The sequence below is a fragment of the Pristiophorus japonicus genome, chromosome 5 (genome assembly GCF_044704955.1).
Source record: "Pristiophorus japonicus isolate sPriJap1 chromosome 5, sPriJap1.hap1, whole genome shotgun sequence".
NCBI lineage: Eukaryota > Metazoa > Chordata > Chondrichthyes > Pristiophoridae > Pristiophorus > Pristiophorus japonicus.
Window position 1 is genome coordinate 211594140 of NC_091981.1, and position 72089 is coordinate 211666228.

The window sequence follows — 72089 nt, forward strand, 5'->3', positions numbered from 1 at the left end:
AGCGGAAGGAGCGTGCGGCAAACCAGACTCCCTACCCACCCTTTCCTTCAACGACTGTCTAATTCACCTGTGACAAGAGACTGTAACTCCCATATTGGACTGTACAGTCACTGCGCATTCACTTTTAGAATGGAAGCAAGTCTTCCTCGATTTCGAGGGACTGCCTATGATGGATGAAATCATCCAGCAATTTGTAGCAAGAGAATCACTACAAATTGTACCACTCTGCATTAACCTCATGTAAATGGCAGCTCGCCTTCAACTTTGCTGTGAGTTTCAAGAAATTGCTGCATTTGTGCAGTAAATACAAATTAAATTCACCACAGAAAGTTAGAGCTGGCACTTAACAGCGTAAGGACCCTTCTAACATCGAGATTTACGTTCCTGCAATGCCTCTCAATCTCTCCAGCCCAGAAAAGGGAATAATTGAAACTGTGGAGTCTCATTCCTGCAGGTGGTAAATTATTCTTGGAGGTTTTAACAATGTTAATTTTTTTTAAAGTCTGTCTTTTTTTGTCTCTCTCTATCAAATCTTTTTTTCCTTCTCCATTTCTCTCTGTACCAAACTCACCCTATTTTCTTGTCAGTCATACCGTTTCTAAGAATATAAGAAATAGGAGCAGGAGTAGGCCATTTGGCCCCTCTAACCTGCTCCATCATTCAATAAGATCATGGATTCAGTTCCACTTCCCTGCCTGCTCCACATAATCCTTTATTCCCTTATCGCTCAAAAATCTGTCTATCTCCACCTTAAATATATTCAATGACCCAGCCTCCAGAGCTCTCTGGGGCAGAGATCTCCATAGATTTACAACCCTCTGAAAGAAATTTCTCCTCATCTCAGTTTTAAATCGGCAGCCCCTTCTTCTGAGACTATGTCCCCTAGTTTTAGTTTTCCCTGAGTGGAAATATCCTCTCTGCATCCACCTTGTTGAGCTCCCTCATTATCTTATATGTTTCGATAAGATCACCTCTCATTCTTCTGAACTCCAATGTGTATAGGTCCAACCAACTCAATCTATCCTCATAAGTCAACTCCCTCATCTCCAGAATCAACCGAGTGAACCTTCTCTGAACAGCTTCCAATGCAAGTATATCCTTCCTTAAATATGGAGACCAAAACTATTGTGTTCCTAACACAGATGACACTGCACACAGGGAAGTTAAAGTAACAGTGACCTCAGTCTTTATCAAGACACTCCAGAGTCCGGAACAGGCCTTAAGGGCCGGCTTATATACAGTGCTCCCAAGGGATGCTGGGATCCCTTGGGACTTCAGGGGATGCGCTCCCTGGTGGCGTAACATGGGAGTGCATGCTTTACAGATACACAACATCACTCCCCCCTCCCCCCAAAGTCAAAGGGAAAACTATTTACAAGGTGAGGCGGTCGGGAGCCTTTCTTTCCCTGGTGGACCGCCTCTGTACAAATGTCTGTTCTGGTGTGTTGGCTGTGCCTTTCCTGGGCTGGCGTGTTGTTGGCTCTGCAGGGCTGCTGAGTGACGTGGGCTGTTGGGCATGATGGGTTCAATTTCCTGGTCCGGGGTGGTGTCGTTGATCCTTTGGATGTGTGTTGTGGGCTTGAAAAAGGTGGTGTCTGCTGTGGGTTGTTCAGGGCAGTCTGAACCGCAGCCTCGTTTGGTCCAGGTGCTTTCTGCAAATTTGTCCTTCCTCAGGTTAGGAGACCAAAACTGTACACAATACTCCAGGTGTGGCCTCACCAATGCCCTGTACAACTGTAGCAACACCTCCCTGCCCCTGTACTCAAATCCCCTCGCTATGAAGGCCAACATGCCATTTGCTTTCTTAACCGCCTGCTGTACCTGCATGCTAACCTTCAATGACTGATGTACCATGACACCCAGGTCTCGTTGCACCTCCCCTTTTCCTAATCTGTCACCATTCAGATAATAGTCTGTCTCTCTGTTTTTACCACCAAAGTGGATAACCTCACATTTATCCACATTATACTTCATCTGCCATGCATTTGCCCACTCACCTAACCTATCCAAGTCGCTCTGCAGCCTCATAGCATCCTCCTCGCAGCTCACACTGCCACCTAACTTAGTGTCATCCGCAAATTTGGAGATACTACATTTAATCCCCTCGTCTAAATCATTAATGTACAGTGTAAACAGCTGGGGCCCCAGCACAGAACCTTGCGGTACCCCACTAGTCACCGCCTGCCATTCTGAAAAGTACCCATTTACTCCTATTCTTTGCTTCCTGTCTGACAACCAGTTCTCAATCCATATCAGCACACTACCACCAATCCCATGTGCTTTAACTTTGCACATTAATCTCTTGTGTGGGACCTTGTCGAAAGCCTTCTGAAAGTCCAAATATACCACATCAACTGGTTCTCCCTTGTCCACTCTACTGGAAACATCCTCAAAAAATTCTAGAAGATTTGTCAAGCATGATTTCCCTTTCACAAATCCATGCTGACTTGGACCTATCATGTCACCTCTTTCCAAATGCGCTGCTATGACATCCTTAATAATTGATTCCATCATCTTACCCACTACCGATGTCAGGCTGACCGGTCTATAATTCCCTGTTTTCTCTCTCCCTCCTTTTTTAAAAAGTGGGGTTACATTGGCTACCCTCCACTCGATAGGAACTGATCCAGAGTCAATGGAATGTTGGAAAATGACTGTCAATGCATCCGCTATTTCCATGGCCACTTCCTTAAGTACTCTGGGATGCAGTCCATCAGGCCCTGGGGATTTATCGGCCTTCAATCCCATTAATTTCCCCAACACAATTTCCCGACTAATAAGGATTTCCCTCAGTTCCTCCTCCTTACTAGACCCTCTGACCCCTCTTATATCCGGAAGGTTCTTAATGTCCTCCTTAGTGAATACCGAACCAAAGTACTTGTTTAATTGGTCCGCCATTTCTTTGACTACAAACACCCTACTCCCTTCTTTAGCTATCACTGTGCTCGCAATCCACTTGGGACCATGTCCATAGTTTAGCACATACACAGGGTCATTCAGATCAATTTCCCATGACACAGTGGCGCAACCATCGTTTACATTATGTTGCTGCCTCCTGCTCTCTACCTGATCATGCAGGTTGGGCTGAACCAGCGAGAGTCTGGTTTTGTGTCCTTTTCATGAGTAGCTCAGCTGGGGACACCCCTGTGAGCGAGTGGGGTCTCGTGCGGTAGCTGAGCAGTACTCGGGACAGGCGGGTTTGGAGTGAGCCTTCTGTGACTCGTTTGAGGCTCTGTTTGATTGTTTGTACTACCCGCTCTGCCTGCCCATTGGAGGCTGGTTTAAATGGAGCCGAGGTGACATGTTTGATCCCATTGCGGGTCATGAATTCTTTAAATTCGGCACTGGTGAAACATGGCCCGTTGTCACTGACCAGTATGTCAGGCAGGCCGTGGGTGGCAAACATGGCCCTCAGGCTTTCAATGGTGGCGGTGACGGTGCTTCCCGACATTATTTCACATTCAATCCATTTTGAAAAAGCATCCACCACCACCAGGAACATTTTACCGAGAAACGGGCCCGCATAGTCGACATGGATCCTCGACCATGGTCTGGAGGGCCAGGACCACAAACTTAGTGGTGCCTCTCTGGGCGCGTTGCTCAACTGAGCACATACGCTGCATTGCCATACATAGGACTCGAAGTCAGAGTCGATACTGGGCCACCACACGTAGGATCTGGCTATCGCTTTCATCATTACTATACCCGGATGTGTGCTATGGAGATCCGAGATGAACGTCTCCCTGCCCTTTTTGGGTAGCACTATGCGATTACCCCACAACAGGCAGTCTGCTTGAATGGACAGCTTGTCCTTTCGCCGCTGGAACGGCTTGATTCGCTCTCGCATTTGAATGGGGATGCTGACCCAGCTCCCATGCAGTACACAGTTTTTTTTACTAGGGACAGCAGAGGATCCAAGTCCTAATATGGTGGGCCGTAACATGTGATTTATCATTTTCAAACGCTTCCATGGCCATCAACAAGTCTGCGGGCTGCGCCATTTCCACCCCCGTGGTGGGCAATGGTAGACCGACTAAGAGCATCCGCACAGTTATCGGTGCCTGGCCTGTGGCGGATGGTATAGTTATACGCTGATAGCGCGAGTGCCCACCTTTGTATGCGGGCTGAGGCATTAGTATTTATCTCCTTGTTTTCAGCGAACAGTGATATGAGGGGCTTGTGATCGATTTCCAGCTCAAATTTGAAGCTAAACAGGTACTGATGCATTTTTTTTTTACCCTGAACACACACGTTAATGCCTCTTTCTCAATCATGCTGTAGGCCCTCTCGGCCTTAGACAAGCTCCTGGAGGCATAGGTGACAGGTTGCAACTTCCCCGCAACATTAGCTTGTTATAATACACACCCAACTCCGTACGACGACGCATCACATGCTAGCACAAGTCTTTTACACGGGTTATACAATACAAGCAGCTTGTTGGAGCATAAAATGTTTCTGGCTTTCTCAAAAGCAATTACTTGGTTTTTACCCCAAACCCAGTTCTCACCTTTACACAATAACACATGAAGGGGCTCTAAGAGGATGCTTAACTCCGGTAGGAAGTTAACAAAATAGTTGAGGAGTCCCAGGAACGACCGCAGCTCCCTGACGTTCTGTGGCCTGGGCGCGTTCCCGATAGCCTCTGTCTTGGCATCTGTGGGCCGAATGCCATCAGCCGCGATCTTTCTGCCCAAAAACTCCACTTCTGTTGTCATGAAGACGCATTTTGACCTCTTCAGCCGCAGCCCTACGCGATCCAGTCGCTGGAGGACCTCCTCCAGGTTTTGTAGGTGCTCGACGGTGTCCCGACCCGTGACCAATATGTCGTCCTGAAAAACCACCGTGCGTAGTACCGACTTGAGTAGGCTCTCCATGTTTCTCTGGAAGATCGCTGCAGCCGACCGAATTCCAAACGGGCATCTGTTGTGGATGAACAGTCCCTTGTGCGTGTTGATGCAGGTGAGGCCCTTCGAAAACTCCTCCAGCTCCTGCGTCATGTAGGCCAAAGTCAGGTTGAGCTTGGTGAATGTCTTGCCTCCTGCCAGCGTCGCAAATAGGTCGTCTGCCTTAGGTAGCGGGTATTGGTCCTATAGCGAGAAACGATTAATAGTTACTTTATAATCGCCGCAAATCCTGACCGTGCCATCACTTTTGAGTACTAGAACAATCGGGCTGGCCACTCACTGAATTCCACTGGGGAGATGTTGCCCTCGCGTTGCAGCCTGTCCAGCTCGATTTCCACTCTCTCCCTCATCGTGTGAGGTACCGCTCGCGCCTTGTAGTGAATGGGTCGTGCCTCTGTGACCAAGTGGACCCGCACCTTCGCCCCGGAAAAGTTTCCAATGCCTTGCTCAAAAAGGGAAGGAAATTTGTTAAGAACCTGGGTACATGTGGCCTCATCGACATGTGATAGCACTCAGATGTCATCCCAGTTCCAGCGGATTTTGCCCAGCCAGCTCCTTCCAAGCAGTGTGGGGTCATCGCCCGGGACAATCCAAAGTGGCAGTTCATGCATCGTGCCCTTGTAGGTGACCTTGACCATGGCGCTGCCCAGGACAGTGATAAGCTCTTTGGTGTACGTTGCCAGTTTCGTGTGGATGGGGCTCAGGGGACGTCTGAGTGCCTTGTTGCACCACAGTCTCTCAAACATCTTTTTACTCATGATGGATTGGCTAGCGCCAGTGTCCACTTCCATGGCAACGGGTAAGCCATTACATTTTACATTTAGCATTATAGGTGGACATTTCATCGAAAATGTGTGCACCCCGTGTACTTCAGCATCTGCCTCCTCTCTCTCAGGCTCGAAATTGCTTTGATCCACCATGGACCATTCTTCCTCTGCCACGTGGTGGTTAGCAGGTTTTGCAGCTCTTTGGAGATGCCCCATTGTTCCACAGCTCTTGCAAACATACCCTTTGAAGCGGCATGAATAGGCTGAATGGAAGCCTCCACAACGCCAACATGGTGTGAATTGCCTTGCATTCATCCTTTGTTGCAGACTCTGAGTCATCTGGGTCACCTGTGGCCTGCTGGCAGTTGCAGACTTGTGGTTTCTGCCCTGTACATTTCTGCTTGCAAACACAGTTCCAGTTAATTTATGAACATTGCTAGCACTTGTGTGCTGAGAGATTTGTTTGGTGTTATCACGAGTGGACATAAACGCCTGTGCTATCGCAAAGGCCTTACTGAGGGTCGGTGTCTCTACAGTCAAAAGTTTTCGTCGGATGGTCTTGTGGCCAATGCCCAGTACAAAAAAAGTCTCTGAGCATTTGCTCCAGGTAGCCATCAAACTCACATTGTCCTGCAAGTCGCCTTAGATCGCCGACGTAGCTCGCCACTTCCTGACCTTCAGACCGCTGGCACGTGTAGAACCGATACCTCGCCATCAGCACGCTTTTCCTCGGGTTAAGATGCTCCCGAACCAGTGTACAAAGCTCCTCATATGACTTATCTGTGGGTTTCACCGGAGCCAGAAGATTCTTCATGAGGCTGTAGGTTGGTGCCCCACAGATCGTGAGGAGGACCGCTCTCCTTTTTGCAGCGCTTCCTTCTCCGTCCAGCTCGTTGGCTACAAAGTACTAGTCTAGCCATTCGACATAGGCTTCCCAGAACTTCTCCAAGATGCCCACAGTTTGCTGCATCTTTGCGTTGGATTTGTATTCTCATCGGCAGTTATTATGTTCCTAACACAGATGAGGCTGCACACAGGGAGGTTAAAGTAACAGTGACCTCAGTCTTTATTAAGACACTCCAGAGTCCAGAACAGGCCTTAGGGGCCGACTTTATCCAATGCTCCCAAGGGATGCTGGGATCCCTTGGGACTTCAGGGGATGTGCTCCCTGGTGGCGGAACATGGGAGTGCATGCTTTACAGATACACAACAAAAACTGTACACAGTATTCCAGGTGTGGCCTTACCAATACCCTGTACAGTTGTAGCAGGACTTCTCTGCTTTTATACTCCATTCCCTTTGCAATAAAGGCCAACATTCCATTTGCCTTCCTGATTACCTGTTGTACCTGCATAGTAACGTTTTGAGTTTCATGCACAAGGACCCCCAGGTCTCTGTGTATTGTAGCACTTTGCAATTTTTCTCCATTTAAATTATAATTTGCTGTTCTATTATTTTTGCCAAAGTGGATAACCTTACATTTTCCCACATTATCCATCTGTTCATTTTTTGCCCACTCACTTAGCCTGTCTAGATCCATTTGCAGATTATTTGTATCCTCCTCACAATTTGCTTTCCCACACATCGGTGTATCATCAGCAAACTTGGCTACATTACACTCGGTCCCTTCATCCAAGTCATTAATATAGACTGTAAATAGTTGAGGACCCAGCACTGATCCTTGCAGTACCCCACTAGTCATTGCCAACCGGAAAATGACCCATTTATCCCAACTCTCTGTTTTCTGTTTGTTAGCCAATCCTCTATCCATGCTAATATATTACCCACAACCCCGTGAACTTTTATGTTGTGCAGTAACCTTTTATGTGGCACCTTATCGAATGCTTTCTGGAAATCCAAATACACGGCATCTATTCACCTTCAAAGAACTCCAGCAAATTTGTCAAACACGATTTCCCTTTCATAAAACCATGCTGACTTTGCTTGATTGAATCATGCTTTTTCAAATGTCCAGCTACTGCTTCCTTAATAATGGACTCCAGCATTTTCCCAACGACAGATGTTAGGCTAATTGGTCTATAGTTTCTTGCTTTTTGTCTACCTCCTTTTTTAAATAGGGGCGTTACATTTGTGGTTTTCCAATCCAATGTGACCGCCCCAGAATCCAGGGAATTTTGGTAGATTACACCCAATGCATCCACTATGTCTGCAGCCACTTCTTTTAAGACCCGAGGATGTAGTGAGGTTGGGATGGCATCAAACAGGAAATTAGGGATGCGTGCAATAAAGGTACAGCAGCTATAATGGGTGACTTTAATCTACATATAGATTGGGCTAACCAAACTGGTAGCAATACAGTGGAGGAGGATTTCCTGGAGTGTATAAGGGATGGTTTTCTAGACCAATATGTCGAGGAACCAACTCGAGAGCTGGCCATCCTAGACTGGGTGATGTGTAATGAGAGAGGATTAATTAGCAATCTTGTTGTGCGAGGCCCCTTGGGGAAGAGTGACCATAATATGGTAGAATTCTTCATTAAGATGGAGAGTGACACAGTTAATTCAGAGACTAGGGTCCTGAACTTAAAGAAATGTAACTTCGATGGTATGAGATGTGAACTGACTAGGATAGACTGGCAAATGATACTTAAGGGGTTGACGGTGGAGAGGCAGTGGCAGACATTTAAAGATCACATGGATGAACTTCAACAATTGCACATCCCTGTATGGCGTAAAAATAAAACGGGGAAGGTGGCTCAACCGTGGCTAACAGGGGAAATTAAGAATAGTGTTAAATCCAAGGAAGAGGCATATAAATTGGCCAGAAAAAGCAGCAAACTTGAGGACTGGGAGAAATTTAGAATTCAGCAGAGGAAGACAAATGGATTAATTAGGAGGGGGAAAATAGAGTAGGTGGGGGAAAATAGAGTATGAGAGTAAGCTTACAAGGAACATAAAAACTGACTGCAAAAGCTTCTATAGATATGTGAAGAGAAAAAGATTAGTGAAGACAAATGTAGGTCCCTTGCAGTCAGAATCAGGTGAATTTATAATGGGGAATAAAGAAATGGCAGACAAATTGAACAAATACATTAGTTCTGTCTTCACTCATCATCATAGGCGGTCCCTCGAGCAAGGATGACTTGCTTCAACGAAAGACCCGATGTTCCAGTCTTGAACTCCAATTGAGGAGGTGGAAGATGCCTGTGCGTGGAATTTTTTTTAAAAACAGGTGGTGACCGTTGCACATCAGCCACCACACGGGCTCGACAGAACTAGGTCTTGATCCAGTGGCAAGGATTGAACCAGGACAACTGGAGACCTGCTCTGCTGCACGGACCTAGTGCGCACACATATTGTAGGGTGGGCAGGCCCGTGCTGCCCCTAGGCCCTCAGCTCTTCTGGGCCCTGCACCCTCATTCACTACACCGTCACCCACGTTCCAGGGCCCGCGCTTCAACTCTATTTATAGCCCTGACCTGCAGTGGTGTTCTTAGAGGTATGGGAGGCCCACGATGTTATAAATATATAAAGGCAAGTATTCCATATGCCGCCTTAACCACTTTATCTACCTGGCTTGCTACCGTCAGAAATCTGTGGACCTGCACTCCAAAGTCCCTTTGTTCCTCTATTTTTCAGTGTCGTATCATTTAATGTCTATTCCCTTGCCTTGTTATTCCTCCCCATGGATCCTTGGATTTATTAGTTAGACTAATAAATCTGTGTTGAATTTTTTGAGGACATAACTAATGTGGTAAATAAGAGTGTCTATGGATGCTATTTATATGTACTTCCAGAGGGCATTTGACAGGGTTACAGCTAAGAGACTCTCAACAAAGATGAGAGTACATGGAATTGGAGGCAACCTATTGGCTTAGGAGGTAGGAGACAGAGAGTAGTGATAATGGGTATGTACTCAAATTGGCAGATGCGACTAGTGGTGTCACCCAGGGATCTGTACTGGGGCTATAGCATTTCATGGTCTTCACTAAGGAAGACACAAATAACCTTCCAGAAATACTAGGGGACCGAGGGTCTAGCGAGAAGGAGGAACTAAAGGAAATCCTTATTAGTCAGGAAATTGTGTTAGGGAAATTGATGGGATTGAAGGCCGATAAATCCCCAGGGCCTGATAGTCTGCATCCCAGAGTACTTAAGGATGTGGCCCTAGAAATAGTGAATGCATTGGTGGTCATTTTCCAACATTCTATGGACTCTGGATCAGTTCCGATGGATTGGAGGGTAGCTAATGTAACTCCACTTTTTAAAAAAGGGAGAGAAAACAGGGAATTATAGATCGGTTAGCCTGACATCAGTTGTGAGGTAAATGTTGGAATCAATTATTAAACATGTAATAGCAGCCCATTTGGAAAGCAGTGACAGGATCGGTCCAAGTCAGCATAGATTTATGAAAGGGAAATCATGCTTGACAAATCTTCTTGAATTTTTTGAGGATGTAACTAGTAGAGTGGACAAGGGAGAACCAGTGGATGTGGTGTATTTGGACTTTCAAAAGGCTTTTGACAAGGTCCCACACAAGAGATTTGTGTGCAAAATTAAAGCACATGGTATTGGGGGTAATGTATTGACTTGGATAGAGAACTGGTTGGCCTTCAGGAAGCAAAGAGTAGGAATAAACGGGTCCTTTTCAGAATGGCAAGCAGTGACTAGTGGGGTGCTGCAAGGTTCCCAGTTATTTACAATATACATTAATGATTTAGACAAAGGAATTGTGAGCTGTGAGGAAGACGCCAAGAGGTTGCAGGATGACTTGGACAGGTTAGGTGAGTGGACAAATGCATGGCAGATGCAGTATAATGTAGATAAATGTGAGGTTATCCACTTTGGTGGCAAAAACAGGAAGGCAGAATATTATCTGGTGATAGATTAGGAAAAGGGGAGGTGCAACGAGACCTAGGTGTCATGGTATATCAGTCATTGAAAGTTGGCATGCAGGTACAGTGGGCGATGAAGAAGGAAAATGGTATGTTGGCCTTCATAGCAAGAGGATTTGAGTATAGGAGCAGGGAGATCTTATGCAGTTGTACAGGGCCTTGGCGAGGCCACACCTTGAATATTGTGTAGTTTTGGTCGCCTAATCTGAGGAAGGATATTCTTGCTATTGAGGGAGTGCAGCGAAGGTTCACCAGACTGATTCCCTGGACGGCAGGACTGACATATGAAGAAAGGTTGGATCGACTAGGCTTATATTCACTGGAATTTAGAAGAATGAGAGGGGATGTCATAGAAACATATAAAATTCTGACGGGATTGGACAGGTTAGATGCAGGATGAATGTTCCCGATGTTGGGGAAGTCCAGAACCAGGGTCACAATCTAAGGATAAGGGGTAAGCCATATAGGACCGAGATGAAGAGAAACTTCTTCACTCAGAGAATTGTGAAACTGTGGAATTCTCCACCACAGAACGTTGTTGAGGCCAGTTCATTAGATATATTCAAAAGGGAGTTAGATGTGGCCCTTACGGCTAAAGGGATCAAGAGGTATAGAAAGAAAGCAGGAATGGGGTACTGAAGTTGCATGATCAGCCATGATCATATTGAATGGTGGTGCAGGCTCGAAGGGCCGAATGGCCTACTCCTGCACCTACTTTCTATCTTTCTATGACTTGTCTGCCTTTAGCCCCTTATTTTACCAAGTACTATTTCATTAGTGATGGTATTAGGTTGCTCCCTCATAGCCCCTTGATCATTATTGGGATGTTTTTAGTGTCTTCTACCATGAAGACCGATACAAAATATTTCTTCAACGTCTCTGCCATTTCCCTGTTCTCCATTATTAATTCCCCACTCTCATCCTCTAGGGGACCTTTATTCTTAAATCTTATTGGTTGAGCAGACTATTGGTCTTGTCATTTATCAAGGTCCCAGATGCTCCGTTGACCTCATTGAATCATCCACCGCAGAAAATTTAAACTGAAAGGAGCACAAAAAAAAAATCTAAACAACAGGTCAATATTTCTGATAATTTGAATGGGAGAAACTACAGTAAACTTTACAATTGTCTTTTGCAATTTGCAGTGTAATACTAAGCATCTCCATTCTTGTACTTGAATTACTGGACCCAAAGCATTCTCATTCCCCAGAACTTAATATCTAAATAAGGTGACAGACTAAAAAAATTTTGTATTGAATATTGTTAAAGCATCACTGCTCTTAAAGCCCTAGCCCAGAAAGACTGATATACTGTATAGATTTTGAATGGGATAGGAGTATTTCCTCATGATATACAAGACAGTCCAGTACTTCAAGTAGATTAGGTCTATATTCTCTAAGGTTTAGAAGAATGAGAGGTGATCTCATTGAAACATACAAAATTCTTACAGGACTTGGGAGGATATTTCCCTGGCTGTGAAGTCTAGAACACAGGGTCATAGTCTCAGAATAAGGGGTCGGCCATTTAGGACTGAGATGAAAAATTTCTTCACTCAGAGGGTAGTGAATCTTTGGCATTCTCCACCCAGAGGGCTGTGGATGCTCATTCGTTGAGTATATTCAAGGCAGAGATTGATAGACTTTTGGATATTAAGGGAATCAAGGGATTATGGGGATAATGCAGGAAAGTGGAATTGGGTCAAGATGATCAGCCACGATCTTACTGACTGGCAGAGCAGGCTCGAAAGGCTGAATGGCCTATTCCTGCTCCATTTATATTCAAAATTTGTAATTTTAAACTTCAATATTAAGGGAGAATCTGCAATGGCTCCACCAAACACAATGACAGTGGGAGACACCTGGCAACTGCTTCCCTTCTTGGTCCCAGTTAATGTAACCCGCAGGAAAAGAGAAGAAAATAATTTGTGTTTGCATTTAATATTTTGTTTGTTCCGAACATACACAGTAACTGCAATTCATCGTCAATAAATTAAGTACTCAGATGTTTGATATTTAATAGCGCCCCAGTTATTACCAAGCCACAATTCTTTCATGTAATTCCTCACCAGTTATTAATGATCATATTCTGCTTTTTACATTTTGTACTTATAAAAAAAAAAACAATTTAAGGCCAAAATTACTTTGGCATCAATGAAGAAATAAGATTAAGGCTATTAACTGCCTTATCACATCCTAATGAAATTAGTGTATGTTTCACACTGCAGTAGGGAACAAATCTGACCAAACCACCAATCATTAATTACAGATTTAAAATTTGATAGAAAATTCCAAGAAGATGTCTAGATCTACATTAAAGACTATATGAATATACATAGCAAGTTCTTTCTTTTGCCAAAGCATAAAGTTATGTATAATTCAAACTTCAATTATCTATTAAAACTAAATGACATTGCCTCAGAATGTGTTGACTGCCCAGAAGCTCGCTGATGAATAATGAAGATGTCTGATGCAGCATCCTATTAAATGTGATTCTCCTGTTGCAAAATTTCTCTGCGATGAATACAAAAGATAAAAATTGTTAATTTAACATACTTTACTTTAAAATTGTAGTTGCTAATGATTACCCAGATGAAATCACACACTCAACAAGTCATTATAACTTGAGTGCTGATATAGAGATGTCCTGTATTTTCAAGTGATTTGAGTAAAATTCATTTGGGATACAAAGGAACAAGAGAGGGAGGGAAGGAAGGTGTAGGAGAGGAGGGCAGGGAATAGGAAGGATGGAGGACTCGAAGTATTTGAGTATTGGGGCCACATTTTGTCTGTATGAGAGGTTTGTTTGTATGCATGGGCAGCTTCACTGCTGAGGGGCTCAGTTTGTGTATGGGGCTCACATTTCTGCATAAAAGCAGCCCAGTCACTCGATTTGGAGTTGGGGGCTGGACACGTTTCAAAAGGTTGGAATCCCTGCAGTACTGGAGATTCTTCTGAGGTCCAGGCACATTGTTGGGACAGAGCACAGGAAGCTGTATTTTGCATGTAACTGTGCAATACCTCACCCAAGAGTGGTTGAAGATAAAACCAGAAACCCTTATCCTACCCGTTTGTTGATGAACAAAGAAAGTATGACTGGAACAAAACTTTCTCAGGTTGTGGGTGCCACTGGCAAGGCTTGCATTTATAGCCCATCACTACCTTCCCTGGAGAAGGTGGTGGGGATGATGATCCTTTCTAACAGTTTGTTTCAACTTAGTGGCTTGTCGTAGACCACATCAGAGGGCACGTTTATGTGGGACTGGAGTCACATATGGGCCAAACTGGGTAAGGATAGTAGGTTTCCTTCCCTAAAGGACATGGTCACGTTTACGGATTCCAGATTTTTTTTTTAAAAACAGAATTCAAATTCTCAAACTGCAATGATGGTATTTGAATGCAGCTTCTCTGGACTACAAGTCCAATAACAAACACCAAGTGACTGTACCCTCTAATCCAAAAATCAGCATTCGAGACACCTTCAACAAAAGCAGAAAATTCTGGAGAAGCACAACACGCACTCCGCATCAGTAGGTGGTGAACTGTAACATCGTGTGTGATTAACCTGTTCTGCATTTCCTGGTATTCCTACTTCTAAGAGACTTTACTCAATTTATACAGTTAAATTGAGCCAGTTCTACCAAATTAAATGTATCGCTAGGCCATGGAGTGGGGTTACTGTCTAGTCTACTAAGAAAACAAGCACAATCAGCAAAGGTGAGTCATTAGTAATCAGAATAAATGTTATTTTAAAAGGTGAAACCTTGTTAGAATAATACATTTCTAGTACATTAATTCAAATTATCCCATTAAATACTGAGGTCATTCTGACTGCACACAAAGTCCATTAATTTAATACAATTTAGGGCATTTAACAAACTTTTATTAAGGTATGATTTAGTAATGTCTTCACAAACTCTGGTCTCATTTTTGCATGACAGATTTACCACTTTATCAGTGTTTTCCATTTAAATGCATGTTACTAAGCAACAATCCTTCACGATACTCTTTTGAGAACTTTGTAAATTATTGAGTAAGTAATTATGTATTTAGAACCACATGAATTTCCACTAAGTAGGTTTAAATACTCCTTTTAAAAAAACACAGCGTTTGTTCTGGTATTTCCAGCAAAAACATGTAATACTATATCATTCATCTGCCAACACGGATTTATTTTTAAATGGTGCATTTTCAATGGGACATTTTCTTTTAAAAGGCACTCAGTTGCCCAAGTAAGTAATACAGGGGCATACACCACTGACTCAGTATCATATGATGCAGACTGGAGACTACTTAAATCTATTCACAAAAATCACATACATCATCTGCTCAAAGACAATAGACTTAAAAATATTTAAAGCATATTGCTCCTTTTATTTTCTATCTGATATAAAGTCAGCTTCAACAACTTCTTAAACTTTACACTTGCTGGGGGATGTAGGACCTAGACTACTGAGGTCAGTATTTCTTAATTGTTCTGTTGCCGAAATGTGTCTTTTTGAAATAACATCTTGATACAGCTCCTGGTTAATTAAACCTTGGGTTATACTTTTGCTTTCTTCAAACTTGGGTAACACAACAGCAATGTATCCTTCTGTGGAAGGCTAATTAAAGGAGAGAGAGAGAGAGAGAGAGAGAACGTGAGTTTTTCATTAATATAAATAAAACAAACTCCAATAACTTAAGTGTGCGTGACACTCCTTATTTTACCTTTGCTTGTAGAAGGCTGGGCTCCTGGAGAATATTTTCATTTACTTCCAATAACCGTCCTCTGATACAACTGTAATAAGAAGATACTTAGTAGGTAACTGTTATAAATGTAAACTTGCATTTACTCTGTACAACCACCATCCACACATCCACTGGAGTTTCAAGGGATCCCATAATTCCTTGGGAGCACAGGTATTTAAGGAGGCCTCACAGGTTGGAGAGGCACCCTGGAGACCTGCAATAAAAGACTAAGGTCACACTTTGAGCTCACAGTATTCAGTCTGACTCTTGCTTCATACATAACAACTGGTGACGAGATACAGATAGCGAACCCAAAGATGCAGCGAACGGGCATCCTGGAGAAATTCTCAGAGGGAGATGATTGGGAAACTTTTGTGGAGCAACTCAACCAATACTTTGTAGCCAACGAGCTGGATGGAGAAGAGAATGCTGCCAAAAGAAGGGCGATTCGCTTCGCCGTCTGCAGGGCACCAACGTATGGCCTCATGAAAAATCTGCTTACTCCAGCGAAACCCACGGAGAAATCATACGCCGATTTGTGCACACTAGTCCAGGAGCATTTGAACCTGACGGAAAGTGTTCTGATGGCAAGGTACCTTTTCTACACCTACAAAAGGTCTAAAGGCCAGAAAGTAGCGAGTTATGTCGCCGAGCTAAGACGCCTTGCAGGACATTGCCAAATTGAAGGACATTTGGAACACATTGCTCAGAGACTTTTTCGTACTTGGCATTGGCCACGAAACCATACTTCGCAAAATTTTGACTGTAGAGACCCCAACCTTGAGTAAAGTCATAGCGATAGCCCAGGCGTTCATTGCCACCAGTGACAATACTAAGCAAATCTCTCAGCCCACCAGTGCTGCTACAAGTACTGTGAACAAAGTGATGTTGTTTTCAAATCGCAACATACAGGGCAGATCACACATGCCTGCAGCTGCATATCCGCAGATGTCTCAGAGTCCACCATCAAGGGTAATGAATGTTAGGCCATTAACACCTTGTTGGCGCTGTGGAGGTGATCATCATTTCCATTCATACCACTTCAAAGGGTACGTTTGCAAGGGCTGTGGAACAATGAGACACCTCCAACATATGTATAGGCGAGCTGCAAATCCTGCAAACCCCCATGTTGCAGAGGAGGACAGCTCCATGGCGGATCACGACGAACCAGAGCCTCAGACCAAGGAGGCAGAGGTACATGGGGTGTACACATTTACCACAAAGTGTCCTCCAATAATGCTGAATGTGGAACTAAATAGACTCCCGGTATCAATGGAGCTGGACACGGGCACAAGCCAGTCCATCATGAGCAAAAAGACTTTTGAAAAATTGTGGTGCAGCAAGGCCTCAAGGCCAGTCTTAACTCCAGTTTGCACGAAACTAAGAACTTGCACAAAGAAATTGATTCCCGTAATCGGCAGTGCTACCGTAAAGGTCTCCTACGATGGTGCGGTGCACAAGCTACCACTCAGTGGTACCGGGCGATGGTCCCATGCTGCTCGTCAGGAGCTGGCTGGGAAAGATACGCTGGAACTGGAACGATGTCCGAGCGCTATCACCCGCTGACAACACTTCGTGTGCCCAGGTCTTAAACAAGTTCCCTTCGCTGTTCGAACCAGGCATCGGGAAATTCCAACGAGCAAAAGTGCAGATCCACCTAATTTCGGGGGCATGACCCATTCATCACAAGGCGAGAGCAGTACCGCACATGACGAGAGAAAGGGTAGAGATCGAGCTAGACTGGCTGCAAAGAGGGGGCATCATTTCGCCGGTCGAATTCAACAAGTGGGCCAGTCCGATTGTACCAGTCCTCAAAGGAGACGGCACCGTCAGAATCTGTGGCAATTACAAAGTAACTGTCAATCGTTTCTCCCTGCAGGACCAATACCCACTACCAAAAGCCGACGACCTCTTTGCAACGCTGGTGGGAGGAAAGACATTCACGAAGCTGGATTTGACTTAAGTCTATGTGACGCAGGAGCTGGAGGAATCATCGAAGGGCCTCACCTGCATCAACATGCACAAAGGTCTCTTCGAATTCCAAACGGGCATCTGTTATAAATGATCAGCAGCGGCGATATTCCAGAGAAACATGGAAAGCTTACTGAAGTCGGTCCCACGTACCGTGGTCTTCCAGGACGACATTTTGGTTACAGGTCGGGACACAGTAGAGCATCTGCAGAACCTGGAGGAGGTTCTTAGTCGACTTAACCGCTTGAGGCTCAGGTTAAAACGCTCGGTGCGGTTTCCTGGCGCCTGAAGTGAAGTTTTTCGGAGGAGGATCGCGGCGGACTGCATCAGGCCCACTGATTCAAGGACTGAGGCAATCGAGAACGCACCGAGGCCACAGAACGTGATGGAGCAGCGGTCGGTTCTAGGACTCCTGAACTACTTTGGTAACTTCTTACCGGGTCTCAGCACACTGTTAGAAACACTGCACGCCTTACTACGTAAAGGGAACGAATGGGTATGGGGCAAAAGCCAAGAAAATGCCTTTGGAAAAGCTAGAAAATTGTTATGCTCAAACAAATTGCTTGTGTTGTATGATCCATGTAAACGTTTGATACTAGCATGTGATCGTCGTCATATGGCGCTGGGTGTGTATTGCAACAAACTAATGATTTTGGGAAATTGCAATCGGTTGCTTATGCATCCAGGAGTCTGTCTAAAGCTGAGAGAGCCTACACCATGTTGAAAGAGCAGCGTTAGCGTGTGTCTATGGGGTAAAGAAAATGCATCAATACCTGTTCGGGCTAAAATTTTAATTGGAAACTGACCATAAGCCACTGATATCCCTGTTTTCCGAGAGTAAGGGGATAAATACCAATGCATCGGCCCGCATCCTGAAATGGGCGCTCACATTGTCCGCATACAACTCCGCCATCCGCCACAGGCCAGGCACAGAAAACTGCCAGTGCTCTCAGCAGGCTGCCATTGCCCACCATGGGGGTGGAAATGGCGCAGCCCACAGATTTAGTCATGGTCATGGAAGCATTTGAGAGTGAGCAATCACCCGTCACAGCCCGACAGATTAGAACCTGGGTGAGTCAGGACCCCTTACTATCCCTAGTCAAAAACTGTGTGCTTCACGGAAGCTGGTCCAGTGTCCCAGTGGAAATGCAGGACGAGATAAAGCCGTTCCAGCGGCGCAAAGATGAAATGTCTATACAGGCTGACTGCCTTCTGTGGGGAAATTGGGTAGTGGTTCCCAAGAAGGACAGAGACACCTTCATCAGTGACCTCCACAGTACCCACCCAGGCATCGTAATGATGAAAGCGATAGCCAGATCCCACGTGTGGTGGCCCGGTATCGATGTGGACTTACGAGTCCTGCGTGCACAGATGTCACACAGTTAAATAATGCACCCAGGGAGGCGCCACTAAGTTTATGGTCTTGGCCCTCAAACCCGTGGTCTAGGGTCCATGTCGACTATGCAGGCCCGTTCTTGGGTAAAATGTTCCTTGTGGTTGTGGATGCATACTCCAAATGGATTGAATGCAAGATAATGTCGGCAAGCACATCCGCTGCCACCATTGAAAACCTGTGGGCCATGTTTGCCATGCACGGGCTACCCGATGTCCTGGTGAGTGACAACGGGCCATGTTTTACCAGTGCCGAGTTCAAAGGGTTCATGACCCGCAACAGGATCAAACATGTCAAATCTGCCTCATTTAAACTAACATCCAATGGTCAGGCAGAGAGAGCAGTGCAAACCATCAAGCTGGGCTTGAAGAGGGTAATGGAAGGCTTACTGCAGACTCGCCTATCCAGAGTCCTGCTTAGCTACCGCACGAGACCCCACTCACTCTCTGGGATCCCACCTGCTAAACTGCTCATGAAAAGAGCACTTAAGACAAGGTTCTCGTTAAGTTCACCCTGATCTACATGAACAGGTAGGGAGCAGGCGGCTTCAACAAAGTACATACCATGATAGCGCAAATGTGTCATGCGAAGTTGAAATCAATGATCCTGTATTTGTATTGAATTATGGACAAGGTCCCAAGTGGCTTCCTGGCACTGATGTGGCCAAAGAGGGCAGCAGGGTGTTTTGAGTCAAACTTTCAAATGGACTCATTCACCGGAAACACTTGGACCAAATCAAACTCAGATTCACGGACTATCCTGAGCAACCCACTTTGGACCCTACCTTCTTTGACCCTCCAACACACACACCAGTGGGAACCGGCACCACGGTTGACCACGAAGTAGAACCCATTATTCACAGCAGCCCAGCAGGACTCACCACACCAGGTAGCCCAGCGAGGGTCCAACAGACGTTTCACCAATACAGCATTTGCCCCGAGATGATCAACCAGGGCAAGAAGGACCCCAGATCGACACACCTTGTAAATAGTTACACTGTTGACTTTAGGGGGGTGGGGGGAGGAGGGAAGTGTTGTTATATATGTAAACTTGTATTTACTTTGTACAGCCACCAGAGGGCTCAGCCCCTGGAGTCCCAAGGGATCCCATAATCCCTTGGGAGCAATTATTTAAGGAGGCCTCACAGGTTGGAGAGGCACTTTGGAGACCTGCAATAAAAGACTACGGTCACACTTTACTTTGAGCTCACAGTATTCAGTCTGACTCTTTCTTCATACATAAGAGTAACTGGACATTTATTTGTTTTGTTCTTCAAATGATGGCTAATATAACCATGAAATTAAACAACTTCCTTTTCCCACATCCCATTCCAGGGTCATCTTCAATTATTTTTCTACCACTGTCAGTCATTTATGAACTGTTCCCAAACAAGATTAGCCTATTGTCTGATTTGCCTTGGGGATGAAGACTTTTCTGTTAATGTCCTTTACTAATTCTCCATGGCATAAAGTTGATTAATGCCAATTCCTGGCATTAAAATCTGCAACAACTCCAGCCACATTTATCACATGGTGGCTTTGTTGCCTCACATCAAGACTCCTGTAAAAGTCTCTCAAAAAGAGAGATTGTATCCAAAAGAAAAGTTATGACAGCAAGGTGGGGCGGGGAAGATACTGCAAGTGCACAAACATGCTGAACTGATGAAACTTTGTGCCCACTGCTTGTCACACAGTGAATGCTGACTCTTCTGCACAGGGAGGGACAATGCATCAGCCAGTGTCCTTGCTGGACAAGCAAACATCTTATCGAAACATATAAGATAATGAGGGGGCTCGACAAGGTGGATGCAGAGAGGATATTTCCACTCATAGGGGAAACTAAAACTAGGGGGCATAATCTCAGAATAAGGGGCCACCCCATTTAAAACTGAGATGAGGAGGAATTTCGTCTCTGAGGGTTGTAAATCTGGAATTCTCTGCCCCAGAGAGCTGTGGAGGCTGGTCATTGAATATATTTAAGGCGGAGATACAGATTTTTGAGCGATAAAGGAATAAAGGGTTATGGGGAGCGGGCAGAGAAGTGGAGCGGAATCCATGATCAGATCAGCCATGATCTTATTCAATGGTGGAGCAGGATCGAGGGGCTTACTGCTGTCTTCTGCTTTCAAAATTGATGCGACTTTGGATGTCACTTTATTTATGTAGTGCAATGAGTGGCTGCCTGGTCAGTTAAATGATTTCCCTTTTCAAACACAGCTTCAGGTTTCCCCACGCTAACTTTATATGAATGCTGCTTGTGCCCATCCCACATCTTGCATAACAGGAGGAAACTCGTGCAGCGTGATGACAAATTGTCACTTCTTGGTTATTTGAATGTGATTTGAATCACTGTAGCACCCAAAATGATGCTCCTGCCACTGGCTGTGATATTGCCGGAAATACGCATAGAGTGTAACAGATGTCCATCCATTTTCCTCTTAAGAACACTCTGGAAACAACACTAACAGGGAATTTTGATGAGGAAATTAAACCCCTATATGTCTACTCCTACTGCAGCCAGTCACACTTAAGTACAATTCAAGTAGCAGTCAGGCCTCCATACAAAAGGGTCTCATTAAACCTGTAGAAGCTGCTTACAGACTTGATCAGGACATCACCTTCTCCAAATAATGGATAAGTATAATAATCAGTGTTCAAGGCTCTGTAACTGATGGTAGTTGCTACAGTTGCAGCTCATGGGGTAAAAGCCAACAGGGGGCCCCTGTAACTCTAATTCTGGCACTGCAATGCCTCTATCATATGTATGGACAGGTGGTCTTTTCATGGGTACAGATCGGGGATAAAAGGTAGTGAAAGAGAAATGTGATATGCATCACAGAGAAATATCCTAATTACAATGTTTGTGCTCAAAGGTACAGTCCCATTTATGTGAACTTTACAATAGTTGCAATAGCTACTGAACTTCAGAACAATCACAATCTTCAAAACAAAGAGAAAGACCTTGCCTGTATATTGTGTACTCCTCACCATCTGTACACATTATCCTGCACAATGGGGCAAATTCTGTTAGAAACTGTCCACCCTGAAACAAAGTTAAGCACACATATATAATCAAACAATTTGCATTCACCAGAAAAGGAGAAAAATTTGTTGGTGTCAACCTTTTAAAACAATTATTTCTATCAATTTTCCTCAACTGCTAATATTGGCTTGATAATGGCAGAGGACAGTCACAAACACAAACTTTTCATGCTAACTATAGCAAAGGTGCCCAAACTACAGCCTGTGTGTCATATGCAGCCCTGTGAAGACCTGGTGACTCATAGAAACATAGAAAATAGGTGCAGGAGTAGGCCATTCGGCCCTTTGAGCCTGAACCACCATTCAAATAAGATCATGGCTGATCATTCACCTCAGTACCCCTTTCTTGCTTTCTCTACATACCCCTTGATCCCTTTAGCCGTAAGGGCCATATCCAACTCCCTTTTGAATATATCTAATGAACTGGCATCAACAATTTTCTGCAGTAGAGAATTCGAGAGGTTAACAACTCTGAGTGAAGAAGTTTCTTCTCATCTCGGTCCTAAATGGCTTACCCCTTATCCTTAGACTGTGACCCCTGGTTCTGGACTTCCCCAACATCGGGAACATTCTTCCTGCATCTAACCTGTCCAGTCCCGTCAGAATCTTATATGTTTCTATGAGATCCCCTTGTCATTCTTCTAAACTCCAGTGAATACAGGCCCAGTCGATGCAGTCTCTCCTCATATGTCAGTCCCGCCATCCTGGGAATCAGTCTGGTGAAACTTCGCTGCACTCGCTCAATAGCAAGAACGTCCTTCCTTAGATTAGAAGACCAAAACTGAACACAATATTCCAGGTGAGGCCTCACCAAGGCCCTATACAACTGCATTAAGACCTCCTTGCTCCTATACTCAAATCCCCTAGCTATGAAGGCCAACATGCCATTTTCTTTCTTCATCACCTGCTGCACCTGCATGCCAACTTTCAATGATGATGTACCATGACACCCAGGTCTCATTGCACCTCCCCTTTTCCTAATCTGCCACCATTCAGACAATGCTCTGCCTTCATGTTTTTTCGACCATAGTGGATAACCTCACATTTATTCACATTATACTGCATCTGCCATGCATTGCCCACTCATCTAACTTGTCCAAGTCACCCTGTAGCCTCTTAGCATCCTTCTCACAGCTCACACTGCCACCTAGCTTAGTGTCGTCTGCAAACTTGGAGATATTACACGCAATTCCTTCATCTAAATCATTGATGTATATTGTAAATAGCTGGAGTCCCAGCACTGAGCCCTGTCGCACCCCACTAGTCACTGCCTGCCATTCTGAGAAGGACCCGTTTATCCCTACTCTCTGCTTCCTATCTGCCAACTAGTTCTTTATCCATGTCAATACATTACCCTCAAATACCATGTACTTTAATTTTGCACACAAATCTCTTGTGTGGGACCTTGTCAAAAGCATTTTGAAAGTCCAAATACACTACATCCACTGGTTCTCCCTTGTCCACTCTACTAGTTACATCTTCAAAAAATTCTAGAAGATTTGTCAAGCATGATTTCCTTTCATAAATCTATGCTGACTTGGACCGATCCTGTCATTGCTTTCCAAATGCGCTATTTCATCTTTAATAATTGATTCCAACATTTTCCCCACTACTGATGTCAGGCTATAATTCCTCATTTTCTCTCTCCCTCCTTTTTTTTTTTAAAAAGTGGGGTTTTATTAGCTACCCTCCAGTCCACAGGAACTGATCCAGAGTCGATAGACTGTTGGAAAATGATCACCAATGCATCACTATTTCTAGGGCCACTTCCTTAAGTACTCTGGGATGCAGACTATCAGGCCCTGGGATTTATCGGCCTTCAATCCCATCAATTTCCCTAACACAACTTCCTGACTAATAAGGATTTCCTTCAGTTCCTCCTTCTCGCTAGACCCTCGGTCCCCTAGTATTTCCGGAAGGTTATATGTGTCTTCCTTCATGAAGACAGAACCAAAGTATTTGTTCAATTGGTCTGCCATTTCTTTGTTCCCCATTATAAATTCGCCTGAATCTGACTGCAAGGGACCTACGTTTGTCTTCACTGATCTTTTTCTCGTCACATATCTATAGAAGCTTTTGCAGTCAGTTTTTATGTTCCCAGCAAGCTGCCTTTCATATGCTATTTCCCCCCTCCTAATTAAACCCTTTGTCCTCCTCTGCTGAATTCTAAATTTCTCCCAGTCCTCAGGTTTGCTGCTTTTTCTGGCCAATTTATATGCCTCTTCCTTGAATTTAACACTATCTCTAATTTCTCTTGTTAGCCACGGTTGAGCCACCTTCCCTGTTTTGTTTATACTCCAAACAGGGATGTACAATTGTTAAAGTTCATCCATGTGATCTTTAAATGTTTGCCATCGCCTGTCCATCGTCAACCCTTTAAGTATTATTCGCCAGTCTATTCTAGCCAATTCACATCTCATACCATCGAAGTTACCTTCCTTAAGTTCAGGACCCTAGTCTCTGAATTGACTGAGTCACTCTACACCTTAATAAAGAACACTACCATATTATGGTCACTCTTCCCCAAGGGGTCTCGCACAACAAGATTGCTAATTAGTCCTTTCTCATTACACATCACCCAATCTCGGATGGCCAGCCCTCTTGTTGATTCCTCGACATATTGGTCTAGAAAACCATCCCTAATACACTCCAGGAAATCCTACTCCACCGTATTGCTACCAGTTTGGTTAGCCCAATCTATATGTAGATTAAAGTCACCATAATAACTGCTGTACCTTTATTGCATGCATCCCTAATTTCTTGTTTGATGCTGTCCCCAACCTCTCTACGAATGTTTGGTGGTCTGTACACAACTCCCACTAGCGTTTTCTGCCCTTTGGTATTCCGCAGCTCTACCCATACAGATTCCACATCATCCAAGCTAATGTCCTTCCTTACTATTGTGTTAATTTCCTCTTTAACCAGCAACACTACCCCACCTCCTTTTCCTTTCAGTCTATCCTTCCTGAATGTTGAATACCCCTGGATCTTGAGTTCCCAGCCTTGGTCATCCTGGAGCCATGTCTCCGTAATCCCAATTATATCACCTGAATGAAGAGAAAGAACTTGCATTTATATAGTACCTTTCACAACCTCAGGATGTCGCAATGCATTTCACAGCCAATGAATTACTGCCGAAGTGTATTTGTTGTAGTAAGGTAGAGAAACGTGGTAACCAATTTGCACACAGCAAGGTCCCGCAAATAGCAATGAAATAAATGATCAGATAATCTGGATTTTATTAGTCTTATGGTTTAAGGAATTAATATTGGTCAGGACATCAGATCTCCCCTGCCCTGCTTCGAATAGTGCCATGGGATCTTTTCCGTCCAAGAGAGTGCAGATGAGGCCTCGGTTTAATGCCTCATCTGAAAGATGGCATTTCTAACATTGTTGCACATTGACCACACTTAATCAGCTCCGCTGGGCAGGCCACATGGTTTGCATGCCAAAGCAAGCGCTCTACTCGGAACTTCTTCATGGCAAACGAGCCAAAAGGTGGGCAGAGGAAACGTTACAAGGACACCCTCAAAGCCTCCCTGATAAAGTGCAACATCCCCATTGACACCTGGGAGTCCCTGGCCAAAGACCGCCTTAAGTGGAGGAAGTGCATCCGGGAGGGCGCTGAGCACCTCGAGTCTCATCGTCAAGAGCACGCAGAAATCAAGCGCAGGCAGCGGAAAGAGCGTGCGGCAAACCAGTCCCACCCACCCTTTCCCTCAACGTCTATCTGTCCCACCTGTGACAGGGACTGTGGTTCTCGTATTGGACTGTTCAGCCACCTAAGGACTCATTTTTAGAGTGGAAGCAAGTCTTCCTCGATTCCGAGGAACTGCCTATGATGATGATTGAGCACTCCCTCAATACTGCAATGAAGTATCAGCCTAGATTATGTGTTCAAGTCAGGGAGCGGGGCTTGAATCCATGGCCTCCTGATTTAGAAGCTGAAGCTGAAGCCAAGGCTACGCCCTTTTACAACAACAAGTAATTCTCAAATCCACCAATAAGGGAGTAGCACTGAGAACAAACTTATCCAAAATGTCAGCACTGCCAAATTCAAACAATAAAAGCCAGCAGCACAAGATAAAACAGAAATAGTCACCGAGCAGTAAATTCACGCAGTTGGTAACTTATCTTTGTATTTAATTACCCCAAATTAATTTTAGCAGAGATAACTCGTTGTTAGCATTAGAAATGGTTATGCCACACCAAAAACCACAATGAATATCTTATTATTTAATGTGGCCCACAGGATCTGATGGTGTGCAACGAAGTGGCCTAAAAGCAGCGCAAAAATATTGGACATCCTTCGAATAAGATTTGCACAAGGATATCGAAAACAAGATCTTGAAGTCTGCAGGTATTACTAAAATTGGAGGTACAGCAAATGTTAGAAGCCACATTCAGAAGGATCTGGATCTTACAGGAAATTTAAAACCTGGCAAACCTGGATGAAATATCCAACTAAATTGAATTGAATTGTAGGCAAATGTAAAATAATTAATATGGAAACACTGGGGCAAAATAGGGAACTTTGGAGAATGGATGTGCCTCATAACCTGTACAAATCAGGAAATAAGGATTATTGCGCAAAGGTCAATGAAACCATCAGTGCATAGCTTCAGCTATTCTACACGATGAAAACAGTTTGATAAAGTACAAAAATCAGATTCAGTTTCACTTGAGCACAATATAAATTTTCAAACAAGAACTTATATTTATATAGCGCCTGTAACGTAATAAAATGTCTCAAGGCGCTTCACAGGAGTGTTATCAAACAAAAACAAAATTTTACACTGAGCCGTATAAGGAGATGTTAGGGCAGACGACCAAAAGCTTGGTTGAAGAGGTAGATGTGAAGGAGCATCTGAAAGGAGGAAAGAGAAGTGGAGAGGCAGAGAGATTTAGGGAGGGAATTCCAGAGCTTAGGACCTCGGCATCTGAGGGCACGACCGCCAAGGTGGAGCATTTAAAATCTGGGATGTTCAAAAGGCCAGAATTGGTGGAGAGCAGATGTCTAGGGGGATTGTAGGGCTGGAGGAGATTAAGGAGGTATGGAGGGGTGGGGCCATGGAGGGATTTGAAAACAAGGATGCAAATTTTAAAATCGAGAAACTGGGAGCCAATGTAGGCCAGCGAGCACAGGGGAGATGGGAGAGCGGGACTGGGTGCGAGTTAGCACATCAGCAGCAGAGTTTTAGATGACCTCAAGTTTATGGAGGGTAGAACTAGAGAGGCCGGTCAGGAGTGAATTGGAATAGTCAAGTCTAGAGGTGATAAAGGCATGGATGTGGGTTTTAGCAGCAGATAAGTTGAGGTAAGGGCGGAGATGGACAATATTACGAAGATGGAAATGGGCCATCCTTGTGATAGAACGGATAAGAGGTAGGAGGCTCAATTCGTGATCAAATATGACACCAAGGTTGCAAACAGACCTGGTCATCCTTAGATAGCTGCCGGAGAGAGAGATCAAATCTGTGGAAAGGGAATGGATATTGTGGTATGATCCGAAGACAATGGCTTCGGTCTTCCTGGTTTTTAAGTGGAGGAAATTTCCTCATCCAGTGCTGGATGCCGGACAAGCAGTCTAATAGTATAGAGACGGTGGAGGGTTTGAGACAAGTGGAAGAGAGGTAGAGCTGGGTATCATCAGTGTACACGTGAACTCACGTGGTGATATCATCTTGCAACACAGAGGGGCAGCATGTAGATGAGCACAAGGATGGAGCTAAAGAGAGATCCTTGGGAGAACACCAGAGGTGACAGTGTGTGATTGGGAAGAGAAGCCACTGCAAGTGATTCTATGGTTACGGCTGGAAAGATAGGAATGAAACCAGGCGAGTGTAGTCCCATCCAGCAAGACGATGGTGGAGAGGTGTTGGAGCAGAATTTTGTGGTCAACTGTGTCAAAGGCTGCAGACAGGTCCAGAAGGACGTGAAGGGATAGATTACCTTTGTCACAGTCAATTAGGATGTAATTTGTTATCTTGGTAAGAGCAGTTTTCAGTACAGTGGCAGGGTCGGAAGCCTGGTTGGAAGGATTAAAACAAGGAGTTCTGGGAAAGATGAACGTGGATTTGGGAGGCAACAACACGTTTAAGAACTTTGGAGAGGAAATGAAGGTTGGAGATGGGGCGAAATTTGCAAGGACGGAGGGGGTCAAGTGTTCTGGGGTTGTTCTCCTTGGAGCAGAGAAGATTGAGAGGAGATTTGATAGAGGGGTCATGAGGGGTCTGGAGAGAGTCGATAGAGAGTTCCCATTAGCAGAAGGGTTGAGAACCAGAGGACACAGATTTAAGGTGATTGGCAAAAGAATCAATTGTGACATAAGAAAAAACTTTTTTTACACAGCAAGTGGTTAGGATCTGGAATGCCCTGCCTGAAAGGGTGGTGGAGACAGTTCCATCACGGTTTACAAAAGGGAATTGGGTAAGTACCTGAAAGAAAATAATTTACAGGGCTATGGGGAAAGGGTGGGGAAGTGGGACTAGCTGAGGTGCACTTGCAGAGAGCCGAAATCTGAAATGAAAACAGAAAATGCTGGAAATATTCAGCAGGTCAGGCAACATCTGTGGAGAGAGAAACAGAATTAACATTTCAGGTCGATAACTCTTCATCAGAACTGGAAAAAGTTAGAGATGTAGAGATTACTATGCAGGCTATGTTTTTTTTTTAAAAAAAAGGACTTGGTCATGGAATTAATACTCTAAAAAATAAAATGTTCAAAATAAGAGTATTCTGACAATTTGAATAGAAAACTAAATTGAGATTAAAATGGGTAAAATTACACAGCATGACAAGTTATTGTATGCATTTTCTTCTACATCTATGGTCAGAGGAGAGAGAATGTAAGGAAAGAGAAGAGATTCAAATAAAAAGCAAAAAATAACTTACCCGCTTAGATTTTCCTGAAACCTTGTTTTGTAGTCGACTACAGTTGGCACTGATTTGGTAGCTAATACTTTTTATTTTTTTCCCGCTCTGTAACACAGGGTGAGATCCTGCCAGAGTGATGACACATATTCTATTGTAATTGAAAGACTTGTATTAGCCTTAGAAAGACAAAGAATGAAAGGCATCCAAATCTTTAGCACCAAAATGAGCATTATATGGCTACATGTCTCCACTGTAACTTTGTGCATATTTATTCCACTTGTGCGTCACCACAACATTTCCTTTTATGGCAAGTTGCGAGCCCCCCACCTCCTCAATGTCGCACTCCCCAACAAGTGGGCTAAGCCAAACTTTCTGGGAGAATGAAGTATCCTGTACATTAATTGTGGGGAAAAACATATTGAATAGAATGATTACTGTAAGTAAACTTATTTAATCTTCAAGCTTATAAGTTTTTCAGGCTTTAGTTACTAATGGGGTTTTCTGCCTTGTGCCAGAGGCACTGAGAACCACAAATTTATAGAGTCACGTGATTAGCAATAATCAATCACAGGTCTAATTCTATGATTCTAAAAATGTCATTAAGGACCAATGACATATTAGTCAGGAAATTGTGTTAGGGAAATTGATGGGGTTGAAGGCCGATAAATCCCCAGGGCCTGATAGTCTGCATCCCAGAGTGCTCAAGGAAGTGGCCCGAGAAATAGTGGATGCATTGGTGATCATTTCCAGCAGTCTATCGACTCTGGATCAGTTCCTATGGACTGGAGGGTAGCTAATGTAACACCACTTTTTAAAAAAGGAGGGAGAAAGAAAACGGGGAATTATAGACTGGTTAAACTGACATCAGTATTGGGGAAAATGTTGGAATCAATTATTAAAGATGAAATAGCAGCGCATTTGGAAAGCAGTGACAGGATCGGTCCAAGTCAGCATGGATTTATGAAAAGGAAATCATGCTTGACAAATCTTCTAGAATTTTTTGAGGATGTAACTAGTAGAGTGGACAAGGGTGAACCAGTGGATGTGGTGCATTTGGACTTTAAAAAGGCTTTTGACAAGGTCCAACACAAGAGATTGGTGTGCAAAATTAAAGCACATGGTATTGGAGTAATGTATTGACGTGGATAGAGAACTGGTTGGCAGACAGGAAGCAGAGAGTCAGGATAAACGGGTCCTTTTCAGAATGGCAGACAGTGACTAGTGGGGTGCCGCAGGGCTCAGTGCTGGGACCCCAGCTATTTACAATATACATCAATGATTTGGATGAAGGAATTGAGAGTAATATCTCCAAGTTTGCAGATGACACTAAGCTGCGTGTCGGTGTGAGCTGTGAGGAGGATGCTAAGAGGCTGCAGGGTGACTTGGACAGGTTAGGTGAATGGGCAAACGCTTGGCAGACGCAGTATAATGTGGATAAATGTGAGGTTATCCACTTTGGTGGCAAAAACATGAAGGCAGAATATTGTCTGAATGGCGGCAGATTAGGAAAAGGGGAGATGCAACGAGACCTAGGTGTCATTGTACATCAGTCATTGAAAGTTGGCATGCAGGTGGTGAAGGCGGCAAATAGCATGTTGGCCTTCATAGCTCAGGGATTTGAGTATAGGAGCAAGGAGGTCTTGCTGCAGCTGTACAAAGCCTTGGTGAGGCCTCACCTGGAATATTGTGTTCAGTTTCGGTCTCCTAATCTGAGGAAGGACGTTCTTGCTATTGAGGGAGTGCAGCAAAGGTTCACCAGACTGATTCCCGGGATGGCAGGACTGACATATGAGGAGAGACTGGATCGACTGGGCCAGTATTCACTGGAGTTTAGAAGAATGAGGGGGGATCTCATAGAAACATATACAATTCTGACGGGACTGGATAGGTTGGATGCAGGAAGAATGTTCCCGATGTTGGGGGAGTCCAGAACCAGGGGTCACAGTCTAAGGATAAGGGGTAAGCCATTTAGGACCGAGATGAGGAGAAACTTCTTCACTCAAGACTTGTAAACCTGTGGAATTCTTTACCGCAGAGAGTTGTTGATGCCAGTTCGTTAGATATATTCAAGAGGGAGTTAGATATGGGCCTTATGGCTAAAGGGATCAATGGGGTATGGAGAGAAAGCAGGAAAGAGGTACTGAGGTGAATGATCAGTCATGATCTTATTGAATGGTGGTGCAGGCTCGAAGGGCCGAATGGCCTACTCCTGCACCTATTTTCTATGTTTCTAAATCACATGGTTAAGATGGACCACTGATAAACCAGACAACTAAAATTTTTTTATAAAACTTAAGAAGAAATAGAAAGGAAAATCAACTTTCATTTAATCAGCTCTTCAGGATGTCCCAAAGTACTTCACAACCAATGAATTTGTTTTGAAGTGCAATCACTATTACTATTTATTTAGCCAACATTGCATCAAAAAGCACATAGCAAGGTCCCACAAAAAGTAATTGAGGTGAATGACCAGTAAATCTGTTGTGTTGGTGGTGTTGGTGGAGAGAAGAATATTGGCCAGGACATTGAGGAAACCCGTTGTTCTTTATAATGCTATGGGCTTCAGTTTAACGTCTCATCTGGAGACAACAGGCTCAATTTTCCACATGGGTGATTTTTGGTGCAGTTGAAGAGGTACATACGATTTTTTAGTGGCCCAAATGCAGCAAAAAAAATCCAAGTTTCGCCAGAATTAACTTTGAATTTGGAGCGGCGCATATTGGCCTTAAGCTTTGTGGGTGGAGCTTAAGGCCTGTGCCAAAAACTGATGTTGCTAGGGTAACGAGGGACGCTCAGAAGTGCTGAGGTTGGAAAAGGGCCGAGGCTGAAAACTGAAGCCGCTGCCATTCTAGTGCAGAGTCCTTTCGGCCTGGGATGGCACGCTTAGGCCCTGAAGTAGAGCTTAAGCCCAAAAACTTCTACCAATAGTGCCAAATTGGAATTGTATTTTTATTTACAATGACTAAAACTTAAACTGATAATGTGAAATTAATCAGTTTTGTTTTCTTGTACCATTTTCAGCATCACACAGGATAATGTCCCTTAAGCAGAGACTTTAAAAAAGTGAGCCTTCAGTCTGATTTATCACTCGGCATCGTAAGAACTGTAGTGCTGTTTTGGAACCGTTTTTAGCCTATTCTTTTTTTTGAAGTCAGGTTTTTAGACTAATACAAAGATATTACATTCATAAATACATTTGAACACATTACATATACAAACATCTAAAGAAATCCGATATTCAGCCATTCACAAGAGTATCCATTTTGTCGATATAGATTCTCTCAATTTACATATTGCCAAACAAGTTAGCTCAATCAAATTATAGGAAACCTCTGCTACTTGCATCTTTATGGGCACCAGCAATTTAAGTAAATAAAACAATGGCCCTGAATTCGCGACTCGACAGGCACTTACGAAGTGCGTACGCGCCCGGAGGGACCCCGCAAGTTCCGGGTTTAGGCACGCAAAGTGCCTGTGCCTAAACCCGGAACTTGCGATATGTCAAGAATCCGCATGCATCCGGAAGTAAAGGGCCTCCGCGGGCGGAGAGCTGGGCTATTTGCCCAACTTCTGCCCAGCGAATGCCCATGAAATTCTTACGACCGGTAAAAGTAGTCTTATGGCTTTTATCAGCGTAAGACTTTTAAAAGGACAGACATTTTTTTCAACAAACATTTAAAATCCTGTTAACTAAGGTTCATTTACTTTTAGACACTTTGAAATATGTAAATTTATTTTTCAAAAAATTCAACTTTTGTTTTAAATAATTAATTAAATTCAATTTTGATTAATTTTAAATATGTGATGCTTTTTAAAATTTATTTTAAGTGTGTGTTTTTGGGGGTATTCCCATTCATACTTATGGTGATTCCGTACATACGGAACTCACAACAAGTATGACTAGGAATACCCCTACTTAGATAGGTTGGGCCGGCCCATATGATCCCAGGGACATCTACGAAGCGCTTATGTCTCTGGAATACTTGGGCCTCTACGCAGGCCTTTGCATAGAGGCCCAGGACCACAAGTCTCCAAACCTCTCGGACCATCAGGTTCGTAGAAATTTTTCAGGTTGACAGCAGTCTCCGGGCCAATGTGATTTTGGATCAAAGGACAACAGCTATTTCTTTAATTAGCAATGAAAGGAAACAAAATTTTTAATCTGTGACACTACCCAAGTAACACGCACCTCCAACAGAAAATTAAAATAGTGTATACCCACAAAGATGACATTACACAGTTCTATGTACATTCAAAGAGTAGGTAACATTGTACAGCATTTCTATCAAGCAACATGGCAGCACATCATCTTGCTATTGCTCAACTCAGCATCAGTGATAACAAAAGACTGCAAGAAGTAGCAAAAGGAAGTTGCTAACATTCAGTTGGCTTACATTGAAGACACGGCTACAATAAAGTGCCATCACTGATTTCTCGCTTGCTCTCCAGAGGGCTTTAATAATTATTATAAGCTCAGAGTGTACAACATTCCATTATTCTCCATCAAAGATAAAGTAGTAATTTACTACACAAGGCATCATATGCACCTACCTATTAGAATGTTGTAAGATACAATGATCTTCACTGAGTTTGCCTTTAACATCTGAAATTAAAGAGAAATTAGTTATCAGAAATTGAGAGAATATCCCTATTATTGTCACTCAAAGTATTAGTCCAGTAATGCAACTAACATTTCATACACTACATTAAAAAAATAAAGATCTAAATTTCAACATGGATGCCCAACAGAAATGGACTATACAACATGTCGTTCCATTGCCTCTCTCTGCCTCTGTACATCTCTTAGCATGGAAGCCAACAGTACAACATGCCAAACTGAACAGAGAATCAATCTGTAGCCAGGCTCAATTGAGATTCGTAATCCACTGCAAAATATGTGCAGCCCAACCCAATTACAAGCCAGCCATAAAACACTTTGAGCCCAAAGTAAATAAACCCAATTTAGGATCCTTAGTCTTGGATCCTGTAAGGTTCTTGATCTTGACACCAATCTTGATTGCAAATAATCTTTGTCGAGTTCAACCGGGTCTTGACACACTCAATGGGCCAGAATTTGTGGTGGGTACATGCTTGTGCATGTACTAAATCCCAAACTTGCGATCTGTCAAGTTCTGACTGGACAGATCATCCGCACCGATATCATACCGACATTGAAAACTTAATTGCTGGCGCAGAGTTGGCCTAATTGTCCAGCAACTGCCGAGCAATTACGACAAACATTTTACAGCTGGTGGAAATAGGCGCAGGGCCTGTTTGCACAGCTTAAGGTGATACCCCGAATCTTCATCTGATGCTGTACTGGAATTTTTTTTAATTATTTTTTTCCAATTAAATGACATCCAGTAATATATAACGTTATAGAGTTCGAGTGTCTCATTTGGGATGGACCTGGAAAAATATGGAATATTAGCACAAATTGACAGGCATATATACGGAATCATCCAATAACTTATATTAATAATTTATATTTGTTCCTTTAAAAGAAATGGAAATGTAACACGTTAATTTAACTGAATTTCATACTGATTATCCTGAGTGCCATCAAACTACTGGAACCTGCCTCCTCTTTTCCTTGGATTTATTTGGTCTTTTCCTGTTTTTATTTCCTGTTATTCTTTTTCTGAGAAAGCTTCAAAGATCAATTCCCCAAATATGAAGCTTCAGTCGGCACGGGCTCGACGGGCCAAATGGCCGCCTTCCGTGCTGTAACCATTCTAAGAATCCATGAAAGATCAATTCTCCAAATACATGTTGCTTCCTTCCTGATTGAGCCCCGGCCCACGAGGTCCCAGGTATGCTCCTGCACACGGTGTTCCCCTGAGATCCATGGGCCATTACACTGCCCTCTACTACGCAGAGTCCGTTAGCAGGTTTGCGAAGGAGGATCCCCATCAGTTATGGGCGCATTCTGTTCGGATGCAGGTGGCATACTCCGTAGGTACGCCGCCAACCGCAAAATCCAGGCCAATGTCTTAAGCAATAGTCATAAAGAAATAAACAATATTACCCGCTTTTGCTCTGTGTAGAGATGTAACCATCGTTGATTCTTTTGTTCTTATCTCTACGAATTGTGATGGAATGCTTAAGTTCTTTATATGGCTCTAGTCAGTACACCCATGCCTTGTAACCTTGATGATTCATTATAGTGTGATAGAGTTTTCTGAATTAATCTGTTGATCAGTGCCTTGTTTGTTTGTGAGAAAGCACACCCTCTTATCTGGAAGATGATTCACCCCTTATCCTTGCTTCATCATTCCTTGCTGACAAAGCTTTTCCTTGCTAAATGTCATCCATAACTTGATGCATTCTGGGAATGAGCAAATTGACCATTTTATTATTTCTAGCTACAGTACAAGTCTACAAGCTATTTATGCAAAAAGAAAGCAAAAACCTTAATCATGAAATTAAACCAAATCCTACATATATGTGAATACAAGAACAGGGAACCTTACAATCCACATCTGATGATGCTCTAGATTAGAACTCCTCTGTCTTTCTGTCACTGCCATTCCATCCCACTATGGTACCATATTTGATCTGCCATTCCCCTCCTTTCCCCCGTTACTACTATTCATACAACCATAACTCATGCTTTAGTCAATACTCTCCATTTTGTGACTCTGGTTTACTATCTATTCCCTATTGCCTGCGATCCACCACTGCCACCATGCAGCCACCATGCCCATAAGTAAGTCTCTTCCAACATCACTTCACTTTACATAGCTCAGTCACCAAAAGCCACTTAAAGATGCCTTTAACTGTGTCTTCAGTCATCACCCACAAGTCTCACTTCCTGCTCAGTGTCAAATCACTAAAAGCTAGTGCAGAGATACAAAACGTAATTAAAAAAAGGCTAATGGAATGTTGGCTTTTATCTTAATGGGTTTGGAATTCAAAAGTGAGGAAGTGATGCTTCAGTTGTACAAAGCCTTGATCAGACGCCATCTGGTGTACTGCATTCAGATTTGGGCACCAAACCTCAGGAAAGATATATTGGTCAAGGATATATTAGAATCACAGAATGGTTACAGCACAGGAGGGCATTCAGCTCATCGAGCTCATGCCACCTCTCTGTAAGAGCACTACAGCTAGCCCATTCCCCGCCTTTCCCTGTAGCCTTGCAAATTTCTTTCCTTCAGGTATTTGTCCAATTCCCTTTTGAAAGCCACGATTGAGTATGTGTCCATCACCTTTTCAGGCTGTGCATTCCAGATCCTAACCACTTGCTGCATAAAATAGATTTTCCTCATGTCGCCTTTGGTTCTTTTGGCAATCACCTTAAATCTGTATCCTCTGGAACTCAACCCTTCTGCCAATGGGAACAGTTTCTCTCTATCTACTCTGTCTAGACCCCTCATGATTTTGAACACCTCCATCAAATCTCCTCTCAACCTTCTCTGCTCCAAAGAGAACCCCAGCTTCTCTAATCTGTCTACATAACTGAAGTCCCTCGTCCCTGCAATCATTCTTATAAATCTTTTCTGCACCCTCTCAAAAGCCTTCACATCCTTCCTAAAGTGTGGGGTCCAGAATTGGTCACAATAACACTCCAGATGACTTGGACTTGAATGTTAGGGGTATGATTAAGAACTTTGCAGATGACACGAAAATAGGCTGTGTGGTTGATAATGAAGAAGAAAGTTGCGGATTGTAGGAAGATATCAATGTACTGGTCAGAACAGCGGCAAATGGAATTGAATCCGGATAAGTGTGAGGTAATGCATTTGGGTAGGTCTAACAAGGCAAGGGAATACACATTAAATGGTACGACACTGAAAAGTGTAGAGGAACAAAGGGATCTTAGAGTGTAGGTTCACAGATCCCTGAAGGTAGCAGGCCAGGTAGATAAGGTGGTTAAGAAGGCATATGGAATACTTGCCTTTATTAGTCGAGGCACGGAATACAAGAGCGAGGAGGTTATGCTTGAACTGTATGAAACACTGGTTAGACCGCAATTGGAGTACTGTGTGCAGTTCTGGTCACCACATTACAGGAAAGATGTGATTGCACTGGAAAGGGTACAGAGGAGATTTACAAGAATGTTGCCAGGACTGGAGAATTTTGGCTATGAGGAAAGATTGGAGGTGCTGGGTCTGTTTTTTATTTGGAACAGAGGAGGCTGAGAGGAGACCTGATTGAGGGGCCTGGATAGAGTGGATAGGAAGGACCTGTTTCCCTTGGCAGAGGGGTCAACAACCAAGGGGCAGAGATTTAAAGTATCCTTGTGGGGGTGGGGGGTGCTGTTGGAGAGGGTTTAAACTAGCTTGGCATGGGGATGGGAACCTGAGAATAGATTCAGAAGAGAGAGAAGTTGGAATTGGAAAGCAGACAAGTAGAAAGTGAATCTGGAAGGCAGAGTATACAAAGGCTAGAAAATAGACAAGAGAGTTTGGCAATGCTAAATGGTATATACTTCTGTGAATGTAGGTGGAAGAATCATGAAAGGGTTAATAAAATGGTTCTACGAATCAATAAGAAAATAAGAAAAGACAGAATTGGTTTCCCGTGAGAAAGTAGTGGACAAAGTCATCACTGATGAACAAGGGTTTATGGCCATGACTTGATAAGGAACACATTTGCTTCGTGTGATTAAGCTGGGCTATTCCGCTCGTAAAAGCATAAAGTGTTCTAAAGATAAACAGGCTGTCAATTCATGAAGCCCTAGTAACACACTGTGATTGATGAAGCAGGCCATACCTCCTTCGGTTTGTAAGAATAAAAGGGATGCGTCTGTGAGGATAGGCAGACCTTTTGTCAGCCTGCCCCGGAATCTGTAGACTCTGTGCTGGCAGTTTGGTAACAGGTCCGAAGCTGCTTCAATAAAGATGTAAAGATTGAAGGTATCTGAATCGATTATTGTCGAATGCAGCTGACCACCCGAACTAGGACTTAACATTTCAATGCAAGGAGTCTAGGGAATAAGGCAGATGAGCCGAGAGCACAGAGAGTGTGATTTAAGAGCAATTACTGAGACATAGCTGAAAGAATGGCAGGTACAGCAGCTCAACATTCCTGGTTACAGGGTTTTCAGACGAGATAGAGAAAAAATGAAGAAAGATAAACTTACACAGCACCTTTCATGACCACTGGACGTCTCAAAGCACTTTACAACCAATGTAGTAATTTGCAAATGCTCTACTCGGAACTCCTTCACAGGAAACGAGCCAAAGGTGGGCAGCGGAAGCGTTACAAGGACACCCTCAAAGCCTCCCTGATAAAGTGCAACATCCCCACTGACACCTGGGAGTCCCTAGCCAAAGACTGCCCTAAGTGGAAGAAGTGCATCTGGGAGGACGCTGAGCACTTAAGAGTCTCATCGCCGAAAGCATGCAGAAATCAAGCGCAGGAGGCGGAAAGAGCGTGCGGCAAACCTGTCCCACCCACCCTTTCCCTCAACGACTATCTGTCCCACCTGTGATAGAGTCTGTGGCTCTCGTATTGGACTGTTCAGCCAGCTAAGAACTCATTTTAAGAGTGGAAGCAAGTCTTCCTCAATTCCGTGGGACTGCCTATGATGATGATGACTTTTGGAGTGTAGTCACTGTTGTAATGTGGAAAATGTGGCAGCCAATTTGCACACAAGCAAGCTCCCACAAACAGCAATGTGATAATGACCAGATAAATCTGTGTTTTTGTTATGATGATTGAGGGATAAATATTGGCCAGGACACCAAGGATAACTCCCCTGCTCTTCTTCGAAATAGTGCCATGAGACCTTTTACGTCCACTTGAGAGAGCAGACGGGGTCTCGGTTTAATGTCTCATCCGGAAGATGGCACCACCAACAGGGCAGTGCTCCCTCAGTATTGCACTGAATGTCAGCTGAGATTTTTTGTGTGTTCATATCGGGGCGAAGAGTAGAAAGTGAATTTGGAAGGCAGAGGAAATTGTTATGTATGTAAACTTTATAATAGAGTAAGAGTCGCCACCAGGGGGCGCACTTGTTGGAGACCCAAGGGTCACCTGCACACCCCATGCAAGCAGGTATAAAAGGTCATCAGCCATGCTGCTTTGCATTCTGGAGTTTGATTAAAGAGACTAAGGTCACATCAGTTTGAGCTTACAGCGTACAGTCTTGTGGAGTTATTCTGAACATAACAATTGGCGACGAGTAACAGATCACGAACTTTCACGCGGTTATGGTTCCCGTTGATATTCTTGAGAGATTTATTGAGGGTGATGATTGGGAAGCCTTCATTGAGCGTCTTGACCAGTACTTCGTGGCCAACAAGCTGGATACGGACAGTAATGCGGTCGATTCATGCACGACGTGTGCAAAGGCTGAGGAACAATGGGGCACCTCCAGCGAATGTGCAAACGTACTGCGACTCACCACATGGCAGAGTCGGCAGAAGATGTCCGATCCGGCGCGGATCACGGTGAACAAGTAAGAGAGGCAACTCAACCCGAGGTTGAAGAGGAAGTGTATGGGGTGCATACCTTCACCACCAAAAGCCCTCCGATAATGTTGAAAGTCAGTTTCCATGGAATTGGACACGGGGGTGAGTCAGTCAATTATGAGCCAGAAGGCTTTTGAGAAACTGTGGGGCAACAAGGCACAAAGGCAAAACTAAGCCCGATTTAGACAAAGCTGTGCACTTACACCAAAGAGCTCATACCAGTCATTGGCAGTGCGGCAGTGAAGGTATCGTACGATGGAGCTATGCATGATTTACCACTATGGATTGTACCAGGCAATGGCCCAACGCTGTTAGACAGAAGCTGGTTAGGAAAGATCCGATGGAACTGGGATCACATCAAAAGCACTGTCTTCGATGGATGACATCTCGTGCGCTCAAGTGCTAAACAAATTTCCGTCGCTATTTGAGCCAGGCATCGGCAACTTCACAGGCGCCAAAGTGCAGATCCATCTAGTCCCTGATGCATGGCCCATTCATCACAAGGTCCGAGCGGTTTCATATATGATGCGGGAGAAAGTCGAGATCGAACTGGACAGACTTCAACGAGAGGAAATTATATCACCAGTCGAGTTCAACGAGTGGGCCAGTCCAATTGTTCCGGTGTTGAAAAGCGATGGCACAGTCAGAATCTGCGGAGACTACAAGGTAACGATCAATTGAGTCTTGTTACAGGACCAGTACCCACTACCCAAAGCAGAGGACTTGTTCACAACGTTAGCAGGAGGGATGTCGTTCACCAAGCTGGATCTAACCTCTGCTTACATGACACAGGAGCTGGCTGAATCGTCGAAAAGATTGACGTACATCAACACGCACAAAGGATTGTTCATATACCACAGATGCCCTTTTGGGATTCGCTCAGCTGCTGCCATCTTCCAGAGGAACATGGAGTCTGCTGAAATCGGTTCCGTACACCGTTGTATTTCAAGACGACATCTTGATCACTGGTCGTGACACCACCGAACACTTGCACAACCTGGAAGAGGTTCTAAAGCGACTGGACAGAGTGGGACTCAGGCCGAACTGCTCCAAGTGTGTTTTCCTGGTGCCAGAGGTCGAATTTTTGGGGAGAAAGATTGCGGCAGAAGGCATCAAACCAACAGACTCTAAGACAGAGGCCATAAAGAATGCACCCAGACCACAGAATGTGACAGAGCTGTGTTCGTTCCTGGGACTCCTCAACTATTTTGGTAACTTTCTACCCGGGTTGAGCACTTTGCTGGAACCTTTACATTTATTGCTACGCAAGGGTGACGACTGGGTTTGGGGTAAATCTCAAGAGACAGCCTTTAATAAGGCCAGAAACCTGCTATGTTCTAACAAGTTACTTGTATTGTATGACCCGTGTAAACGTTTATTATTAGCTTGTGATGCATCTTCATACGGGGTCGGTTGTGTGTTACAGCAAGTCAACGTATCAGGCCAACTTCTGCGCCCAGAAGTTTATCTAAGGCTAAAAGAGCCTACAGTATGGTTGAGAAAGAAGCATTAGCATGCGTATACGGGGTTAAGAAAATGCACTAGTAGCTATTTGGGTTCGAGCTGGAAACCGACCACAAACCGCTCATTTCGCTGTTTTCAGAAAGCATAGGTATTAACACGAATGCTTCGTCCCGCATCCAAAGATGGGCACTAACTTTATCTGCAAATGACTGTAATCCGCCAAAGACCAGGCACTGAGAACTGTGCTGATGCACTCAGTCGGCTCCCATTGCCCATCACCGGGGTGGAAATGGCGCAACCCGCAACTTGCTCCTTGTAATGGATGTTTGAGAGCGAGGGGTCACCCGTCACGGCTCGCTAGATCAGGACCTGGATTAGCCAGGACCCTGTGCTATCACTAGTAAAAAAACTGCGTCCTTAATGGGAGCTGGTCGGCTGTTCCCGGGGAAATGCAAGATGAAATTAAGCCGTTCTACTGATGCAAGGATGAAATGTCCATCTAATCGGATTGTCTCCTATGGGGGGAAATCGCATGATTTTGCCAAAAAAATGCAGGGAAACGTTTATACGCGACCTACACAGTACCCACTCAGACATAGTCATGATGAAGGCTATCGCCAGGTCGCACGTTTGGTGGCCCAGCATTGACTCAGAATTGGAGCCACCGAGTCTGTGGTCATGGCCCTCCAAACCGTGGTCCAGGGTCCACGTAGATTTTGCTGGCCCCTTTCTAGGAAAGATGTTCCTAGTAGCAGTGGACACTTCCTCTAAATAGATTGAATGTGTAATTGTGAATTTATAATCGGGAACATAAATGGCAGACCAATTGAACAAGTACTTTGGTTCTGTCTTCACAAAGGAAAACACAAATAACCTTCCGAATGTACTAGGGCACCGAGGGTCCAGTGAGAAGGAGGAACTGAAGGATATCCTTATTAGGCAGGAAATTGTGTTAGGGAAATTGACGGGATTGAAGGGCCGATAAATCCCCAGGGCCTGATAGTCTGCATCCCAGAGTACTTCAGGAAGTGGCCCAAGAAATAGTGGATGCATTGGTGGTAATTTTCCAGCAGTCTATCGACTCTGGATCAGTTCCTATGGACTGGAGGGTTGCTAATGTAACACCACTTTTTAAAAAAGGAGAGAGAAAGAAAACGGGTAATTATAGACTGGTTAGCCTGACATCAGTAGTGGGGAAAATGTCGGAATCAATCATTATGAAATAGCAGCACATTTGGAAAGCAGTGATAGGATTGGTCCAAGTCAGCATGGATTTATGAAAGGGAAATCATGCTTGACAAATCTTTTAGAATTTTTTGAGGATGTAACTCGTAGGGCCCAAGTTTCCACAGGATAAAAAACGGGCGCCCCTGAGCTGGGCGCCCGTTTTTCGTGCCTAAAACGGCGCCAGAAAAAAAACGCGCTATTCTCGAGCGCTTTGCAGCTCCTTGTCTGTTTGGCGCGGAGCCTACACTCGCTGCGATTTTGTAAGTGGGAGGGGGCGGGTACTATTTAAATTAGTTTTTTTCCTGCCGGCAACGCTGCGCGTGCGCGTTGGAGCGTTCGCGCATGCTCAGTGTGAAAAAAAACATTGGCACTCGGCCATTTTTGGAGTTCTTTGTAGCTGTTTAATTTTTGAACGTTTTTTAATAAAACCACATCAGCACTGAGGCTTCCCTTCTCACTGTCTCCTTCCCCTCCCTCCCCTGCACGCAACAAGCCGCTGTCTCCTTCCCCTCCCTCGCCTGCGCAGCAACAAGCCGCTGTCTCCTTCCCCTCCCTCCCCTGCGCGGCAACAAGCCGCTGTCTCCTTCCCCTCCCTCCCCTGCGCGGCAATAAGCCGCTGTCTCCTTCCCCTCCCTCCCCTGCGCAGCAACAAGCCGCTGTCTCCTTCCCCTCCCTCCCCTGCGCGGTAACAAGCCGCTGTCTCCTTCCCCTCCCTCCCCTGCGCAGCAACAAGCCGCTGTCTCCTTCCCCTCCCTCCACGGCAACAAGCCGCTGTCTCCTTCCCCTCCCTCCCCTGCGCGGCAACAAGCCGCTGTCTCCTTCCCCTCCCTCCCCTGCGCGGCAACAAGCCGCTGTCTCCTTCCCCTCCCTCCCCTGCGCGGTAACAAGCCGCTGTCTCCTTCCCCTCCCTCCCCTGCGCGGCAACAAGCCGCTGTCTCCTTCCCCTCCCTCCACGGCAACAAGCCGCTGTCTCCTTCCCCTCCCTCCCCTGCGCGGCAACAAGCCGCTGTCTCCTTCCCCTCCCTCCCCTGCGCGGCAACAAGCCGCTGTCTCCTTCCCTTCCCTCCCCTGCGCGGCAACAAGCCACTGTCTCCTTCGCCTCCCTCCCCTGCGCGGCAACAAGCCGCTGTCTCCTTCCCCTCCCTCCCCTGCGCGGCAACAAACGGCGGTTTCCTTCGAACGATGGCTGAAGCACTTTCACACAGGTAGGAAGATGGTTTATTTAATCTTTTCTTTGTTATAAATGTTTATTCAGGTTGGATTTATTTGTATAATATTTGTAGAAGTATAAATAAGGATTTATTGTAGAATTTAATGAGTCCCCCCCCCCCCCCCACCTCGTTCTGGACGCCTAATTTGTAACCTGCGCCTGATTTTTTAATGTGTGGAACAGTTTTTTTCAGTTCTACAAAAATCTTCACTTGCTCCATTCTATTTTAGTTTGGAGTACGTTTTCACTGTGGAAACTTCGAAATCAGGCGTCAGTGGCTGGACACGCCCCCTTTTGAAGAAAAAATTCTGTTCTAAAGTAGAACTGTTCTACCTGACTAGAACTGCAGAAAAAAAAATGTGGAGAATTGCGATTTCTAAAATAGTCCGTTCTCCACCAGTTGCTCCTAAAAATCAGACGCAAATCATGTGGAAACTTGGGCCCGTAGAGTGGACAAGGGAGAACCAGTGGATGTGGTGTATTTGGACTTTCAAAAGGCTTTTGACAAGGTCCCACACAAGAGATTGGTGTGCAAAATCAAAGCACATGGTATTGGGAGTAATGTACTGGCGTGGATAGAGAACTGGCTGGCAGACAGGAAGCAGAGAGTCGGGATAAACGGGGTCCTTTTCAGAATGGCAGGCAGTGACTAGTGGAGTGCCGCAGGGCTCGGTGCTGTGACCCCAGCTCTTTACAATATATATTAATGATTTGGATGAAGGAATTGAGTGTAATATCTCCAAGTTTGCAGCTGACACTAAACTGGTGTGAGCTGTGAGGAGGATGCTAAGAGGCTGCAGGGTGACTTGGACAGGTTAGATGAATGGGCAAATACATGGCAGAAGCAGTACAATGTGGAGAAATGTGAGGTTATCCACTTTGGAGGCAAAAACACAAAGGCAGAATATTATCTGAATGGCGCAGATTAGGAAAAGGGGAGGTGTAGCGGGACCTGGGTGTCATGGTTCATCAGTCCTTGAAAGGTGGCATGCAGGTACAGCAGGCGGTGAAGGCGGCAAATGGTATGTTGGGCTTCATAGCAAGGGGATTTGAGTATAGGAGCAGGGAAGTCTTACTGCAGTTGTACAGGGCCTTGGGGAGGCCCCACCTGGAATATTGTGTTCAGTTTTGGTCTCCTAATCTGAGGAAGGACGTTCTTGCTATTGAGGGAGTGTAGCGAAGGTTCACCAGACCGATTCCAGGGATGGCAGGACTGACATATGAGGAGAGACTGGATCAACTGGGCCTTTATACTCTGGAGTTTAGAAGGATGAGAGGGGATCTCATAGAAACATATAAGATTCTGACAGGACTGGACAGGTTAGATGCGGGAAGAATGTTCCCGATGTTGGGGAAGTCCAGAACCAGGAGGACACAGTCTTAGGATAAGAGGCAGGCCATTTAGGACTGAGATGAGATGAAACTGCTTCACTCAGAGAGTTGTTAACCTGTGGAATTCCCTGCCGCAGAGAGTTGTTGATGCCAGTTCATTGGATATATTCAAGAGGGAGTTAGACATGGCACTTACGACTAAAGGGATCAAGGGTATGGAGAGAAAGCAGGAAAGGGGTACTGAAGGAATGATCAGCCATGATCTTATTGAATGGTGGTTCAGGCTCAAAGGGCCAAATGGTCTACTCCTGCACCTATTTTCTATGTTTCTATGTACGTCCACTGCCACCATTGAAAGCCTCTTGGCCATGTTCGCCACCCATGGTTTGCCCAACGTCCTTGTTAGTGACAATGGACCATGTTTCACCAGCTCGGAATTCAATGAGTTCATGACCCGCAATAGCATCAAACATGTCAGGTCTGCGCCGTTTAAGCCCGCATCCAACGGTTAAGCGGAACGGGCAGTCCAAACTATCAAGCAGAGCTTGAAATGCGTGACAGACAGTTTCCTGCAAACCTGGTTATCTCAGGGTCTGCTCAGCTACCGGACGCGACCCCACTCGCTTACCGGGGTTCCCCCGGCAGAATTGTTAACGAAGAGAGCACTCAAAACCAGGCTCTCCTTCGTCCACCCGAATCTCAATGATCATGTAGAAACCCGGCGTTACGGGAAAACATGTACCACGATCACGCGGCTGTATTGGATGACATTGAGGTTAACGACCCTGTATTTGTTCTTAATTACGGTAATGGTCCCAAATGGGTTGCTGGCACTATTTTAGCCAAGGAGGGGAATAGAGTGTTTGTTGTCAAACTTCTGAATGGACAAATGTGCAGAAAGTATTTGGATCAGACCAAACTGCAGTTCACTGACAATCAAGAACAGTTTGAAGAGGACATTACCATCATTGATCCACCCACACACACCCAACTAGCAATTGACCTTGCGGTCAATCACGAGGATGAACCCACCATGCCCGACAGTCTGATTAGACCAGCCGCGCTGCAGTGCAGCAATGATCCGACTGACTCACCCATGCCAGGACTTTAACTCAGGTGATCAACCCGGGAACGAAGAACCCCGGATCACCTCAACTTGTAAATAACTTGTATATAAGACTTTGTGATGGAGGGGGGGGGGGGGGGGGGAGGAAACAGAGTGATGTTATGTATAAACTTTATAATAGAGTAAGACTTGCCACCAGGGGGGGCGCACCTGTTGGAGACCCAAGGGTCACCTGCACACCCTGTGCATGCAGGTATAAAAGGTTGTCTGCCATGCTGCTTCAGCACTCTGGAGTTTGATTAAAGAGACTAAGATCACATCAGTTTGAGCTTACAGCATACAGTCTTGTGGAGTTATTCTGAACATAACAGAAACAAATAGACAACTAGAAAATAGACGACGAGAGAGAGAGGTAGATAAAAAAAGGAGGGGGGGGCTGCAATATTGATTGAAGAAACAATTACAGCTGTGAGGAGGGATATGATGTGAGCAGGTTCATCAAATGAGGCCATATGGGTTGTATTGAAGAACAAAAAAGGGGCGATCACATTGCTGGAAGTGTACTATAAACCCCCAAACAGTCAGAGGGAGATAGAAGAGCAAATATGTAGGACAAATTTCTGAGAAGTGCAAAAACTATAGGACAGTAATAGTAGGGGATTTCAACTACCCTAATATTAACTGGGATAGAATTAGTGTGAAAGGTATAGAGGGTGCAGAATTCTTAAAATGCACTCAGGAGAACTTTTTTAGCCAATGTGTAGCAAGCCCAACAAGGGAGCGGGTGGTGCTGGACTTAGTTTTCAGGAAGGAAGCTATTTTTTGTTCAAAATAATCACCAGACTCCTGTGAATTAAAGTAGTTTCATAAAACCACTACTGCTGACTTTCTTTTACAATGGAGTTGAGTAGACCCCAGAACTAAACCCAATTGATTCTGCATTCTTAAACTGACTCCCCGAATGATCCAGGTCTTGAGCTTCCAATTCAGTTAAAATTTCAGTTAGAATTTAAATTTTCAGATATTTAGCTAGTACAAAAGAAATTGCATGCATTTAGTGCATTTCATGTACTTCGGACATCCGAAAGACTTTCCTGGCAATTAATTGCTTTTTGTTTTGTTACATCATGACATTTAGTTACATTTTTAGTTTCAATTTTTAAATAGTTAGAATTATTTCCACTCAAATTTGGTGACAGCTTTTATTGTGAAATGTTATTACTTCCTGCTAACCATTTTATCAATAACGCCTTGTGGGTAACAGAAACCAATAAGTAAATAGGAACAATACAGTCAGATTCAAAAAGTTACTCATTACGATTTTAAAAACAGGGAGCATAAGAACATAAGAAATAGGAGCAGGAGTAGGCCATTTGGCTCTTCGAGCCTGCTCTGCCATTCAATAAGATCATGACCGATCTGATCCTGACCTCAACTCTTACTGCAGTTGTACAGGGCCTTGGTGAGGCCTCACCTGGAATATTGTTCAGTTTTGGTCTCCTAATCTGAGGAAGGATGTTCTTGCTATTGAGGGAGTGCAGCGAAGGTTCATCAGACTGATTCTCGGGGTGGCAGGACTGACATATGAGGAGAGAGTGGATCAACTGGGCCTGTATTCACTGGAGTTTAGAAGGATAAGAGGGGATCTCATAGAAACATATAAAATTATGACGGGACTGGACAGGTTAGATGCGGGAAGAATGTTCCCGATGTTGGGGGAAGTCCAGAAACAGGGGACACCGTCTAAGGATAAGGGGCAGGCCATTTAGGACTGAGATGAGGAGAAACTTCTTCACTCAGAGTTGTTAACCTGTGGAATTCCCTACCGCAGAGTTGTTGATGCCAGTTCATTGGATATATTCAAAAGGGAGTTAGATGTGGCCCTTACAGCTAAAGGGATCAAGGGGTATGGAGAGAAAGCAGGAAAGGGGTACTGAGGTAAATGATCAGCCATGATCTTATTGAATGGTGGTGCAGTCTCAAAGAGCCGAATGGCCTACTCCTGAGCCTACTCTATGTTTCTATGTTTCAACTCCATTTCCCTGCCTGTTCACCATAACCCTGGACTCACATGAGCCAATTTCAGACTGGCTGGAAATAAGTCTGTTTTGTCAGGCCATGGTAAGATCAAGAACCCCCATCATAATCAATGGAACCACTGCAGCAAAAGGCAGAGCAAGAGGTCTCTTTTGGGGCAGGAAGTATTTTTTAATCACATGATGATAGAAAAACAATATTACAGTTATACAGCCATTTGGGAGATCTTTAGGAAAAAGTACTCCTCCTAAACTCAACGCTTTCCTGGTCTTCCCCATGCAGCCTCCTCGCTGGGCTGTGGTTCTATTGTCACTCCACAAGTTTAGGGAGAAGCGCACATAACAAACTCTCCCCATGACCTGCTGGGGTCAGGCACAATAAACCGAACGCCCCCTCACCCCTGCCGACGGATAACGGTCAGCAATGCCGGCTGTTGTGTCTCTCCCGAACCCCGGGACACTGAGGCCGAATGTCCCATCACTCAGTCAATACATTCTGCTCAGGCTGGGATCCTGCCATTCCCGGCCTCGGGCCGCGACCTCCCCCCGGAAAGGTCAGGGCTGCCGCTGGTGATCACCGACCCCCGTAGGGCGGCCGCTGGGCCGTCCCGGGGACCACAGCACAAAGCTCCGCCACAACAACAGCGCCTCCTACCTGTCTTGTACCAGCGGGTGAAGTAACGATCGACCATTGATGGGCAACCCTGCCCCTCAACCTCCGCCATCGCACGCCGGAAACAGAGAGAAAACACTGCGCCGTCTCCTGGTAACACGCCGGAAGTTCGACAGGGCCGCACCGTCTCCTGGTAACACGCCGGAAGGAGGCGAATACAGGTCATGTGTGCTGGTTGGGAAACTGGGAATTTTGCCCTTGATCCCGGAGTTTCTGGACGTCTTCTACCGCTTATTAGTATTTGTAACTGCGGCCTTTGGGTCGGGAGAAGTGGCGCAGCAGACGGCAGACCTCTGGGCCCACACACCTCTCCATCACTCCGAGTGAAGCTCCAGTCAGGTCTCCACCCCTCTCAGTCAGGACTGTGAGCGTGGTATAGTCTCCCCTCGTCTCCCGCTGCAGCTTTTGACACAACCGCACAGTCCTCTTGAGTGGGACGGCCCTCACTTGGTTTCAATCTCTAACAATGGCTGTGCTTCACATCCCTGTACTGCCACCTCTAAAGTCCCTCAAGGATCCATCCTTTGCCCTCTCTTATCTACATGCTGTCCTTGGTGACATGATTTGCAAACATGAGGTCAGTTTACATACGTGTGCCAGTGACGCCCAGCACTCTACTACTCTCGATCCCTCCACTGCTTCTGGTCCTGTTAGACTGTTTGTCACATCAAGTATGAACCATAACTTCATCTGGTTAAACAGTGGGAAAATCAAAGCCATTGTCTTTGAACCTCACCACAAACTCTGTACCCTTGCCATTGATTCAATTCCCCCTCCCCAGCCACTGTTGTAAGACCATTCCCAACCACTGGATCCTATTCAACCCAAACTGAGCTTCCGATCTCATTATTTCCATTTTAAATCCCACCTACTTCCACCTCCATAGCATTGCCTGTGTCTATTCCACATAGCAACGGGAGTAGGTCATTTAGCCTCTCAATTCTGTTCCATTATTCAGTGAAGTAATGGCTGAACTGTGGCCTAACTCCATATAATGCATTTACACCATATCCCTTAATATCTTCTGTTAACAAAAGCTATCAATCTCAGATTTAAAATTAATAATTGACGTAGCATCAATTGCCGTTTTTGGAAGCGAGTTCCAAATTTCTACCACCCTTTCCGAATAGAAGTGTTTCCTAACTTCACTCCCGATAAAGCATTATCGGGTTGTGCTCTCGTCTGCCAAAATTGCTCACTATTCCAGAATTGTTCTATTCTCCACGACTAACCATCCCTTAAAGCCCTCTCCCCAGTCTCCACCCTCACCTCTGACAATGTGAGGAGTTGATGGACTTCTTTGCCTCTAAGATTGAGACCATCCATTCAGCCTCCTCTGCCTCTTCCCTTCCTCCCCCATGCCCACTGGACCAAATTTCCTCTAAGGATCCCCCCTGCCCTAGATCTGATCTCACATCTTTCCCCAATTTCTCTCTGATATCCCCTCATGGCCTCTCCAAGCTCATCTTGTCCTTGAGACACACTTCCTTCTCCCTTGACCCTATTCCCACCAAACTGCTGAACACCCAACTTCCTTTTCTGGCTCCCATGTTAGCTGACATTGCTAACAGTTCTCACGTACTATCTCCCTCTCCTTCAAATCTGTCGTCATCACCCCTCTCAAAATCCAACCCTTGACCCCTCCATCCTTGCAAACTGCCACCCCATCTCTAACCTCTCTTTCCTCTCAAGTCCTCGAACGTGTTCTCGCCTCCCAAATCCGTGCCCATCTTTCCCGCAACTCCACGTTTGAATTCCTCCAATCCGGCTTCCATGCCTGCCACAGTACCGAAATGGCTCTCATCGAAGTCACAAATGACATCCTTTGTGACTGACAAAAGCAAACTAACCCTCTTCATCCTTCTTCACTTGTCTGCAGCCTTTGACACGGTTGACCACTCTATCCTTCTCCAACGCCTCTCCACTGTCATACAGCTGGGCCATCATCATAGGCAGTCCCTCTGAATCGAGGAAGACTTGCTTCCATGCTAAAAATGAGTCCTTAGGTGGCTGAACAGTCCAATACGAGAACTACAGTCCCTGTCACAGGTGGGATAGATAGTTGTTGAGGGAAAGGGTGGGTGGGACTGGTTTGCCGCACGCCCTTTCCACTGCCTGCGCTTGATTTCTGCATACTCTCGGTGATGAGACTCGAGGTGCTCAACGCCCTCCCGGATGCACTTCCTCCACTTATGGCGTCTTTGGCCAGGGACTCCCAGGTGACAGTGGGGATGTTGCACTTTATCAGGGAGGCTTTGAGGGTGTCCTTGTAACGTTTCCTCTGCTCACCTTTGGCTTGTTTGCCGTGAAGGAGTTGCGAGTAGAGCGCTTGCTTTGGGAGTCTCGTGTCTGGCATGCCAACAATATGGCCTGCCCAGCGTAGCTGATCAAGTGTGATCAGTGATTCAATGCTGGGGATGTTGGCCTGGTCGAGTACGCTAATGTCGGTGGTTCTGTCCTCCCAGGGGATTTGCAGGATCCTGCGGAGACATCGTTGGTGGTATTTCTCCAGCGACTTGAGGTGTCTACTTTATATGGTCCTTGTCTCTGAACTGTACAGGAGGCAGGTATTACTACAGCCCTGTAGACCATGAGCTTGGTGGCAGATTTGAGGGCCTGGTCTTCAAACACTCTTTTCCTCAGGCGGCCGAAGGCTGCACTGGCGCACTGGAGGTGGTGTTGAATCTCGTCGTCAATGTCTGCTCTTGTTGATAAGAGGCTCCCGAGGTATGGGAAATGGTCCACGTTGTCCAGGGCCGCACCGTGGATCTTGATGAGTGGGGGCCAGTGCTGTGCGGCAGGGGCAGGTTGGTGGAGGACCTTTGTCTTACTGATGTTTAGCGTAAGGCCTATGCTTTCGTACGCCTCAGTAAATACGTTGACTATGACTTGGAGTTCAGTATCTGATTGTGCGCAGACGCAGGCGTCGTCCACGTACTGTAGCTCGACGACAGAGGTTGGGGTGGTCTTGGACCTGGCCTGGAGATGAGGAAGGTTGAACAGGTTCCCACTAGTTCCGTAGTTTAGTTCCAATCCAGCGGGGAGCTTGTTGACTGTAAGGTGGAGCATGGCAGTGAGGACTGCACTCGCCTGGTTCCATTCTTATTTATCTAATCATAGCCAGAGAATCACTTGCAACGGTTTCTCTTCCAGCCCCTGCATCGTTATCTCTGGTGTCCCCCCAGGGATCTATCCTTGGCCCCCTCCTATTTCTCATCTACATGTTGCCACTTAGCGACATCATCCAGAAACACGGCGTCAGTTTCCACATGTACGCTGATGACACCCAGCTCTATCTCATTACGACTTCTCTTGACCCCTCCACAGCCTCTAAATTGTCAGACTGCTTGTCCGACATTCAGTTCTGGATGAGCAGAAGTTTTCTCCAATTAAATATTGGGAAGACCGAAGCCATTGTTTTCGGTCCCCGACACAAACTCCGTTCCCTAGCCACTGACTCCATCCCTCTCCCCAACTTCTGTCTGAGGCTGAACCAGACTGTTCACAACCTTGGTGTCATATTTAACCTTGAAATGAGCTTTCGACCACATATCCACAGCATAACTAAGACCGCTTATTTCCACCTCTGTAACATTGCATGTCTCCGCCCTTGCCTCAGCTCATCCATCGCTGAAACCGTAATCCATGCCTTTGTTACCTCTAGACTTGACTACTCCAACACACTCCTGGCTAGCCTCCCACATTCTGTCCTACATAACGTGAGGTGATCCAAAACCCGGCTGCCCGTGTCCTAACTCGCACCAAGTCCCGTTCACCCATCACCCCTGGGTTCGCTGACCTATATTGGCTCCTGGTTAAGCAACACCTCGATTTCAAAATTCTCATCCTTGTTTTCAAATCCCTCCACAGCATCGCCCCAACATATCTCTGTAATCTCCTTCAGCCCCTTCAGCCCCATAACCTCCCAAGATATCGGTGCTCCTCCAATTCTGTCCTTTTGAGTATCCCTGATTATAACCGTTCAACCATTGGTGGCCGTACCTCCTGTTGCCATGCCCTAAGCTCTGGAATTCCCTGCCTAAATCTCTCCGCCTCTCTACCTCTCTTTCCTCCTTTAAGATTCTCCTTAAAACCTACCTCTTTGAGCAAGCTTTTGGTCACCTGCCCTAATTTCTCCTTATGTGGCTCGGTGTCGGCCTGTATTCACTGGAATTAAGAAGGATGAGAGGGGATCTCATAGAAACATATAAAATTCTGATGGGACTGGACAGGTTAGATGCAGGAAGAATGTTTCCGATGTTGTGGAAGTCCAGGACCAGGGGACATAGTCTTAGGATAAGGGGTAAGCCATTTAGGACTGAGATGAGGAGAAACTTCTTCACTCAGAGTTGTTAAGCTGTGGAATTCCCTACAGCAGAGAGTTGTTGATGCCAATTCATTGGATATATTCAAGAGGGAGTTAGATATGGCCCTTGCGGCTAAAGGGATCAAGGGGTCGGGAGAGAAAACAGGAACGGGGTACTGAAGGAATGATCAGCCATGATCTTATTGAATGTGGTGCACGCTCGAAGGGCCGGATGGCCTACTCCTGCACCTATTTTCTATGTTTTATGTGTCAAATTCTTTGTCTCATAATACTCTCTTGAAGCGCCTTGGGACGTTTCACTACATTAAAGGTGCTATATAAATACAAGTTGTTGTTGTTATTGAAAGGCCTGGCTCTAATCTTTACGCTATGTCCCCTAGCCCTAGACTCCCAACCAGCGGGGGGAAAATTCCCTCTATCTACCCTATCAGTTCGTCTTAATATATTGAAAACTTCTATTAAATCACCACTTAACTGGATAAATTCCAAGGAATACAACCCTAGCCAAACTTCTACTGGAACCTGTAATGCATTTGCTTCATGAGTTCTTTGCTTAAGAATTCATAGCAACACATTGCTATTAAGAACTAATTGGTTTACTATCAAAGATTTAACAATCACTCTACGCATTACCAGTTCATTCACTCATCAACATCATAGGTGATCCCTTGGATCGAGGATGACTTGCTTCCATGCTAAAAAGGGATGAGTTCACAGGTGCTTCAATGAAGGACCTAATATTCCAGGTCCCGAACTACATGTTGAAGGGTGGAAGATGCTTGTGCGTGGATTTTTTTAACATGTGGTGGCCGTTGCACACCAGCCACCACACGGGTTTGACAGAGCTAGGTCTTGGTCCAGTGGCAAGGATTAACCAAGACGACTGGAGACCAGCTCTGCTGCACAGACCTAGTGCGCACACATATTGCAGTGTGGGCTGACCCATGCTGCACCTGGGCCCTCGCCTCTTCTGGGCTCCGAACTCACGCCTCTCCTGGGTCCCGATTACATCGCTCCGCAATCTCTCGCCGCTCCTTCGCCCCAATCTCGTCACTCCTTCACCCCGACCTCGCCGCTCCTGCTGTACCTGCCCATGCTCCAATCAGCAACTTGGACCTTGGTGACGTCCAATCCAGTCGCCCTCTTCATAGCCATCGGCCTCCTGAACCGGCTCGCGCTGTCCCTTGCAGTTGTATGCTAATGGTCCTTGCAGGTCGGGGCTGCCACGCCGAATGTCGGGTTGGGCCTCCACAATGCTCCTTTGAAGGCCACGACCTGCTGATGGTCCACCAGGCTCACCACTGCATACTTCCTCGTGGATGACCTAGACCCAAATATGACTGGGATTTTATTGAGTCTTGTGAACATCATGTGACTGGCTAAGCCATTCACAATGCAACAGCTCTACAACTATTTTGGTAGAACGTTACTTTAAGTGCTCCCTTTGGTAAAGGCATAAAAAACCACAAATTAACTAATAAACATTAAAGGAAAGAGAACCTTGACAAATCAAATTAAATTAAAATTTTGTTACCTATTGAAATGATGCACTCCAGTGCCCACCTCACGGAAGGTCATGAGCGTATCGGTGGACACCGCGTGCTCCATCTCCAGGGACAATAATGGGAAATGTGGAAATGGCTGAGACCTTAAACAATTATTTTGCTTCGGTCTTCACAGTGGAAGACACAAAAACCATGCCAAAAATTGCTGGTCACAGGAATGTGGGAAGGGAGGACCTTGAGACAATCACTATCACTAGGGGGGTAGTGCTGGACAGGCTAATGGGACTGAAGGTAGACAAGTCCACTGGTCCTGATGAAATGCATCCCAGGGTATTAAAAGAGATGGCGGAAGTTATAGCAGATGCATTCGTTATAATCTACCAAAAGTCTTTGGACTCTGGGGAGGTATCAGCGGATTGGAAAATAGCTAATGTAATGCCTCTGTTTAAAAAAGGGGGCAGACAAAAGACAGGTAACTATAAGCCGGTTAGTTTAACATCTGTAGTGGGGAAAATGCTTGAAACTATCATTAAGGAAGAAATAGCGGGACATCTAGATAGGAATAGTGCAATCATGCAGACGCAGCATGGATTCATGAAAGGGAAATCATGTTTAATTAATTTACTGGAATTCTTTGAGGATATAATGAGCATGGTGGATAGAGGTGTACCGATTGATGTGGTGTATTTAGATTTTCAAAAGGCATTCGATAAGGTGCCACACAAAAGGTTACTGCAGAAGATAAGGATACGCAGAGTCAGAGAAAATGTATTAGCATGGATAGAGAATTGGCTGGCGAACAGAAAGCAGAGAGTCGGGATGAATGGGCCCTTTTCGGGTTGGAAATCGGTGGTTAGTGGTGTGCCACAGGGATCGGTGCTGGGGCCACAACTGTTTACAATATACATAGATGACCTGGAAGAGGGAACAGAGTGTAGTGTAACAAAATTTGCAGATGACACAAAGATTAGTGGGAAAGCGGGTTGTGTAGAGGACACAGAAAAGCTGCAAAGAGATTTGGATAGGTTAAGCGAATGGGCTAAGGTTTGGCAAATGGAATACAATGTCGGAAAGTGTGAGGTCATCCACCTTGGGAAAAAAAACAGTAAAATGGAATATTATTTGAATGGGGAAAAATTACAACATGCTGTGGTGCAGAGGGACCTGGGGGTCCTTGTGCATGAAACTCTTTTGAGTTTACCTGCAAAACATAAAAACATTAAACGGTGCCACCCGACCTGGGTGACACTCCAGACATTTACAAGGCCCTTTTTTTTCCCCCCTTTTTTTTTTGTGTTTTTTTTTTTGTTTTTTTTTGGGCACTAAAATCACAATTTTTCCCCAGTGCCCCCTATAAAAGGGAAGGGGACACTAAAAGCACCGGCAATTAAAACAAATTAACTTCTACTGCACCTGGTATTCCCAGGCAGTCTCCCATCCAAGTACTAACCAGGCCTGACTCTGCTTAGCTTCCGAGATCAGACGAGATCGGGCGTTTTCAGACTAGTGTGGCCGTAGGCTCCTTGTGCATGAAACTCTTTTGAGTTTACCTGCGAAAACATAAACATTAAAGAGTGCCACCCGACCTGGGTGACACTCCAGACATTTACAAGGCCCTTTTTTTCCCCTTTTTTTTGTTTTTTTCTTTGTGTTTTTCTTTTTTTGGTTTTTTTTTGGGCACTAAAATCACAATTTTTCCCCAGTGCCCCCTATAAAAGGGAAGGGGACACTAAAAGCACCGGCAATTAAAACAAATTAACTTCTACTGCACCTGGTATTCCCAGGCAGTCTCCCATCCAAGTACTAACCAGGCCTGACTCTGCTTAGCTTACGAGATCAGACGAGATCGGGCGTTTTCAGACTAGTGTGGCCGTAGGCTCCTTGTGCATGAATCCCAAAAAGTTAGTTTGCAGGTGCAGCAGGTAATCAGGAAGGCGAATGGAATGTTGGCCTTCATTGCAAGAGGGATGGAGTACAAAAGCAGGGAGGTCCTTCTGCAACTGTATAGGGTATTGGTGAGGCCGCACCTGGAGTACTGCATGCAGTTTGGTCACCTTACTTAAGGAAGGATATACTAGCTTTGGAGGGGGTACAGAGACGATTCACAAGGCTGATTCTGGAGATGAGGGGGTTACCTTATGATGATAGATTGAGTAGACTGGGTCTTTACTCGGAGTTCAGAAGGATGAGGGGTGATCTTATTGAAACATTTAAAATAATGAAAGGGATAGACAAGATAGAGGCAGAGAGGTTGTTTCCACTGGTCGGGGAGACTAGAACTAGGGGGCACAACCTCAAAATACGGGGGAGCCAATTTAAAACCGAGTTGAGAAGGAATTTCTTCTCCCAGATGGTTGTGAATCTGTGGAATTCTCTGCCCAAGGAAGCAGTTGAGGCTAGCTCATTAAATGTATTCAAATCACCGATAGATAGATTTTTAACCAATAAGGGAATTAAGGGTTACGGGGAGCGGGCGGGTAATTGGAGCTGAGTCCACGGCCAGATCAGCTATGATCTTGTTGAATGGCGGAGCAGGCTCGAGGGGCTAGATGGCCTACTCCTGTTCCTAATTCTTATGTTCTTATGTTCTTATGACACCCTGGTGCGAACATAACCGCAGAAGAGAGGCAGGCAGTCGGGCTGAACAACCACCTCGACTGCCCGCTGTCTCGACCAGTTAGAGACCATCTTGGCCAGGCCCAGGAGCAGTTCTATGTCCTGCCTGCTCCCCTCCGCACAGGGTGCCTAAGATCAGAAGTGTGGGACTTAAGTGCAGCCAAAAATCGAGGAGCAGCCCCTTCAAATAATGGAAGAGGTCAACATCTCTACAACTATTTTTTGTAAAACGTAAAGTGAAGTGCCCCCTTTTGACAAAGGCACTGGAACCCACACATTTCAAATTAACCTTTTACGGAAACTAAAATCAAATAAAAATTTGGTTGCTGAGGCTGAAAATGTACTCCAGTCCCTCCGGCGCCCACCTTTCGCGGAAGGACACCGTGTGCTCCATCTCCAGGGACACCCTGGCTCGAAAGTAACCACGGAAGAGAGGCAGGCAGTTGGGCTGAATGACCCTCTCGACCGCCCGCTGCCTGGCCACCTTGGCCAGACCCGGGAGCAGTACTACCAGGAGGTCCTCCGACCTGTCCGCTCCCCTCCGCACAGGATGCCCAAAGATCAGGAGCGTGGGACTGAAGTGCAACCAGAATTTGAGGAGCAGCCCCTTCAAATATTGAAAGAGGGGCTGAAACCTCACACATTGCCAACAGCTCTACAACTCTTTTGGTTAAAAAAAAAATAAACAATTAAATCAAGTGTCTGCTGATTAAAGGGGAGGACACTCCAAAACTTTCAAACAAGTGCCTTTTTTGGGGGGGGTTTTGTGTTTTTTTTCTTTCTTTTTTTGTTTTTTTGGGTGTTTTTTTGGGCACTAAAGCCACAAATTATGCAAGTGCCCCCTATAAAAGGGGAGGGGGACACTAAAATCGGCAATAAAACAAATTAAACTTTAAAACATATAAAATCAAATTAAAATTTGGTTGCCGGGGGTAATGATGCACTCCAGTCCCTCTGGTGCCCACCTCTCGCGGAAGGCCGCGAGCGTACCAGTGGACACCGCGTGCTCCATCTCCAAGGACACCCTGGCCTGGATGTACGTGCGGAAGAGAGGCAGACAGTCAGGCTGAACGACCCCGCTGCCTGGACCGGGTGATGGCCCCCTTGGCCGTGCCCAGGAGCAGTCCTACGAGGAGGCCCTCGGACCTACCTGCTCCCCTCCACACCGGGTGCCCAAAAATTAGGAGCGTGCAGCCAGAAATTGAGGAGCAACCCCTTCAAATATTGAAAGAGGGGCTGCAACCTCACACATTGGCAACAGCTCTACAACTCTTGTAGAAAACAAAGTTGAACAGTTAAATCAAGTGCCCCCTGATCTGTGGGACACTCCAAACACTTATCAAGGCCCTTTTTTGTTTTTTGGGTTTCTGTTTTGTGTTTCTTGTATTTTTTTTTTAACAGCTCTACAACTCTTTGGATTGGAGAACAAATAAATAGTTAAATCACGATGCCCCCAATCTGGGGGACACCCTAACACTTATCAAGGCCCTTTTTTGTTTTTCTGGAGTGTTTTTTGTGTTTTTTTGGAGTTTTTTTTTGGGCACTAAAACTTACATTATACAAGTGCCCCCTATCAAAGGGGTGGGGGACATTAAAACTGGCAATAAAACAAATTAAACTTTGAAACATATAAAATCAAATTAAAATTTGGTTGCCGGGGGTAATGATGCACTCCAGTCCCTCCAGCGCCCACCTCTCGTGGAAAGCCGCGAGCATACCGGGACACCGCGTGCTCCATCTCCAGGGACACCCTGGACCGGATGTAAGAGCGGAAGAGAGGCAGGCAGTCAGGCTGAACGACCCCCTCGACCACCCGCTGCCTGGACCAGCTGATGGCACCCTTGGTCGTGCCCAGGAGCAGTCCTACGAGGAGGCCCTTGGACCTACCTGCTCCCCTCCGCACAGGGTGCCCAAAGATCAGGAGTGTGGGACTGAAGTGCAGCCAGAAATTGAGGAGCAGCCCCTTTAAATAGTGGAACAGGGGTTGCAACCTCACACATTGCCAACAGCTCTACAACTCTTTTGATTGGATAACAAATAAATAGTTAGATCACGGTGCGCCCCCCCCCCCCCACCCCCACCCCCCAATCTGGGGGACACTCCAACATTTATCAAGGCCATTTTTTGTTTTTTGGGGTTTTTTTTGTGGGGTTTTTTTGTTTTTTTAACAGCTTTACAACTCTTTTGGGGGGGACAAAATAAACAGTTAGATCAAGTGCTCCCCGATCTGGGGGACACTTCAACACTTATCAAGGCCATTTTTTTGTGTTTTTTTTTTAACAGCTCTACAACTCTTTTAGAGTAAACAAAATAAACATTAGATCAAGTGCCCCCCGATCTGGGGGACACTCCAGACTCTTTTAACTGCCCTCTTTTAAAACATTTTTTTGTTTTTTTTAACAGCTCTACAAACCTGTGTGCATATTCACAGGTGCATACATTATAGAACCCTTATGTATGACTTTGTTACGTTCAAACTCATACACTCCAATGCACCCCTGGCTGGCCTCCCATTCACCACTTCCCACAAACTACAGCTCATTCAAAACTCTGCAGCCCCTATCTTATCCTACATCACTCCCCCATCACCCCCAACCTCACTGATCTGCATTGGCTCCCGGTCTTCAACATCTCAAATTTAAATTCTTTCATGGGTTCATCCCTTCCTATCTGTGTAACTTCATCCAGCCCTACAACCTCTGCCCTCCAAACTCTCCAATATTCTTATGCTGGCTTCTTGTGTAACCCCATTTCCCTTCAGTCATCTAGACTGCACTCTCTGAAATTAGCTCCACAAACCCCTCCATCTCTCCAATTATGGTCACTATGCCACAATAAAATCAAATATATGTGGAAAATAGTGAGTGATGGCAAATGATTGCCTAATGCACTCAAATCAAATTCCTCTCACAACTATTTTGGCTGGGCCATTTAAATGGCCTAATGTGGCTATAAAATAATGGAGGGGGGCATTTGATGCAAATTCATTAAGTGTTTGTACAATAACATCGCTCAGCGCAATTTTCAGACTTTAAACATATCAGAGAGTTTAGAGAAACTAATCAGATTGATCCCAGGTGTAAAAAGAATGCACTGAAAAGCAAAAATCGAGCTCTAGGGTCTGGTAAGAAAGCATTTAAGTCAGAACTTCACTGAAGTATATGAAGTTTAAAATGGTATAAACAAGATAAACGCAAAATAATTCTTTAAGGTAGGAGGCATTAGGAACATTCAAAATATAATGGATGCTAAAATGGGAGAAGTGTTAGAGGACCAAACTTCAATAGGCCAAATGACATATTCTTATCCATAACTTTTGTTACGTAAGAACATAAGAATAAGGAACAGGAGTAGGTCAAGCCTGCTCCGCCGTTCAGTAAGATCATGGCTGATCTTTTACCTCAACTCTACTTTCCTGCCAGATCCATATATCCCTTTATTTCCCTAGAGTCAATCTCAGCCTTGAATATACTCAATGACTCAGCATCCACAGCCCTTTGGGGTAGAGAATTCTGAATGAAGAAATTCCTCCTCATCTCAGTCTTAAATGGCTGATCCTTATCCTGAGACTATGCCTCCTAGTCCTAGACTACAGCCAGGGGAAACAGCCTCTCACCATCTACTGTCAATCCCCCTCCGTATCTCATGTGGTTCAATGAAATCATCTCTTATTCTTCTAAACTCAAGCTCTCCTCATAGGACAACCCTCTCATCCCAAGTATCAATCTAGTGAACCTTTGTTGAACCGCCTCTAAGGGAAGTATGTATTTCCTCAGATAAGGAGACCAAAACTGTGCACAGTACCCCAGTTGTGGTCTCACCAAAGCCCTGTATAATTGTAGTAAGACTTCCCCTTGCAATAAAGGCCAACATGCCATTTACTTTCCTAATTGCTTGCTGTACCTGCATGCTAACTCTGTTTTTTCTGTACGAGGACACGTAAATCTCTCTGAGCACCAACATTTAATAGTTTCTCATCATTTAAAAATATTCTGTTTTTCTATTCTTCCTACCAAATTATATAATCTCACATTTCCCCATATTACACTCCATCTCCCACCTTATTGCCCACTCACTTAACCTATCTATATCCCTTTGTAGGCATAGTTCTTCTCCTCACAGCTTACTTTCCCACCTAGCTTTGTATCGTCAATATACTTGGATACATTGCACTCAGTTCCTTCATGTAAGTCATTAATATAGATTGTAAATAGCTGAGGCTCAAGCCCTGATCCTTTCGGCACCCCATAAATTATAGTCTGCCAACCCCCGGAAAATGACCCATTTATCCCTACTCTGTTTTCTGCCCATTAACCAATCCTCTATCCGTGCTAATATATTACCCTCAACCCCATGAGCCCTTATCTTGTGCAGCGACCTTTTATGTGGCACCTTATCAAATGCCCTTTGGAAATCCAAGTAGACTACATCCACTGGTTCCCCTTTATCTACCCTGTTAGTTACATCTCAAAAAACTCCAGTAAATTTGATAAACACAATTTCCCTTTCATCAAACCATATTGACGCTGGCTAATCATATTATGATTTTCTAAGTGCCCTGTTACCACTTCCTTAATAATGGATTCCAACATTTTCTCGATGACGGATGTCAGACTAACTGGTCTGTAGTTCCCTGTTTTCTCTCTCCCTCCTTTCTTGAATAGTGGGGTTACATTTGCTGCCTTCCCATCTGCTGGGACTATTATAGAATCTAGGGAATTTTGGAAGATCACCAATGAACATCCACTATCTCTATCTCTGCAGCCACCTCTTTTAGAACCCTAGGATGTAGGCCATCAGGTCCAGGGGATTTGTCAGCTTTCAGTCCCATTAGCTCCCAAGTACTTTTTCCCGACTGATATTACTTTAAGTTTCTCACTCTTATTAGCCCCTTGGTTCTCCACTATTTTTGGTATGCTTTTTTTTGTCTTCGACTGTGAAGGCAAATACAAAATATTTGTTTAAAGTCTCTGCTATTTCCTTATTCCATGTTATAATTATCCCTGTCTCAGCCTCTAAGGGACCAATGCTTACTTTTGCTACTCTCTTCCTTTTTACAGACTTGTAGAAGCTCTTACAATCTTGTTTTTATATTTCTTACTAGTTTACTCTCATATTCTACTTATTATATGTTACATTATATGCTGGTGAAGGTATGTTTGTCTCTTTTGTCAGGTACTTTATGCTTGATGCTTTATGCTTTAAAAAAGGAGGCAGACAAAACGCAAGAAATTATAGACCAGTTAGCCTAACATCTGTTGTTGAAAAAATGCTGGAGTCCATTATTAAGGAAGCACTAGCGGGACATTTGGAAAAGCATAATTCAATCAAGCAGAGTCAGCATGGTTTTATGAAAGGGAAATCACGTTTGACAAATTTGCTGGAGTTCTTTGAGGATGTAACGAGCAGGGTGGATAAGGGGGAATCAGTGGATGTGGTGTATTTGGATTTCCCGAAGGCATTCGATAAGATGCCACATAAAAGGTTACTCCACAAGATAAAAGATCACGGGGTTGGGGTAATATATTAGCATCGATAGTGGATTGGATAACTAACTGAAAACAGAGAATCAGGATGAATGCGTAATTTTCCAGTTGGCAAACAGTGACGAGTGGGGTGCCGCAGGGATCGGTGCTGGGGCCTCAACTATTTACAATCTATATTAATGACTTGGATGAAGGGACCGAGTGTAATGTAGCCAAGTTTGCTGATGATATAAAAATGGGTGGGAAAGCAAATTGTGAGGAGGACACACAAAATCTGCAAAGGGATATAGATAGACTAAGAAAGTGGAAAAAAATTTGGCAGATGGAGTATAATGTGGGAAAATGTGAGGTTATCCACTTTGGCACAAAAAATAGAAAAGCAAATTATAATTTAAATGCAGAAAAATTGCAAAGTGCTGCCGTAAAAGTTAAAGCACATGGGATTATGGGTAGTGTGCTGACGTGGATTGAGAACTGGTTGGCAGACAGGAAGCAAAGAGTAGGAGTAAATGGGTACTTTTCAGAATGGCAGGCAATGACTAGTGGGGTACTGCAAGGTTCAATGCTGGGGCCCCAGCTATTTACATTGTACATTAATGATTTGGACGAGGGGATTAAATGTAGTATCTCCAAATTTGCGGATGACATGAAGTTGGGTGGCAGTGTGAGCTGCGAGGAGGATGCTATGAGGCTGCAGAGTGACTTGGATAGGTTAGGTGAGTAGGCAAATGCATGGCAGATGAAGTATAATGTGGATAAATGTGAGGTTATCCACTTTGGTGGTAAAAACAGAAAGACAGACTATTATCTGAATGGTGACAGATTAGGAAAAGGTGAGGTGCAACGAGACCTGGGTGTCATGGTACATCAGTCATTGAAGGTTGGCATGCAAGTACAGCAGGTGGTTAAGAAAGCAAATGGCATGTTGGCCTTCATAGCTAGGGGTTTTGAGTACAGGGGCAGGGAGGTGTTGTTAAAGTTATACAGGGCCTTGGTGAGGCCACACCTGGAGTATTGTGTACAGTTTTGGTCTCCTAACTTGAGAAAGGACATTCTTGCTATTGAGGGAGTGCAGCGCAGGTTCACCAAACTGATTCCCGGGATGGCGGGACTGACATATCAAGAAAGACTGGATCAACTGGGCTTGTATTCACTGGAGGTCAGAAGAATGAGAGGGGATCTCATAGAAATGTTTAAAATTCTGACGGGTTTAGACAGGTTAGATGTAGGAAGAATGTTCCCAATGTTGGGTAAGTCCAGAACCAGGGGTCACAGTCTAAGGATAAGGGGTAAGCCATTTAGGACCGAGATGAGGAGAAACTTCTTCACCCAGAGAGTGGTGAACCTGTGGAATTCTCTACCACAGAAAGTTGTTGAGGCCAATTCACTAAATATATTCAAAAAGGAGTTAGATGTAGTCCTTACTATTAGGGGGATCAAGGGGTATGGCGAGAAAGCAGGAATGGAGTACTGAGGTTGCATGTTCAGCCATGAACTCATTGAATGGTGGTGCAGACTCAAAGGGCCGAATGGCCTACTCCTGCACCTATTTTCTATGTTTCTATGTTTCTATGTACAGAGAGACCTGGGGGTCTTTGTGCATGAAACACAAAAAGTTAGTATGCAGGTACAGCAAGTAATGAGGAAGGCAAATGTAATGTTGTTCTTTATTGCAAGGGGGATAGAGTATAATATAAGAACATAAGAACATAAGAATTAGGAACAGGAGTAGGCCATCTAGCCCCTCAAGCCTGCTCCACCATTTAACAAGATCATGGCTGATCTGGCCGTGGACTCAGCTCCAATTACCTACCCGCTCCCCGTAATCCTTAATTCCCTTATTGGTTAAAAATCTATCTATCTGTGACTTGAATACATTCAATGAGCTAGCCTCAACTGCTTCCTTGGGCAGAGAATTCCACAGATTCACAACCATCTGGGAGAAGAAATTCCTTCTCAACTCGGTTTTAAATTGGCTCCCCCGTATTTTGAGGCTGTGCCCACTAGTTCTAGTCTCCCCGACCAGTGGAAACAACCTCTCTGCCTCTATCTTGTCTATTCCTTTCATTATTTTAAATGTTTCTATAAGATCACCCCTCATCCTTCTGAACTCCAATGAGTAAAGACCCAGTCTACTCAATCTATCATCATAAGGTAACCCCCTCACCTCCGGAATCAGCCTCGTGAATCGTCTCTGTACCCCCTCCAAAGCTAGTATATCCTTCCTTAAGTAAGGTGACCAAAACTGCATGCAGTACTCCAGGTGCGGCCTCACCAATACCCTATACAGTTGCAGAAGGACCTCCCTGCTTTTGTACTCCATCCCTCTCGCAATGAAGGCCAACATTCCATTCGCCTTCCTGATTACCTGCTGCACCTACAAACTAACTTTTTGGGATTCATGCACAAGGACCCCCAGGTCCCTCTGCACCACAGCATATTGTAATTTCTCCCCATTCAAATAATATTCCCTTTTACTGTTTTTTTTCCCAAGGTGGATGACCTCACACTTTCCGACATTGTATTCCATCTGCCAAACCTTAGCCCATTCGCTTAACCTATCTAAATCTCTTTGCAGCCTTTCTGTGTCCTCTACACAACCCGCTCTCCCACTAATCTTTGTGTCTTCTGCAAATTTTGTTACACTACACTCTGTCCCCTCTTCCAGGTCATCTATGTATATTGTAAACAGTTGTGGTCCCAGCACCGATCCCTGTGGCACACCACTAACCACCGATTTCCAACCCGAAAAGGACCCATTTATCCCGACTCAAAGGACCCATTTATCCCGACTCTCTGCTTTCTGTTCGCCAGCCAATTCTCGATCCATGCTAATACATTTCCTCTGACTCCGCGTACCTTTATCTTCTGCAGTAACCTTTTGTGTGGCACCTTATCGAATGCCTTTTGGAAATCTAAATACACCACATCCATCGGTACACCTCTATCTACCATGCTCGTTATGTCCTCAAAGAATTCCAATAAATTAGTTAAACATGATTTCCCCTTCATGAATCTATGCTGCGTCTGCTTGATTGCACTATTCCTATCTAGATGTCCCACTATTTCTTCCTTAATGATAGTTTCAAGCATTTTCCCCACTACAGATGTTAAGCTAACCGGCCTATAGTTACCTGCCTTCTGTCTGCCCCCCTTTTTAAACAGAGGCGTTACATTAGCTGCTTTCCAATCCGCTGGTACCTCCCCAGAGTCCAGAGAATTTTGGTAGATTATAACGAATGCATCTGCTATAACTTCCGCCATCTCTTTTAATACCCTGGGATGCATTTCATCAGGACCAGTGGACTTGTCTACCTTCAGTCCCATTAGCCTGTCCAGCACTACCCCCTTAGTGATAGTGATTGTCTCAAGGTCCTCCCTTCCCACATTCCTGTGACCAGCAATTTTTGGCATGGTTTTTGTGTCTTCCACTGTGAAGACCGAAGCAAAATAATTGTTTAAGGTCTCAGCCATTTCCACATTTCCCATTATTAAATCCCCCTTCTCATCTTCTAAGGGACCAACATTTACTTTAGTCACTCTTTTCCGTTTTATATATCTGTAAAAGCTTTTACTATCTGTTTTTAGGTTTTGCGCAAGTTTACTTTCGTAATCTATCTTTCCTTTCTTTATTGCTTTCTTAGTCATTCTTTGCTGTCGTTTAAAATTTTCCCACTCTTCTATTTTCCCACTAACCTTGGCCACCTTATACGCATTGGTTTTTAATTTGATACTCTCCTTTATTTCCTTGGTTATCCACGGCTGGTTATCCCTTCTCTTACCACCCTTCTTTTCCACTGGAATACATTTTTGTTGAGCACTATGAAAGAGCTCCTTAAAAGTCATCCACTGTTCCTCAATTGTGCCACGGTTTAGTCTGTGTTTCCAGTCTACTTTAGCCAACTCTGCCCTCATCCCACTGTAGTCCCCTTTGTTTACGTATAGTACGCTCGTTTGAGACACTACTTCCTCATCCTCAATCTGTATTACAAATTCAACCATACTGTGATCACTCATTCCGAGAGGATCTTTTACGAGGAGATCGTTTATTATTCCTGTCTCATTATACAGGACCAGATCTAAGATAGCTTGTTCCCTTGTAGGTTCTGTAACATACTGTTCTAAGAAACAATCCCGTATGCATTCTATGAATTCCTCCTCCACGCTACCACGTGCAATTTGATTTGAGCAATCGATATGTAGGTTAAAATCCCCCATGATTACTGCCGTTCCTTTTTCACATGCCTCCATTATTCCCCTGATTATTGCCCTCCCCACCATGAAGTTATTATTTGGGTGCCTATAAACTGCACCCACCAGTGACTTTTTCCCCTTACTATCTCTAATCTCCACCCACAATGATTCAACATTTTGTTCATTAGAGCCAATATCTTCTCTCAAAACTGCCCTGATATCATCCTTTATTAACAGAGCTACCCCACCTCCTTTCCCTTCTTGTCTATCTTTCTGAATTGTCAGATACCCCTGTATGTTTAATTCCCAGTCTTGGCCACCCTGCAACCACATTTCTGTAATGGCCACCAAATCATACCCATTTGTAATGATTTGTGCCGTCAACTCATTTACTTTATTTCGAATGCTGCGTGCGTTTTGGTAGAGTGTTTTAATACTAGTTTCTAAACCATGATTTTTAGTTTTGACCCCTCCTGCAGCCCCTTTATATTCAGTGGCCCTTTTTGTTTTTTGCCTTGGGTTTCTCTGCCATCCACTTTTACTCATCTCCTTTCGGTCTTTTGCTTTTGTCTCCTTTTTGTTTCCCTCTGTCTCCCTGCATTGGTTCCCATCCCCCTGCCATATTAGTTTAACTCCTCCCCAACAACACTAGCAAACACTCCCCCTAGGACATTGGTTCCGGTCCTGCCCAGGTGCAGACCGTCTGGTTTGTACTGGTCCCACCTCCCCCAGAACCTGTTCCAATGCCGCAGGAATTTGAATCCCTTCCTGCTGCACCACTGCTCAAGCCACGTATTCATCTGAGCTATCCTGCGATTCCTACTCTGACTAGCGCGTGGTACTGGTAGCAATCCTGAGATTACTACTTTTGAGGTCCTACGTTTTAATTTAGCTTCTAGCTCCTTAAATTCGTCTTGTAGGACCTCATCCCTTTTTTTACCTATATCGTTGGTACCAATGTGCACCGCGACAACTGGCTGTTCACCCTCCCTTTTCAGAATGTCCTGCACCCGCTCCGATAAAAGCAGAGAAGTCCTGCTACAATTGTACAGAGTATTGGTGAGGCTGCATACAGTTTTGGTCTTTGTATTTAAGGAGGGATATACTTGCATTGGAGGCTGTTCAGAGAAGGTTCACTAGGTTGATTCCGGAGATGAGGGGGTTGACTTATGAGGATAGGTTGAGTAGGTTGGGCCTATATACATTGGAGTTCAGAAGAATGAGAGGTGATCTTATTGAAACTTATAAGATAATAAGGGGGCTCGACAAGGTGGATGCAGAGAGGATATTTCCACTCATAGGGGAAACTAAAACTAGGGGACATAGTCTTAGAATAAGGGACCGCACATTTAAAACTGAGATGAGGAGAAATTTCTTCTCTCAGAGGGTTGTAAATCTATGGAATTCTCTGCCCCAGAGAGCTGTGGAGGCTGGGTCATTGAATATATTTAAGGTGGAGATAGTCAGATCTTTGAGCGATAAGGGAATAAAGGATTATGGGGAGCGGGCAGGGAAGTGGAGCTGAGTCCATGATCAGATCAGCCATGATTTTATTGAATGACGGAGCAGGCCCAAGGGCCCAAATGGCCTACTCCTGCTCCTATTTCTTATGTTCTTATGATCAAGTTGCTGAGTCTTTAGAGCAAGTTTTCTTTCTCCTGAGTGAAATGATGACTGAGTTGAAAACTCTCAGTATGTGCACCAGCAATAGAGAATAGGCTGGTGCACCATGTGCAGCATTTGAAAACACATAATGCTACATAATTTCAGAAAAAGTGGTTTTGAAAATGCTTTAAAATATTTGTTACTAAACAAACAAATGCATAGTCTTTTTGAAATGTGTATTTCTTTTATTCAGTGGAACAATTCACATTGTGACTCATGCTAATGGTAAAAGAAATAGAATTGAAGGTGACACGTGAGGGCTATTCTACAGATACAGGTATAATCCCGGCTTGAGAACTGAAAAAATGGCCAGTGTTCCTCTTATTTTGCGAATGGGGTGTTTTGCCATAATGATTGTGTGTGAAATGTAATCAAACCAGGTGATCAGTTTTCATTACAGCAAAGGCAACAGACCCTGACAACATCCCGGCTGTCGTGCTGAAGATTTGTTCTCCAGAACTAGCCGCACCTCTAGCCAAGCTGTTCCAGTACAGCTGCAACACTGGCATCAACGTGACAAAGTGGAAAACTGCCCAGCTCTGCCCTGTCTACAAAAAGCAGGACAAATCCAATCCGGCCAATTACTGCCCCATCGGCCCACTCTCAATCATCAGCACTTACTTGTTTCACAATGCTCAGTTTGGGTTCCGCCAGGACCACTCATCTCCAGACCTTATTACAGCCTGAGTCCAAACATGGAAAAAAGAGCTGAATTCTAGAGGTGAGGTGAGAGTGACTGCCCTTGACATTAAAGCAGCATTTGACCTAATGTGACATCAAGGAGCCCGAGTAAAATTGAATTCAATGGGAGTGCAGCGGCAGGTCAGAGTGCAAAGGTAAGAGTTTGGTAAGTGGGAGAGTTCGGGCAAGTGGGAGCGGGAGGTGTTGTTTTGTCTTGTTTTCCCCACCAGTGCTGACTCCCTGACCTGGGAGGAAAAGAAAACGAAGTGTGATGTCACAGCAAGAGGTTCGGGGACGTCGGAGCGGCCTATAAAGGCCCAGCTGCAGTCAGAGAGGCAGCGGCAGTTGGAGAGGCGGGAGTTCAGGGATGTCGGAGCGGCCTATAAAGGCCAGCTGGTGCAGCTGCAGCAAGGAGAGAAGGCAAAAAAGAAGTAGAAAGAAATCGAAAGGTGACGTCACAGCCAAGGCGGTAAGTGATTGGCTGGTGATTGGTGAGTAGTTTTTTCTTTTTCTTTTCTTTATCAGTAAGTGACCTTTAGCATTATTGTTGCCAAATTAAGTTAATCTAGCGGTTAAGTCATGGCAGGAGAGCTCGGACACATGTTATGCTCCTCCTATACTATGTGGGAAGTCTACATATGCGGGAAGTGTATCCGGCTGCAGCTCCTGACAGACCGCAATGCAGCACTGGAGCTGCGGGTGGATTCACTCTGGAGCATCCACAATGCTGAGAATGACGTGAGTAGCACGTTTAGTGAGTTGGTCTTACCGCAGGTAAAGGTTACACAACCAGATAGGGGATGGGTGACCAACAGGAAGAGCAGTGGAAGGAAGGTAGCACAGGGGTCCCCTGCGGTAATCCCCCTGCAAAACAGATACACCGCTTTGGGTACTGTTGAGGGGGATGACTCATCAGGGGAGGGTAGCAGCAGCCAAGTCCATGGCACAATGGGTGGCACTGCTGCAGAGGAGGGCAGGAAAAAAGAATGGGAGAGCTATAGTGATAGGGGATTCTATTGTAAGGGGAATAGATAGACGTTTCTGCGGCCGCAACCGAGACTCTAGGATGGTATGTTGCCTCCCTGGTGCAAGGGTCAAGGATGTCTCGGAGCTAGTGCAGGATATTTTGTAGGGGGAGGGTAAACAGCCAGTTGTTGTGGTGCACATAGGTACCAGGTAAAAAATAGGATGAAGTCCTACAAGACGAATTTAGGGAGCTAGGAGTTAAATTAAAAAGTAGGACCTCAAAAGTAGTAATCTCAGGATTGCTACCAGTGCCACGTGCTAATCAGAGTAGGAATCGCAGGATCCTCAGATGAATACGTGGCTTGAGGAGTGTTGCAGAAGGGAGGGATTCAAATTCTTGGGACATTGGAACCGGTTCTGGGGATGGTAGGACCAGTACAAACCGGACGGTCTGCGCCTGGGCAGGACCGGAACCAATGTCCTTGGGGGAGTGTTTGTTAGTGCTGTTGGGGAGGAGTTAAACTAATATGGCAGGGGGATGGGAACCTATGCAGGGAGACAGAGGGAAGTAGAATGGGGGCAGAAGCAAAAGATAGAAAGAAGAAAAGTAAAAGTGGAGGGCAGAGAAACCCAAGGCAAAAAGCAAAAAGGGCCACATTACAACAAAATCCTAAAGGGGCAAAGGGTGTTAAAAAGACAAGCCTGAAGGCTCTGTGCCTCAATGCAAGGAGTATTCAGAATAAGGTGTGTAAAGTCCTTACACAATACCACAAATCCACACGAGGCACATTCTATGGACATGGTCACTCCATGACATGAACCTTTATTCACAGTACCAAGAAGTGATGACCCTGCGTGGGACCTCCCTTTAGATTCCTGGATGACCAGGTGAGGAATGTCTCCCAGAAGTTCACCCCCTGTGGTCAGGGTGTGCATTTCTCAAGTATATTCATTCAGTATTGCAGTGTTGTTACATCAAGGTTACATACATGACATCACCTCCACCACCCCCCCAACATCTTATTGGGATCACAGGTTAAGTCTCTCGGGTGGTCTACGCTCCCTCGTGGAGCGCTGCAGTTGGGGTTCTGGCTGTTGAGTCTTGGCCTGCGTGTCTGTCACCTGTGGTGATTCTGGCCTGTCCGGGCTGACCGCAGGGACTGTGCATGCTGTTGACTGGTCTTGTTGCTCGTTCACTGGCGGTGGTGTGAATACCATCTCATGATCTTCCTCAAGTTCCTCAGAGTCCATGTTGAACCTTTTTTTTACTTGGTCCAGATGCTTGCGGCAAATCTGCCCATTGTTAAGTTTAACCACGATGACCCTATTCCCCTCTTTGTCTATTACTGTACCTTCAAGCTATTTGAGCCCCAAAGCGTGATTGAGAACAAATACGGGGTCACCAATTTCTATACATCTCCCCCTTGAATTACGGTCATGGTACTAATTTTGGGACTGGTGCTTGCCTTCAACAATGTCGGACAAGACAGGATGAATGAGGGACAGCCGAGTTTTGAGTGTACGTTTCATAAAGAGCTCCGCGGGCGGGACACCGTGAGCGAGTGCGGTCGGGACCTATAGGCCAGCAGGAGGCGCGGTAGGCAACATTGAAGGGAGGGACCTTGAATCCTGAGCATGCCTTGTTTTATGATTTGGACCGCACGTTCCGCCTGGCCATTGGAGGCCGGCTTGAACAGTGCTGTCCTAACATGGTTGATGCCATTACCCGACATGAACTCCCGGAATTCATAGCTTGTGAAATATGGGCCATTATCGCCAACAAGGATGTCCGGCAAACCGTGGGTCGCAAAGACTGCACGTAGACTCTCCACAGTGGTGGATGTCGTGCACAAATTCAAAATGATGCACTCAATCCATTTCGAGTATGCATCAACCACGATGAGAAACATTTTCTCCATGAACGGGCCCGCGTAGTCTACGTGAATGTGTGACCATGGCTTGGTGGGCCAGGGCCACGGGCTGAGCAGGGCCTCCCTGGGGGTAGGCCAAAAGCTTCTTTGAGGGGCCTGCGGGATGCACTCCTGCTCTTCCTGGCCCACAAAGAATGCAAAACAGCCACTTACCTTGGGGAGCCAACAGCTCCTGCTTCCGTTTTACTGCCGGGTTTCCTGTTCCCTAGGTAACCCGTGTAGCAGCAATACATTTCAAATCGGGCTCCCAATTGCATTGTCTTAGCCCGAGTAAAATATGTTAATTGCGTGTCCCAGTTCTTCACAGCGGTACAGTCAGATGCCCATCATGGGTGGGGCTCGGGGGTTAATATCGAGGTCCAAGAATTTCCTCATCAAGAACTGAGAGCCCTTGGAGCTCACATACCTAAAATCTTTGAAGTTGGCAGAAGTTTAAAAGACTGTTAAAAAAGCATGCACAATTGTGGGCTTTATAAATAGAGACCTGGAGTACAAAAGGAAGAAGGTTATGCTAAACCTTTATAAATCACCAGTTAGGCCACAGCAAGAATATTGTATCCAATTCTGGGCACCAGATTTTTGGAAGGATGTCAAGATGGTGCAGAAGAGATTTACTGGAATAGTACCAGGGATGAAAGACATTAGTTATATAGATAGACTAGAGAGGCTGGGATTGTATTTCTCAGAGCAAAGAAGGTGAAGAGGTAAATTCTTAATATGAATTAATTGTGCCATTTTAAAATGGAGTTAATAGG

General features: G+C 45.0%; 1 protein-coding gene and 2 pseudogenes across 1 annotated transcript; all 3 read right to left on the minus strand.

The window, feature by feature from the left end:
- Positions 1–14383: 14383 nt before the first annotated feature.
- Positions 14384–48055, minus strand: abitram (actin binding transcription modulator). The gene is given in 7 exon segments (XM_070881286.1): positions 14384–14990; positions 14992–15126; positions 15233–15302; positions 21583–21659; positions 28553–28682; positions 33086–33137; positions 47946–48055. Coding segments are annotated over 7 exon segments (558 nt in total). The 5' UTR covers positions 48016–48055; the 3' UTR covers positions 14384–14966.
- A 7141-nt stretch (positions 48056–55196) lies between these two features.
- Positions 55197–55315, minus strand: LOC139264797 (5S ribosomal RNA; annotated as a pseudogene).
- A 239-nt stretch (positions 55316–55554) lies between these two features.
- LOC139264987 (5S ribosomal RNA) lies at positions 55555–55673 on the minus strand (annotated as a pseudogene).
- Between the last annotated feature and the right edge of the window lie 16416 nt (positions 55674–72089).